Genomic DNA, 60,948 nt, shown 5'->3' on the forward strand with positions numbered 1-60,948 from the left:
ACTGGTGTCTTTGGAACACAACACTAGAGAGGTGACACTGGTGTCTTTGGAACACAACAACAGAGAGAGGTGACACTGGTGTCTTTGGAACACAACACTAGAGAGGTGACACTGGTGTCTTTGGAACACAACACTAGAGAGGTGACACTGGTGTCTTTGGAACACAACACTAGAGAGGTGACACTGGTGTATTTGGAACACAACACTAGAGAGGTGACACTGGTGTCTTTGGAACACAACACTAGAGAGGTGACACTGGTGTCTTTGGGACACAACACTAGAGAGGTGACACTGGTGTCTTTGGGACACAACACTAGAGAGGTGACACTGGTGTCTTTGGGACACAACACTAGAGAGGTGACACTGGTGTCTTTGGAACACAACACTAGAGAGGTGACACTGGGTGTTTGGGACACAACACTAGAGAGGTGACACTGGTGTATTTTGGAACACAACACTAGAGAGGTGACACTGGGTGTCTTTGGAACACAACACTAGAGAGGTGACACTGGTGTCTTTGGGACACAACACTAGAGAGGTGACACTGGTGTCTTTGGAACACAACACTAGAGAGAGGTGACACACTTTGGAACACAACACTAGAGAGGTGACACTGGGTGTTTGGGACACAACACTAGAGAGGTGACACTGGGGTCTTTGGGACACAACACTAGAGAGGTGACACTGGTGTCTTTGGAACACAACACTAGAGAGGTGACACTGGGGTGTTTGGGACACAACACTAGAGAGGTGACACTGGTGTCTTTGGAACACAACACTAGAGAGGTGACACTGGTGTCTTTGGAACACAACACTAGAGAGGTGACACTGGTGTCTTTGGGACACAACACTAGAGAGGTGACACTGGTGTCTTTGGGACACAACACTAGAGAGGTGACACTGGGGTGGCACACAATTTGGATACACAACACTAGAGAGATCGTGACACTGTAACACTCGGTCGGATATTTGGAACACAATGGTGACCATTGGCGAACAATTTATTGTGCCAAATACTAGGGCAAAGGCATCGGTAAGGCAGCATTTTTGGTTGAAAGAGTTCACGGTAGATGGAACTATTGGTCAGAGGAACGCGGTATGTAGAATATGCAATGGTAAAGTAGTTTTTATTAAAGCTTAATCAAGCACAGTGCTTTTGTTGTGTTTTGCTTTATAAATCAAGCATTAACATATTAATATATTGCAATACATATCGCAATGTATGCTTTCGCATCGCAAAATGAAAATTCTTTGCAATACCCACCCCTACACAATACTAGAGGGTAAGGTTCCCTCCATCAGAATACAAACAAGTGGTCTCAGGACAATGGCGTCTTCACAACACAATTTTAGAATGTGAGACCATTGCGGGGCACTTCAAGCAATCAGAAAGATAGTTTAACATGTTTTGATTTAAGAATGAAGGCATACATGGTTATTTTCACTGGAGAGGTGACACTGGGACACCTTTGTAGAAGGGCTCCCTTTCGTACACCTGACCGACGACTTCTCCAACCTCTACCTGCAACACCTCACCAACCTACGTCGATGACATCCTCCAACAGCTCACCGACCCAGGTGTAAACATCTCACCTACCTCTCTCTCACTTATCATCGATGATCTCTCAAACATATTTCAGTAACCCGAATCTAACACCCCATCAACCCTCTCTCCAACACCCATGTACGACCTCAGCGACCCAAGACTTCTGTAACACCACATCAACCCCTCACCAACACAGCTGTACGACATCAGCGACCCCCTCTGAAACACATGGTGGACCTCTCCAACAGATCTATGATCACCCTCTGTCATGGCTACTGGTCGACAACAAACGAATCTGACACCAAGACAATCATCTGCTTGACAGTGTTGAACTGAACTATATCTTTTGTTGAAATTAAAAGTTATGGACGATTTAGTCCGACCTGAATTGTCTACAACACGTCGACATGGTGAAGGAACACCTCCGCTCAGTCCCATCTCAGTATGTGTTCAGTGTTCCTCCTGTTCTGGACATATGTCATCAGTTAAGTCATCTAACAGCCCTGAACACGGTAGGCATGATAGTTATAGAAGGAAACACACATTTATTGAAAAGAAACTTAAACCTACATATACTAAACGCCAAATATTAACTTTACCCATCAGCCTCTAAATCTCTGCGGAAGTTGATCACACCGCTTCTGTACAGATAGCAAAATAGTTCATCGGGAATTGATTCAATCAGGGTCAAGGTCGTTAGTGGAGGACATGCGCGTTGATCATGAAAGGATGAGGTAGACTGCCGAGGACCAATCAGAAAGCAGCATTTACAGCATGAAGCCAGTCTTCATGCCTCCGAAGATGCCCTTCTTCTTGGGTTTGTCCTGTTTGGCTGAAAGAAAGTAAGTGGATTTTAGCCACTGTCGTGATACACCATAGTTGAAGGAATACCTGCGACCATGTTGAAAAGCACTGACATTCAAGAAAATATCTAACGGTTTCTATCGTGTGTACTGAATCCACATTCCCTACCTCGAACGATGTCGGCCTTGGGAGCTGCAACAGCAGCTGCAGCGTTTTCACCACTGGAGAAGTCAGTACCAGCTGCAGCAGACTGGACCCTCTCCAAGGCAAGAGCTGCAGCTGCTCTCTTCTCCTCCAGCGCTGCATAATTGTGAGCCTTCTCCAATGCCTCCGCCTCTAATCTCTTCACCTCCAACGTTTCAGGGGACCCAGCGTTCTTCGAGGAATATGCCGACACTCTCTCGGCTTCCAGAGCTGCAAAAATCATGGCCTCTTTCCAGGCAGCATATCCAGCATCTGCTGCAGCAGTAGCAGCCTCGGCCTTCTCGACAGCAGCGGCGGCGTACGTCTCAGCAGCTTGCTGATCTTCCTCCCGCTTCTGCATCTCTTGTCTCTGGTCTTTTGGACCGAAAGATTGTAGGTGAGTTAGATAGGAAAATAGACCCGACCAATAATCACCAATTAGAGTTGTAAATATGGGTTGGATTTGAAAACATTGTTGATGGTCAACTGGTGAATTATTTCATCTAGCAAGCAGAGTGTAACTTCATCCATTTCTGTTAGAACATAGCCCCACAGTAACTAGTACTTGTCGTTAGAGAAAACTAAATGTTAATCGATGCTCATGCTGTCAATCACTGGATTGTCTGGTCCTAATCGCCATGACTTAACTAGATTGTTGATGAGTACGGCGTTAAAGAACGACAAAGGAAATTCAAGGATCGGTATATGTGTCATGTAAACAATACCTACCATCGCGGTATTTGAGGTATCTCTGAAATTCATATACGGCTAAAGCCAGACCGTGCAGGAAAATCATCTTGTTTTCAGTGCTGTCGAGAAGTAAAACAAGACATATTTTTTATCATTCCAAAATATACACACTAAATCTCTTTCATCGTCCACAACTTACCTTCAGTTAATAGGTTAAGCCCATGTCTGGTGTCCCCCGCCGTGATATTGCTGGAATATTGCTAAAAGCGGCGTAAAACTATACTCAGTCAGTCAGTCAGTCAGGTAAGTGGGTTAACTGGATTTGTTCTTCAAAGTTGGGACCGTGTTCGAATCCCCGATTTTAAGCAAACATTGCAGCGACAAATTTGCCAAACCGTGCTAAAAATTCAACTGAATCGCTTCTAAACCCGTTTGACTGTTTACAGGTATATTTGTACATTTGTCACCTACTTTGCAACGACCAATCAAGATGACTGCGTCCGTAACGGCGTGCAACAAAAGCAGCAGCAGCAACAAAACGTCCGATTCTGCCGCCAAAGCGCTGACAATGAAGCGGTAACTAAGCCGGTCGTCTATGACGTCACTCTCCTACCCAGAGTTCCATGCGGCCAGCATAGTACCAATGGTATGCTATTGTTGGGGACGAAATTTGGTACGGCTCTTTGTCTCAGGAAACTATAATACTTGTTTCAATTTACATACGAGCACACGGTGAATCACGGAGAATATTATGAAAGTGTGAATTTGGGTAATAAACGGCACAAGACACTTATATACAATTATACTATACTGTGATTGAGTGAGTGAACGCGCGTGCGCGCGTGTGAGTGAGTAACTGCGTGGGTGGGTGGGTGAGTGAGTGAGTGACAACACGGTTACGGCAAACCTGAAGCCTTTATAGGTGTGGAACTGAATGGTACATTCTCACTGATTGGGAAATCAGCTTCACTTCAAACAGAACTAACAGGAGCAAATTCATTAAAGAACTCATACCAGTAAAAGCCACACCAGGTTGTTTTACCGTAAAGCCTGTTCACAATGCAAAACTTCCGGGCCAACATCATCGGGAATGTCTTGAAGATATATCACAACTGCCATTTTGACAGCCATGTTGTCGGACCTTTTGAGATTTACCTCCCTTACTTTTGGGGGCATGGTAAACTCACCGCTGGCGATGCGTCGGCGGTGACGTCATTGCAATTAGTCAGTGGTAATAAAATGAATATGGTGCAAACTCCCCTGGGCTTCCTACACAACATTATACTGAATAATGTTCTATGTTGGAAGCCTGGAATCTAGTAACACTGAGAGACAAAACAACAACCAGGGCATATTGACTGTAAAATTAACTTTCCGCAACCGAGATCAGATCAGATCAATGATCCAGTTCCATTTGTTGCACAACGACATGGTGGTAGCGTTCTGAATATCATTCAGCTAAGGTGACGGGTGCAAAAATATTACGTGAATCAAGTCTTTTCCGGCGATAACAAGGCCTCACATTTTTTAAAATGTTTTCCTTACGTGAGTATGTGTGTCACTTTTCACAAACGTTTCAAACAAAAGGTCTAAACAGTTTGAAATCAGATGCGGCCTGACCATTTCAGGAAGATTTTTGAAGCACTTTAATGACATGTTATACATTACGCGAGAAATAAAATGTGCGAGCATGACGAGTGTGCAAATGTGCGAGTGTCTTTCACACCCGCGCAAATTATTTCCGTGTATTGTTTGTGACAGTCGTGTGAAGAAAACTGTCTGACGTCGCACCAACGTTGTATATAAACATCGTTGTATGGCGTCCGATACACAATATAATCACAGCGTAAGTTTGGACATAGATACGGTCGTTGCATATATATGATACTTTTAGCTATCGACTCCACGGTTATGTGGTTCACTAATGTAATTAATTGTGTTTCTGAAGTCAAAGACAAACCGCGAACTTATGTTTAGGTTAGGTAAGATGGTTCTGTGTTAGTGGGCCAAGGTGCCACTCTCAGGCGCAGTGATGACTTATCACTGCCAGAGGCTAATTTACATATCACGTGACCGGACCTTTTCTCTTGTTTGTAAACAAACGCACATATTCAGAAATCAGAAGAGACTGACCTTATGCAAGTTTTTCGGTGCGCTATTCATACTGTTTTACATTGTTATATAGATATTATTTTATAACTGAAACAGTCAGATTTATGACAATACATATTTATACATCAAAGTTACTCCATCGCTTGCTCTCCATAAAGAGCTTCGCTGACAGCAGATGGAACCCATAACCTATGCAAAAAAGGATCGCCACGCAAACCGAAATAGTGTTACGACGTTTTTCGATATTTTCTCAGTGAAAGTAAACGATTCTATCAAAAAAGTTTAAGTAGATGCATGTATACTCGTCAAAAATACAAGCGTTAAGAAATAAATATATACAATATATTGAATGGACTGTGCTATATATTGAATGGCCTGTGGCAGAGTAAGCTTGGCTCCGTCTCGCATATACAAGTTAGCGCCCGCAAAGGGTGCCGGGACCCAGCTAAATTTAGTGGCAGGGATACTATACTGGTCGCATGGAACTCTGGGTAGGAGAGTGCCAAGTTGAGGTGGCGGTGTGTCGTCATATCTGGCGATGCTGACGTCATACCCAGCTAACACGAAAATGTTCCAGAAACGTTTTTTAAAATGTTTTATCATCCAAAACTGTGTTCCACAGGAGATATCGCTTGTGTGAGATCAGACGATATCTCCTAGGAGATATCGTTTTGACAGTAGATTTTGCACAATGCCCTGACAATGTTATGACGTCATGAACTTGATGACGTCACAATGCTATGACATCGCTGCACTGCAAATCTAATGGCAGTACTGTGTTCAGAGATGTACATTTTTCATTGAAAACTAATGAAGAGTCATTTTGGATGATAAATAGAATCTCACCCTCGTGTCTTCTGATATCAAATATATCAACACTCGTTGATAAAAGTAAAAATATCCTCGGCAAGCCTCGGATATTTGTTACTTTATCAACTCGTGGTGATATATTTGATATCAAAAGACACTCGGGTGAGATTCTCTATTTATTCACGTGATTTCGTATGGTTCCAGAAACGTTTTAAAAACATTTTCAAAAACGTTTAACTATAAGGTTTTTGAAATGTTTTCCTGAAATGTTTTTGAAATGTTAAAAAAAATATGTTTTATTCACGTAATTTTGTATGGTTCCAGAAATGTTTTAAAAACATTTTCAGAAACGTTTAACTGTAAGGTTTTTAAAATGATTTCCTGAAATGTTCTTGAAATGTTTAAAAAAAATGTTTTGTTCACGTGATTGTGTATGGTTCCAAAAATGTTTTAAAAACATATTCAAAAACGTTTAAATATAAGGTTCTTAAAATGTTTTCCTGAAATGTTTTTGAAATGTTAAAAAAAAAAAATTATTCACGTGATTTTGTATTGTTTCAGAAATGTTTTAAAAACATTTTCAAAAACGTTTAAATATAAGTTTTTTAAAAAGTTTTCCTGAAATGTTTTTCGAGATGTTTTGGAAATGTTTAAGACAAATGTTTTATTCACGTGATTTGTATGGTTCAAGAAATGTTTTAAAAACATCCCAAAAACATTTCGTAACTTTTACATAATGTTTTTGGAAATATTGTAGAACAATATTCTGAAACTGTCAAAACATTTTACTCACTTGATTTTGTAAGGCTCCAGACGTGTTTCATAAACTTATGATTATGTTATTTTGACGGCATATTCATAAAAAAATACAAATCATGTTTCGATACACTGTCATAAAAAAAGTATAAAAAAACCTTCCGAACTTCTGTTCCAGTTATGAAAACATAGTTACCATCCAGTCCAACAGCAAGGCCTTGAATTACCACAGTCTGCCTTTGTTGATGTTTCTGAAAACATAAAAAGTGTTAAGTACTATTTTGACGTCATATAGTATCATGCTATTGCCTAACCAGTGAGTGAGTGAGTTTAGTTTTACGCCGCACTCAGCAATATCCCAGCTATATGGCGGCGGTCTGTAAATAATCGAGTCTGGACCAGACAATCCAGTGATCAACAGCATGAGCATCGATCTGCGCAATTGGGAACCGATGACATGTGTCAACCAAGTCAGCGAGCCTGACCACCCGATCCCGTTAGTCGCCTCTTACGACAAGCATAGTCGCCTTTTATGGCAAGCACATGGGTTGCTGAAGACCTATTCTACCCCGGATCTTCACGGGTCATTGCCTAACCAAACAAATTAGATGTGTATATATAGATCCACAAGAATAGTTATATTTAACTAAAAGACATACTCATTTATGGATTTGTGAAAGAGAAAGTAACATTTCGATTTGCACGTTAACTTAAAACATTACAACATTAAAAAAGGCAGAATCTGTGGCACCGGCATAATATGCCAAGGGGAACCACTCCCATCTTGCATATAAACTAAAATTATCTGCTCTTGAATTATTGGAAAGGTCACGGCCATTGTTATTCACATGCGGACGGACACCTTTCACTATTATCCTTTCCTCGATTATCAAAAAGGTATGTTGTTTCACTCTTCTTCCAGCATTGGAGTCACATGGTGGGAATAATAATGTTTCTGACGTTAAATGGGTGGTTTATTCTGCACGTTGTTGAAGTTTCCAGGCGAACCATACAGTTTTATGCAATATACAATCCCCATACGTAAAGATAATCACTTGTGTGAAACGCACCCTGCCTGGACATTTTGTCACGGATTACTTAGCCCCTTGTACATACATTCGATTGTAACTTACAATGCTAGCCTTCAATCTCAACGTGCAAGAGATCGTAATCTTAAGTATTTACAATAATTGCAGCGCTAATATTGCTCTATGAAAGTGGGCCCTGGTCAGAAAACAGATTCAGTGATTGCTTGGCATTTGTCAACTTCCCTTACCTTTACATAGTTTACTCCACCAGGTTTGCTGGGGGCATTTCTTAAGACCTCTAGCATTTCAGATCTAATGTCGTGAAACAAGTCTTTCCTGATGCTTTCCTTGCATCTGCTAAAACATAAAAGTTAAATATTGTAAGTATAAAAGAATGAATAATTATAAAAAATACATATACTTAAATTAGAATTATATAATAATAATAATAAATGCACATTTATAATGCGCCCCTTCCACACCCTAAGGCATGCTCAAAGCGCTATACAGTAACAATCATCTGGTACTCATTTGCCATAAAGTGTTCAGTAAAAGTCAACATGATAAAAATAAACAGGTTAGGTTTAGAATCCTAATATCAATATCTTATTCCTCTTGCAGAAATCTTCCTTATTTGATGTACAATTACCATGTAAGATCACTAATCTCTAAAATCATATAAAATCTTCAAAAGGTATGAATATGTAACTTGACTGTTGTGTACAGTTAACTGCAAACATGCACAGCTAGCTAGGCATAGCTCTAGGCATAGCAAAGAGAGGTGCTCTGATATCAACACGAGTTGATAATACAAATTCCGACATGCCGAACATTTTATTATTTAGAACAGACTGGTCGAAATACTGAGAGCTTATATCATTATATCACTCTTCATTAATTGTCAATAAAAAATGTACATCTCTGAACATGGTACTGCCAACACTTGCAGTGCACGATGTCATATCATTGTGACGTCATATGATCGTCATAGCATTGTCAGGGCATTGGATGAAGTCCAGATATGCCTTAGGAGATATCGTTTGATCTGGCCCCAAGCGATATCTCCTGTGGAACACAGTTTTGGATGATAAAATTACATGAACATATTGTTTAGAACAGACTGTTTGTCATGAGCTTATAAATTATACCCTTTGTATGAGGGTCCGTTATGATCCTATATATCATATGCCGATGAAGGCCAACTTGCCTTTCTGGCCCGTTCCGCTGTAATGGCTCATTAGGTTGTTTGTCATGAGTGATGCAATGAGGCCGGATCATTGATCTGCAAGTGAGTTGAAACCCTGTGTTCTCTAAGGCAAGGACTCCTTATATATTGTCCTATAATACATTTGAGACAATAACATAAGTCACTGCAACCTAGTTATTTGAATATAAACATACACATTTTTACATCGTTGTTGATTTTGTTTATATTAAGACTCTACAAATGATTTCCACACTCAAAATCTTCAATCCCACAACGCGTACACAATATCATTTAGAAATTGGTCAAATGTAGGACACGTTCCATTTGGCATTAAACTTCTCAGTAAGGTACAGATTCTATTGCTTTTGCTGTGCTGTGGCACATCCATTATTCAAATCCACACCCTCATAGTCAAGCACCTAATCACCAGCATTCTTTACTGAGAAAGTGTAATCCCAAATACAACATGTTATACTTTGAATCCCACAGTCATTTCGAGTCTATATGCTACTTGTGATGTTAATCTCTACATATATTATATACTGCAAGAATTACTATTAATTTACATACAAGTTTTCTCCTGCTTTCCTCGTCAAGACTTTTCTCAAAATCGTCCATCTCACAAGGTTTGTCAAGCTTTTGGCCAGCAGGAAGTAGAGCATCGACCTGCTGGTCCTCCGTTTCTGTTCTGAATTGTCTTTTGATAATTTTCATGTCGTTCTCCAACTTGGGTAGCTTGGCAAGTACTGAAAAATTAGGGACTCATGTTCACTTTGAACATAATACTAAAGTCAAGTATCACATACACAGTGACCAACAAATATTGGCATTTGTTGTAATCAACTTTATAATCAGACAATTCAATGAACCTTCATGCTTCTGTAATACATACAATTAGCAGAGTATATTATATTTCAGATTTGTATATAAGTTTAATAATTCAAGGACTTACCTTGTTGTAACAGTTCAGTAGTGTTCATTTCATTTGAATCCGTTGAAGTAGGAATTTGCTTTGTAGATTTGGGCAGGGATGGAATCTCAGTTTGTGCAGCCATTGTGGGTTCTATATGACAATGAAAGAAGAAAGTGTCCGCATATTCATTTTCGAAAGAGTGTTTTGGTTTCTCTGGGTAGGTGTGCCAAGTTGAGGTGGCGGTGTGTCGTCATATCTGGCGATGCTGACGTCATAGGCTCTGTCCCCGACCTTGGGCAGTCTACATGTACCGTGTTGTTGACGCAAGGAAAGTAGCTTGTTTTCAAATATCGGCAGGGAACGGTTTGAGGGGCCGAAGGACGTCAAGAGACGATGTCTGTCAAAGTGGACTGTTTTCTTATCCAAATACAGTCTCTGAACAGTCCTATAATTGTAATATTCATGTTGCTGTGTCTCTGTGTCCACGGAGATGCCGTTTTAGCCTACATAACATAGGGAACATACATAGTTAACATACGCAGATCCATGGAACCCCTTATTATCGCGGTAGTAAAAGTTGCTATCGGGATTATGAACGCCATCTGATATTTGACATTATATATAATATTTTCAGTTGAATGATGTGTAATCTTCATTCCTGTAAATAAATTGAAGTACTCTTATCTCTACCAGATATCACGTTAGTGGCGGTGCGCCCATGGCCCACCATCAGCTGTAGTGGTGGCTTGGCATCCAGGGGGCTAACGCATAACAAAAGTTAGGAATACATTTAGCTGTCTCTGTTTTTTAAACCGCCGATGTATTTGCATTTGAATGAATACCATAGGAAATTTAATATTCTAAATTTCTGTGTAATTTTATATTTGTAGGTCGATCCAGGGCCACTCGAGCGCAATTCTCGCACAGCGCGTTATCGGGATTATGAACCCTATCTGATATTTGACATTATAAATATATGTTTTCAGATGACTGATGTTTAATCTAAAGACTTCATTCCTGTAAATAGCAGCTAGTTCAATACGGTACGTCAATTGCCTCGTTTGACCTGGAAAACTCTCGATCTATTATCGCGGTATTGCTATTTTCTTACTAGGGCACACTGTACAAGCAAATGACACCCTCATTTGACACCCTCAGATGACACACATTGCATTAAAGCAACGGATCTTAATAGTTTTGATACTAAAATATTTGGAATTCCATTAGGATTAGTAACATAATTTACATTTTAATCAAAACAATTGTTGCTTTCAATCCAAACGCCAAACTCTGGCTGAAGTCCCCTGTATTATACGCTTTCTTTCTCTCTAAAATTGAACATGTTCAGACACATTCATAAACCTCACCTCAATAAAAAGAGCAAATACTTATACCATGTTGACTTTGGTATGTCATTGAAAAGCGACTTTCACAAACCCACAAACGTTGACGTGGTTGACACATGTATCGGTTTCCAATTGCGTAGATGGATCCTCATGCGGTTGATCACTGGATTGTCTGGTCCAAACTCGGTTAGTTACAGACAGCCGCCATATAGCAGGAATAAATCCGTGTGTTGCTATTTTGCTGTGTTTAGTTTTTAGCAGATGGAAACAGTCAGAAACGTTGCGCGTCAGTTGTCGGTACGTGCGCGACAGATATGTACCCGAGGTACGTGTTGGGTAAACAGAAATGTCCATTTTATTTTAGATTCAGTGGTTCATATAAGGAAGCTGAGCTTGAATTATTGGTGATGTAACGGTCGAAACATAACCGACATACGTGCAATATGAAAACGTCGTCCACCGTTTAATACGTGTAATATGGTGAAAAGTTCGCTTCTGTTGCGGAATAGCAACTCGTCCAGCGTTTTGGGTACCGAGTAGTTTCTGTACACTAAGCAGAAGGGTTCACTCTAGCACTACTACTTGTCTGAAGGTTGGTATCAGCCCAGAACACATGGGTTTGCACGTGCTGGGCTTGCACGTGTATACCATGCAGGCGCCAACGACGTGACTCTTGCACAAACAGATACCGGCAGTTACTTACGTATTGTCCATTTTCAATCCAAACGCCAAACTCTGGCTGAAGTCCCCTGTATTATATGCTTTCTTTCTCTCTAAAATTGAACATGTTCAGACACTGAATTAAAATATACAGGTCGGTTATCTGAAAACAGTACATAAATGCAATATATGTTTCCATTCTATGTTTAATAAGTATTGTCCGTTTGGCTCAAAAGCGGAACGACGAATTGCAATCTAACTCGAAAACTAATAAACAGAAAATACTCAATGAAACACTGATCATAATAAAAAATCATACACTTTAAAATAAACTGACCACAATTATATTTGTTGTTTAACGCCGCACTCAGCAATATTCCAGCTATATGGCGGTGGTCTGTAAATAATCATGTGCGGACCAGACAATCCCGTGACCAACATCAGGAGCATCGATCTGCGTAATACGGGATACGATGACATGGGTCACCACGTCAGTCGCCTCTTACAACAAGGACGGGTCACGATAGATCAGAAAACAAAACTCAAACACAGACAGATAAATATAGACATTTATTTTACATGGTTTGCAACCACACATTTCACCCAACAGAATGAAAGCAAAACAACACCATATGATAATCACAAAACAGGCTGATGGGTACAAAATACTGACAAAGACATTTTCTTCTAAAATGTTCTATTTTACCATGTACATGCCAACCATACTAAGTAAATGAAATGTGTGACATATCTGAAGTACAGACTAGAAGAGCGGTATGTGCTCGTGTCAGTCAGGTTTTGGTCCGAGTTCGAACTCTGTTGGTATGGGTTCTGTCCACATAAGCATAGCTGCCATTATGGCAGGCAAGAAAATACTTCAGCTTGACCTAATGTTGAATGTGTGAAGGATCGAGCTAGGTGTAAAATGTAACAGATTAATTTACACGCAACACAATCATGACGTAGACACAAATGTCTTTAAAACATATTACTTTCGGCGGCTCCTTGACATCTACTACAGAGGTGCTGTTGCTAAATGTGACAGCGGTGTCTTTGGGAGACAATACTAGAGAGGTGACACTGGTGTCTTTGGAACACAACACTAGAGAGGTGACACTGGGATATTTGGGACACAACACTAGAGAGGTGACACTGGTGTCTTTGGAACACCACACTAGAGAGGTGACACTGGGGTGTTTGGGACACAACACACACTGGTAGACACTAAAGAGGTGACACTGGGGTGTTTGGGACACCACACTAGAGTGGTGACACTGGGGTGTTTGGGACACCACACTAGAGAGGTGACACTGGGGTGTTTGGGACGGCACACTAGGGAGGTGACACTGGTGTCTTTGGAACACAACACTAGAGAGGTGACACTGGTGTCTTTGGAACACAACACTATAGAGGTGACACAGGGACTTTGGAACACAACACTAGAGAGGTGACACTGGTGTCTTTGAAACACAATACTTGAAAGGTGACATTGTGGTCTTTAAAAAGCCAACACTAGAGAGGTGACAATTGGGTGTTTGGGACACCATACTAGAGAGGTGAGACACTGGGGTGTTTGGGACACCACACTGAAGAGGTGACACTGGGGTGTTTGGGACACCACACTGAAGAGGTGACACTGGGGTGTTTGGGACACCATACTAGATAGGTGACACTGGGGTCTTTGGGACACAATACTTGAAAGGTGACATTGTGGTCTTTAAAAAGCCAACACTAGAGAGGTGACACTGGGGTGTTTGGGACACAACACTAGAGAGGTGACACTGGGGTGTTTGGGACACCATACTAGAGAGGTGACACTGGGGTGTTTGGGACACCCTACCATTGAGGTGACATTGAGGTCTTTAGAACAGGCCTAGATTGGTGACACTGGGGTGTTTGGGACACCACACTAGAGAGGTGACACTGGGGTGTTTGGGACACCACACTAGAGAGGTGACACTGGGGTGTTTGGGACACCACGCTAGATTGGTGACACTGGGGTATTTGGGACACCATACGCTAGAGAGGTGACACTGGGGTGTTTTACCAAGAGAGGTGACACTGGGGTGTTTGGGACACATACCAAGGAGGAGGTGATACTGGGGTGTTTGGGACACCATACCAAGGAGGAGGTGACACTGGGGTTTTGGATACCAAGGAGGTGACACTGGGGTGTTTGGGACACTATACCAAGGAGGTGATACTGGGGTGTTTGGGACACTATACCAAGGAGGTGACACTGGGGTGTTTGGGACACTATACCAAGGAGGTGATACTGGGGTGTTTGGGACACTATACCAAGGAGGTGATACTGGGGTGTTTGGGACACTATACCAAGGAGGTGATACTGGGGTGTTTGGGACACTATGGGACACCATACTGAGGTGATACTGGGGTGTTTGGGACACTATACCAAGGAGGTGATACTGGGGTGTTTGGGACACCATACCAATGAGGTGATACTGGGGTGTTTGGGACACCATACCAAGGAGGTGATACTGGGGTGTTTGGAAAGCAACACCAGAGAGGGGCACAGGGTCTTTGGGCACACAAGACTGGAGGGTAAGATTCCCTCCATCAGAATACAAACAAGTGGTCTCAGGACAATGGCGTCTTCACATCGAAATTTTAGAAGGCGAGGCCATTGCGGTGCACTTCAAGCAATCAGAAGGATAGTTTAACATGTTTTGATTTAAGAATGAAAGCCTTCATGGTTATTTTCACTTGAGAGGAGACACTGGGACAGCTTTGTAGAGGGCTCACTTTCGTACACCTCACCGACGACTTCTTCAACCTCTACCTCAACACCTCACCCACCTACATCGCTGACATCCTCCAACAGCTCACCGACCCAGGTGTCAACACCTCACCTACGTCTCCCTCACTTATCATCCATGATCTATAAAACACATTTCAGTTACCTCTCTTCAGCACGACCTCAACGACAGCCCCCCTGAAACACGTGGTTGACCTCTCCAACACCCCTGTACGACATCAACGACCTTCCCCTCCCGAAATACGCGGTCAACCTCTTCAAACAAATTTCAGTAACGCGAACCTACCACCCCTACCAACCCTCTCTCCAACACCCCTGTAAGGGCTCAGCGATCCCAGAACTCTGTAACACCTCACCAACACTGCTGTACGACATCTGAAACACATGGTCGAACTTCCAAACAGATCTATGACCACTCTTTGTCACAGCTACTGGTCGACCCAACTCCTCAAAAAAACAAATCTGACACCAAGACGATCATCTGTTTGACATTGTTGAATTGAACCACATCTTTTGTTGAAAAGAAAGTTATGGACGATTTAGTCCGACCTGAATTGTCTACAACACGTCGACATTGTGAAGGAACACCTCCGCTCAGTCCCGTCTCAGTATGTGTTCAGTGTTCCTCCTGTTCTGCACATATGTCATCAGTTAAATCATCTAACAGCCCCGAACATGGTAGGCAGGATAGTTATAGAAGGAAACACACATTTACAGAAATGGTAATTAAACCAGCATATATCAATATCCTAATATTAACTTAACCCATCAGCCTCTTAATTTCTGCGGAAGTTGATCACACCGCTCCTGTACATATAGCAAAATAGTTCATCGGGAATTGATTCAATCAGGGTCAAGGTCGTTAGTGGAGGACATGCGCGTGGGTCATGAAAGGATGGGGTAGACCGCCGAGGACCAATCAGAAAGCAGCATTTACAGCATGAAGCCAGTCTTCATGCCTCCGAAGATGCCCTTCTTCTTGGGCTTGTCCTGTTTGGCTGAAAGAAAGTAAGTGCAATTTAGCCATTGTTGTGATACAACATAGTTGAAGGAATATCTGCGACCTTGTTGAAAAGCACTGCCATTCAAGAACATATTTAACGGTTACTATGTGTAAACTGAATCCAAATTTCCCACCTGGAACGGTCTCGGCTTTGGGGGCTGCAACAGCAGCTGCAGCGTCTTCACCACTGGAAAGGTCAGTAACAGCTGCAGCAGACTGGACCCTGTCCAAGCCAAGAGCTGCAGCTGCTCTCTTCTCCTCCAGCGCTGCATAAGTGTGGGCTTTCTTCAATGCCACCGCCTCCAGTCTCTTCACCTCCAACGTTTCAGGTGACCCAGCGTTCTTCGTTGAATATGCCGACACTCTCTCGGCCTCCAGAGCTGCAAAAATCATGGCGTCTTTCCAGGCAGCATATCCAGCGTCTGCTGCAGCAGTAGCAGCCTCGGCCTTCTCTACAGCGGTGGCGGCGTACGCCTCAGCGGCTTGCTGATCTTCCTCCCGCTTCTGCATCTCTTGTCTCTGATCTATTGGACCGAAGGATTGTAGGTGACTTAGATAGGAAAATAGACCCAACCAATAATCACCAAGAAGAGTTGTAAATATGGGTTGGATTGGAAAATAGTGTTGATGATCAATTGGTGAATTATTTCATCTAGCAAGCAGAATTTAACTTCATTCTGTTAGAACATAGCCTCACAGTAACCTGCACTTGTCGTTAGAGAAAACTAAATGTTAATCGATACTCGTGCTGTCAATCACTGGATTGTCTGGTCCTAATCGCCATGACTTAGCTAGATTGTTGATGAGTGCGGCGTTAAAGAACGACAAAAGAAATTCAAGGATCGGTACATGTGTCATATAGTTCTAAACAATACCTACCATCGCGGCATTTGAGGTATCTCTGAAATTCATATACGGCTAAAGCCAGACCGTGCAGGAAAATCATCTTGTTTTCAGTGCTGTCGAGAAATAAAACAAAACATATTTTTGGTCATTCCAATAAATACACACTAAATCTCTTTCATCGTCCACAACTTACCTTCAGTTAATAGTATATGTATATGTCATATAACCGACGCAAACAGCACGGGGGGATTTCCTTCGTTTTTTCAAATCACCATGACCATTCTTGGATATCATTTCATCTTTTAGGATACCAAAGATATAAATGAATTCTTATTAGAATGACACACATTTGATTGCAGAATACATCATGTTAAATTTTTGTAATATGTGACAGACAAATAAACCATGAATCTCACTCTGAGCACTAAGGACATAAACTCAGGAGTTCAGGCAGGGACGATTTAGATAAACACATGCAGGATATATCACAGGTATCAACTGTCTTTATCACAACCAGTACATATTGATGTACAATATTAACCCTAGAAAATAATATTATTGCTTTGTTTTTTTATTTAAACATTTGTAACTGATAAAATGACACTGACAGAAGTTGCTTACTATCATTTGCTGTAAAGTGGGTAAGTGGGTTAACTGGATTTGATCTTCAAAGTTCGACCGTGTTCGAATCCCTGATTTTATGCATACATTGCAGCGGCAACTTTGCCAAACCTTGCGTACAAATCAACTGAATCGCTTATGAACCCGTTTCATTTTTTACGGGTATATTTTTACATTTGTCACCTACTTTGCATCGACCAATCGTGATGACAGTGTCCTTAACGGCGTGTCCTTAACACCAGCAGCAACGACAACGGCAGCAGCAACAAAACGTACGACTCAGGCGACAAAGCGCTGACAATGAAGCGGTAACTAAGCCGGTCGTCTATGACGTCACTTCGCGTGAAAAGGCTCGCCCACTGTCCTACCCAGAGCTCCGTGCGGTCAGCATAGTACCGATGTTATGCAAAGTCCTCACTGCGCCGGAGTGTTGGATCTTCTGTCAGAGGGGAAGGGATTTATACGGCGTTTGGCCTAATAATAGTCTATGGAGACTCTATTTGTTTTCAATTTATGCAAAGGCACACAGTGAATCACGAAAATACTAGTATGCCAGTGTGAATTTGGTTAATAATCGGTTGCCTACAACACAGCTTATACACGTGTATTATATTCACTACTGCCGTACCTGTGACTGGGTAAGTTTTAGCTGCGAAATCTTTCGAAAGGCCATCTGTAGCTGCAGGTCCGTTATATATGTAGCTTCGAATCAAATTATTCCCACAGGAACTTTTTTTTTGAAGTCGTGTTTCTCTATTTTTGCATCGGCATTCGCCTACTCTACAAACCCTCTTCATTATTCAGGGGCGGGATACAACTTTTTGAAAAAGAGGGGTGCACAGTTCATTTTTACACATTTTCACGAGAGTTTCAATGGTCATTTAATAAACTTTCAGGCTAAAAGGGGGTTGGGGTGTGCACCCCTGCACCCCATCTCTGGATCCGTCTATAGATATGTTATTGCGCGATAGGTCAAACACCGACTTTGTTCAGCGGCCATTCAGTGACCTCATACTGACATTAATTAGAACTTCCCTTCCGGAAGATAGAAAACTGGAGCAGTGAACTGTTGTTCATTATACCAATGAGTGTTTATCAGTAAGACTCCTACTTCAAGGCAGCCGCTATGCTGCTACTACACTACTAAATGAGTGAGTGAGTTGGGTTTCACGCCGCATTTTGCAATATTCCACCAATATCACGACGAGGACACCAGAAATGGGCTTCACAGATTGTTCCTATGTGGGGAATCGAACCCGGGTTTCCAGCGTGACAAGCAAACTCGTCAAACATTAGACTACCCCTTGGTAAATGTGACATTAATAAACACACAGTAGTTGCTTGATAACCTGTGTTTGCACTTCCAGAATGGTGGGCCATTACGTATACGGAGATATTATTCTCCAGGGCCTTGTTTCACAAAGCTATGGTAGCGCTACGACTGTCGTAAGTCTATGTTACAGTATAGGAGGTGCGACAGTCGTAGCCGTCCGACCGCCCAAGACGGGCTAGATTTCTGACGGACGGTCTACATTGACAGCCAGCCGGCCCGATGGTCTGGTATTTACCGTAAATATTTTAGATGTTCCATACATCTGAGTAAATCCATTTTGATACCGGCTGGATTTTTGGCTTCTTTCACACACTGTCGTAGCGCTACGATAGCTTTGTGAAATGGGGCCCTGGATATTGTGAAGGCAAAATATTCACCTGGTTAACAGAAATATTTAATTAAATATATATTGATTAGAAAAGTGAATTTTGAAATTACACAAGTTTTCAGTATTTTCTAACCAATATACATGTACATGCATCAGATGACTGTGGCAAGTCCAGTCCTTCATCTCACTACACCGTTATGAAAACTCTAAAGACTGACTGACTGACTGAGTTTAGTTTTACGCCGCTTTTAGCAATATTCCAGCAGTATCACGGCGGGGGACACCAGAAATGGGCTTAACACATTGTGCCCATGTGGGGAATCGAACCCGGGTCTTCGGCGTGACGAGCCAACGCTTTAACCACTAGGCTACCCCACCGCCCCAAAACTCTGAAGACTTAAAACATGTGGAGGGGCGGTGCGGTAGCCTAGTGGTTAAAGCGTTGGCTCGTCACGCAGAAGACCCGGTTTCGAATCCCCACATCGGTATATTGTGTGAAGCCCATTTCTGGTGTTCCCCGCCGTGATGTTGCTGGAATATTGCTAAAAGCGGCGTAAAACCAAACTCAGTCAGTCAGTAAAACGCGCGTGGAACTGAATGATAATATTTGTACATTCTCGCTGATTGGGGATCAGCTTCACTTCAAACAGTACCATAGGATTATCTGGTCCAGACTCGATTATTTACAAACCACCCTTGCATAGCTGAGTGCGGTGTTAAACTGCATACAAAAAAAACCAAAACTACTGCTACTACCACGATGACTACTACTGCTGTCAACTGATCCCCATTATAACGACTGACAACTCCCCTTCTTACAAGGCAGATTCCGGATCTGTTAAGATGGTATTCAGGACTCCGTACCTGGGTACATGGGATGCAAACATACTTGTTTTCGGTACTCAGATTAAATATTCTTTTAAAGAAACAACATAGTGATGTCCAAGATATTTTTATGGATTAACCTTCTTTCTTAATTTCTCTCACAACGTTTTGAGACCATTCCAGGTAAATAGCTTCTTTAACCTATCCGGCTAACACGAAAAAATTGGCTTGCTACGCGCCTGACCATGGTAATGCAGTACACCGATTCCAGTCAGGTGTTCCAGAGTGTGAAGAAGCCTCTCATGGTCCACTGTGCCAAATACACCACTCGAAATTAATAGCACCAATGTTGCCATTTCTCCAGTGTCGGTGCTGTAAGTAAACTGACTGAAAGCCATCCAAAACAGTATTCAACTACAATGAAGGTAAATATTTTCTATATGTCTGTGTGCGCGTGTGTGTGCGCGTGTGTGTGTGTTGCAGATAAGTATAACATGATGCAACTTGCTACTGTACAGTGATGACTAATATATCATGAACATAAACTTCCTGGAGTCTTCAAGAAATATTCGGTCATGATTTTTCAGTAAGCGAAGTGAGTTTTCCAAGAATTAAACATGTTTTCAGACCCTGAAAACTTCTCAGATATGTTCCAATGCTTCAAACATTAAAAACCGTAGTTCCAAAATCGTTTCTGTTCGATTATTAGAAAATGCAATCGATTGAGTGGTGTTTTAGTCACTGCGACCGATCTTCAATTATTTCAATTATTCGGAACACCACTATACGATATTATTGTCATATCCTTCCTGTTACCTTGAGAAATATGCTATGATGAAACATTCATATCACATATACAATAACACTGCAGGTGGTTTTCTGTTACTTTATTACACCTTCCCATCCCTGTTTAACTCGTCAACAGATATTTCACCAATAAAAGGGATCCGGAAATGACCAATGTACACATATCCATTTGCTTCAAAACCTTCACTGATGGCTGGTACGACCTTTGACCCTGGGTCATGATGACTTCTCACGATGTGACCTTGAGTATTGACCTCCAGTAGCAGTGAGTGTTTGGGCAGGAATATGTCATAGAATGATAGGGGTGTCACCTGGAAAAGACAACAGGATAATTAGAACTGATGACACTGACAATAGACCATTTACAGATTTAGGGTCAAACCTTAAGATTAATTGGTAATTAGGTTGGTAGAAAAATTAAAATGTTTTCAAATATCTTTTTTCATATTTACTCGAAATGTTATGAGGTAAAACATTTTAGGACAGGATGAATATAGATTCATTATATTTCCTTGTGTTTTGAAGTTTCCAAGATAAAAATTTCAAAAGATTTTAATTGTGGCATCTGTAAATATAAGTTCAAATCCATTTAGTTAACCTCCTCCAACAAGCATAGGCTACCAGTCACTGAGTAATGAATGAACAGAAATAATACAATTTAGCTCTAAAGACATCTGATGTTAACAATAAACCTACTGAAATTTTGCAATGACAAGATGTCAACAACAGAAGAAGTGCAAATATTTCTGAGTTTCAGAGAATGTTTTTCAGGTCGTCCAACATGTCTAGTGGAGGTATTTTAGTTCTTTTGTAGAACCTGCCGCAAAATTATACTCTTCCAGTATTTTCTGGATTAATTTATGTTTTATTCCTCGACTATAAAACACAATTTCTATTTGTGCAAAACCTCTGGGTTCTAATAGGAATTTATACCAAAAATATCAACATGATGGTTACATATTTCAACCTGTCACTAGAAGAGTGAGTGAGCTAGTGAGTTTTGTTTTTACACCGCTTTTAGCAATATTTCAGAAATATCATGGTAAGGGACACCAGAAATGGGCTTCACACATTGTGCCCATGTGGGGAATTGAACCCGGGTCTTCAGCGTGACAGATGCTTTAACCACAAGGCTACCCCAACACATCCCACCCTCTTTGGTTAAAAGAAGAAGGTCAGTAGGTGATATATTGTATTATAGGCCCCAATCAAACTTTTTGTTCTACCTTTGTCATGAATCTCTTGATTCCTGGATATGGAGCGATGACGTCCAGGAACGATCCGAGAATACTGGCACCTTGGAATCTCACACTGCCGAGTCCAACGTAGAAATGTCCTTTACTGTTCAGTTTGATGTTGTCAGGGTAACCAGGTAGGTTGTCAATCAAAATGTCAGTTTCACCTTGTTTGGGGCCTTTGAGGTAATACCTGCATCAGAAAGTCATACACATAACCAATTTCAGCCATTTTTCTCAAAATTACACTGTGTTTGAAATGATGAAGGATTTCAGTTTTTTTCATTACATATTTCTTCAGAGAGTTGTAAACCTGTCAAAGTTTACTTGATTGTAATTATCACATGACTTCTTTTGGCCATTTTGAAGAGACTCGCCTCAGGCCATCGTGAACATGGTGAAAACATGCCATGAAAGTGGCTTGAGCAAAACACCAGAAGCCAGTGCAAAATAAATTTTGAGTGCAAAAAGTTGTTTCTAAGGTTTGTTGATGTTAACAGGATACAAAATAGAAATAACGGTCGTGGAAATTGTTAGGGCAGGCAATTAAAAATATTTTATCAACATGACTACAAGTATCGAAAATGGCAAATATCAGCTGTTTATCAATGATATCATTATTTTGACAACATAATATCATCTCTTGAAGGACCAGGAATAATTTTCTTGGTGAAGTATGAACAATAAAACATTTGTAATTTGGATCAGTGCTCATATTCTGAATGTGTTCAATATCATCTTAATCAATGTAATTATGGCTCGACCTGTAATATATGTTCATGTTCTATATTCAAGGATCTAATTTACAGTTTACAAACATGTCAAATAGGCCAAAATGTTGCATATACAGGTATTACAAAACATCCATGATACAGCAATTGTTGGAAAATCATCATCTGACATGATGTAAATGTGGTTATAAAATATAGACTTGGAAACCCAAGATTGTCATATTCAAGCATGGTCACCTGTAAATCCCCAATTAGCCTGTATCTGATAAGTAAGGGGTGGGTATTGGTGACTTGTTCTGGCCATGGCAAGGGATCAGCTGAGTACAGCAATGGAGATAGTCCTTTTCACAAACCTTCTTAATCTCACCAGGCTCATCTCCGCGATTGCCAGGAAACTTTCGTCTGCAGACAGGCTGATTCCGTTGGCTAGATAGAGGCCATCTAGGACAGTGCGAGCTGATCGGGTTGATGGGTCGTACGCTATCAGACGGCCAAGCTGGTTCATCTCAATCACCTGACATGACATACAGTGAGTGAGTGAGTGAGTTTAGTGTTACGCCTCACTCAGTAATATTCCAGCTATATGGTCTGTAAATAATCGAGTCTGGACCAGACAATCTAGTGATCAACAGCATGAGCATCGATCTGTGTACAATGTAATTGGGAACCGATGACATGTGTCAACCAAGTCAGCGAGCCTGACCACCTGATCCCGTTAGTCGCCTCTTCCGACAAGCATAGTCGCCTTTTGTGGAAGCCATGGGTTGCTGAAGACCTATTCTACCCCGGATCTTCACGGGTCACATGACATACAGAAATGATGGATCTGAAACTTTACCTTTAGCTTGACAATATTAAATGATCTTGTCTCCCACCTACCTGTCTGTGTAAGAGGGTTGTCTAAGTGATCTTGTCTCCCACCTGTCTGTGTAAGAGGGTTGTCTAAATGATCTTGTCTCCCACCTACCTGTCTGTGTAAGAGGGTTGTCTAAGTGATCTTGTCTCCCACCTACCTGTCTGTGTAAGAGGGTTGTCTAAGTGATCTTGTCTACCACCTACCTGTCTGTGTAAGAGGGTTGTCTAAGTGATCTTGTCTACCACCTACCTGTCTGTGTAAGAGGGTTGTCTAAGTGATCTTGTCTTCCACCTACCTGTCTGTGTAAGAGAGTTGTCTAAGTGATCTTGTCTCCCACCTACCTGTCTGTGTAAGAGGGTTGTCTAAATGACCTTGTCTCCCACCTACCTGTCTGTGTAAGAGGGTTGTCTAAGTGATCTTGTCTACCACCTACCTGTCTGTGTAAGAGGGTTGTCTAAATGACCTTGTCTCCCACCTACCTGTCTGTGTAAGAGGGTTGTCTAAGTGATCTTGTCTACCACCTACCTGTCTGTGTAAGAGGGTTGTCTAAGTGATCTTGTCTCCCACCTACCTGTCTGTGTAAGAGGGTTGTCTAAATGACCTTGTCTCCCACCTACCTGTCTGTGTAAGAGGGTTGTCTAAGTGATCTTGTCTACCACCTACCTGTCTGTGTAAGAGGGTTGTCCAATGACCTTGTCTCCTCCTACCTGTCTGTGTAAGAGGGTTGTCTAAGTGATCTTGTCTCCCACCTACCTGTCTGTGTAAGAGGGTTGTAAGAGGGTTGTCTAAGAGTGATCTTGTCTCCCACCTACCTGTCTGTGTAAGAGGGTTGTCTAAGTGATCTTGTCTACCACCTACCTGTCTGTGTAAGAGGGTTGTCTAAGTGATCTTGTCTACCACCTACCTGTCTGTGTAAGAGGGTTGTCTAAGTGATCTTGTCTCCCACCTACCTGTCTGTGTAAGAGGGTTGTCTAAGTGATCTTGTCTCCCACCTACCTGTCTGTGTAAGAGGGTTGTCTAAGTGATCTTGTCTCCCACCTACCTGACTGTGTAAGAGGGTTGTCTAAGTGAACACCTGGACTCAAGTGCTCTATTCCAGTTCATATTTTCACAATAATTATTATATCAAGCATTGTAATAGCGAAATGTTTCAAAGTACATGCTGGTCAGTCTCACTTGATTGCATGTCAGCATGACCCAATAGGGTGGACCATTGCTCTTAATATCAATCACTGGATTGTATGGTTCAGGTTTGATCATTCACATGAAACAGATGGAATATGACTGAGTGCAGGATTAGACAACAAACACTCTCAGTTCACAAGTGACTAAAATTCCAGTGTTTCCAGTGGGTTGAATGAATCAAGTCTCTTGTTGAACCAGTTCTGAGATGAACATTTACAGTTTCACAATTGAACAAACATTATTTGGCTTTATCTCCTGGTCAGTTGTGTGTACCTCAAACTTGTAGTTCCTCCGCTCCCACTTGGTGCTGGAATCGGTGAAGTAGATGATCCCGTCTGATGTAATGTCAAGGCCGTTCAGGAAACGAAAAGGTTTGCCATCGATGCCTGAAACACATGACGGCCCATGGGTAAATATTTTGGGATCAGTTTTGTCCTCTAATCATAGGAATGATTAAATGTTGTATACCACCACATCAGCAATTTTGTTTCTATTTGTGGTAATTTTATCATTGGAGTTGTTCTGTCTTGAGTAGCCTGACTCCTCTGACCTTGCTAAACGGGAAGCATCAGAACACAGCACATGGGTGTCACTCGTCTGTCTCACAGTCCGTGAAAAATAAATTTCCCTTGTGCCCAGCCCTTTCTGTTTTGCAAAAGCCCTAAATGAAGAAAGTGCAGATTTTCCTTAGGTTTAATCTCCCATCTCACTCGGGTTCCTTTTCAGTCAAAATGGAATGATTTTTTGTCTATAAATTTATACAGACAGAGCGTAAGTGGCACCGTCAAGCACTACCATAATGATGTATTTGTCAGGTGCTGATCCTGGAACTGTGGCTGTCAGACACTGGTCATGATGACGCTAGTGCCCAAGGTGACTAAAGAGACCAGGTGGTGTGCCCAAGTGACATTTTCTATTGATTGTCACTGTACCTGACAACACCACTTGGTTGCTCACAATATCAACCACTAGTCCATCTGGTTGGATCATTCTAGAAAACCCCTCATCCAGCTGATGGGTGACCGAGTTCAACATTTAAGAACACTACTACCTGTATTTACCAATATGTCCTGGCATGAGAGTCTCGATGTCCCCGGTCGTCACATTGACACGGAGCAGACCTTTGTAGGAGTCTGCTACAACTAGGAATCCATCTCTGTCCACCTTCATCCCCTTGGGTCGGCCACAGTCCGGCTCCAGCGAGAAGCTGCCTACAACACAGGGGTTCTTTAAAGGGAAACAACTGCTGGCTTCAACACCCATCCCAGAGTGAGGCACTAAATCACAAGCAAACATATCTAACTCTTTTATCTGAAACATGGTAAATTAGATCGCCTACTTTCTGTACCCATTTCAAGATTAAATTTTCTTGCCTCCCATGGCTGAAATCAAAGAACACACAGTTAGGTGCCTTACTTTAAGAGCAAGAGTTATAATTCCAAAACAAAAATGTATTAGCATATGTGCTTTACTAATAACTGTGCGCAAATGTTACAATAACAATTGTGAGCTGCAATCATCTCAGCACTACAAAGACTGCTTTTTACAAGTGGGTACTAAGAGCTTGATTTAAGGGGGTACACAGAAGATCAGTACAATTATGACTAAAAGGGTGAGCAAATACCATGAACCCTAACCAAAAGGAGAGCTGCAATTGTACAACATTGATGACAGAGTATGAAAATGTTCTCACCACAATCAGGGTGGTCTATCCCTGTCCGTGCAACAAATCGTAAGTTGTCTTTCTTGAAAGCCCAAATTTTTCCATCAGCACTACCTGTGTAGACAGTCCCTATATCACAAAAAGAAAAATTCAAAATGTTAAGAAACATTATCACTGTTTTTCTCACCTTAAGGGACCGTTCATAATTAATGGCTAGGGGGTGATGATGATTTTAAGGGGGGCACCCATTTTTATCTGGGGAGGTGGTGGGGGGTCATCAATATTGTACACATGAACTAGAGAAGGGGATGAGGGTCAGCAATTTTGTGCATAAAAATATCAAAAGATTATGCTTGCAAATTAGGTGGGGTGGGGGGGCATTGATTTTGTACTTGACATGCAGGGGGGTCACCTGCTTTGTACATAAACTTGAGAGAGGGTCATTCACATTGTACAGCCATAACTTATGAACGGTCTCTAACCATGATTTATCAGTACATAAATACTAACAGTGACATGTCTGACAGGAACAAATACAAAACATCATTACTGTAATCAGGATATCAGATTCCTTTCACTTGAAGCAGGAGTGAGTGAGTTTTAGTTTTACGTTGATTTTAGCAATATTCCAGCAATATCACTGTAGGGGACACCAGAAAAGGGTTTCACACGTGGGGATTTGAACCCGGGACTTCGGCTTAAGAAGCAAACTTTACGCTACCCATCACCCCTTATTTGATGCAGGGAAGAAAAAAGCAAGGATGACAACAATGTTTCCAAATGATGTTTAGCAATTGGTGTTATTATACAAAGGAATGCTTAATTTCTACGTCATCCTGGTCATACCATTGTCATCCACAGCGAATGATTCTGGACCAATAATCTGGTCCTCAAACAGCCTGGTTACTTTCTGCAGGCGAACGTTGGGCTGTAGGCTGCCCTCCAGACGAGGAATTGAACAGTTAAACCTGAAACAGTTTTTAACTTAAATTAGGCCATAATCAGTGTATGAAATAAGCGAAAAACCAGCCAGACATCAGGGCTGGTAACTTCCAAATGTTTCCAGCCCAAAATGGATTTAACCAGACCAGACACCAAGATATGGAGAATTTGCTCAGATGTATGGAATATCTAAAAAAAATTACCAGACCATCGGGCTGGCTAGCTGTAAATCTGGAATGCCTGTCTGAAATCTAACCAATCTCGGGCGGTCGGATGGACTTTATGTCAAACACTGGCCATAATGAATTGATTATTGTATTTTCATTTCACTCAGTTCATGTGAATTGCTTCGTTGGACAATTATGGACAGAGAGAGGATTGGAACTGTCAACATTTGGTCAAACAGACATGCTTCGTGTGATGTTTTAGCAGTCAATGGGTTGTGTCAGATTTAATAAAACACTGAAAGACATAGAGCCTATCAAGCACCATGCTTGTTTTGGTATTGCCTGCTCCATGACCTAAGGGACATAACTATGATGCCTCATCGCCCACAGTATACCACTAAAATACATATCGCACCGTGAAATACTCATGTGCTAACATGTGAACACTACACATCATGCCTCCCAGTTTCAGATGACTGACGCATACTGTCAGCAAACACCTAGGTCTTCCAACCAGTCCTCAAATACAAAGAGCAGGGGTGGAAATAACTTTAAATTTGCTAGTGTACTCCGGTACAGTGGCACATGTAAAATCACTCGCCCTGATAATTTTTCCACTATACCGTCCATTTCCTTGTTGATTTTTTAAATAAACAACATAATTAACATTGGTAAGTCAACTGGACACCGGTACAATGTGATATACAAATTAGATTGCCCGACAGAAAACAACACTGGACTCGGACGTCGGGCAATGGGTTATTTCCACCCCTGAAAGAGTAATTTGTGGTTTCTATCCTGCCCTGGAACAACCATGACGTTAAGTAAGAGGTCAATTATTGCTATTTCAACTGAAGCGATGCTTACACATAAGGCTTGGGGTCTATTGGAGATGGCAGAAGATATAGCGTTACCACGGCAACCAGACCAACAGTAGCCGATATCACTGATAATCTGAAAAACAACAGTACAAAACAATAATAGAAAACAAATGTACAAAATAGTCAGATTATTCTTCTTATTACACAATATCAACTGATTATTAGACATGGATGCCAAGGGTAAAGGTGAACATGATTATAACAAATATAAGTCCACAGGGCCTTCATTGAAACATCTGGTCAATTGGTGGATTGTGTCACCGAGAACAACACTTATCGTGCTTATAGTCAATCATTGTAGACAGTGAATACCATTTCAGCACGACCTACATCCATAAACTTGTAGCCTATGCTTTGTTATTTACTGACCAGGTTGTGGAATTCCTAAATAAAAATTGATAACTGTCTTTTTTCAGTTTCCTTATCGGCATGGATACTTTGTGTAGGAAACTATACATTAACTCTACATCAAGCGTACCTCTCATCCATCAGGCACCTATTGTAATTGTGTTATAAACGATTGATCATGTGCATTGTGTAAAGCATCTCATCTCTATTAACCTCAAAAGCATGTTTTATTGAGACTTGCACATTGAACAATACATTTTACATTCATTTCAATAATAACAATTGAGCTGGTTAGTAAGATCTGAAAACAAAGATAAGAGAGAGCTACATGGATGGATAACTCCCCCTGTATTCTGAAGAAATGATGGCAGCCATAACATTTAACATAGGATCAGTATTCTGTGTGTGATGTTAAGAGAAACCACAGCTGGTTTGATTCAAGCAAGGCTTTTGCTTCCTATATTGTTACAGGAGATATGGCACATGCTAGATGGCCTGACAACCATACAACAGACAACTAGCTACGACATATTAAGTTTGACTTTCAGTCTGATATTAAAACAAGAGTATGGCCTAAGTCTTTTTATAAATTGTGATGTTAAACTAGACATAATCTTCTATAATGCCATCATAAATGAAATTAAATATTAACATGATTAATGCCACACAACAATTTTTCATCTTACATGTGGATTACAATACCATTTCAGCTTCATATTCAGTTGCTGTTTTATTAATTATTCTTCAAGCTAATGGTTGAAATTGGATAAAACCATTTTGATCCAGCCTTATACAGATTATTATTATACGATATTTATATAGCGCATATATCCAGGCAACTAGTGCATGCTCAAGGCGCTGGTATTTTTTTTTCTCGATCATTGGACGTCAATCTCAACGGCACATCGTATTATCAATCTCAACTCCCTGGGGAGTATACAACTCTTGCAGCCACTAGGCGCACCAAGTTATTGTGGCTTTCTCATCCTAATGAGGTACCCATTCACAGCTGGGTGGACTGGGACACATAGTCACAGTGCTTTGTCCAAGTTTACTGCATGCTGCTGTACCCGCAACTAGGTGTTGCACGTATTCATGTGGCCACCATCTGTTCATATACCAACAGATTTGTGGGTTCTTTTAAGTGCAGAGGGTTGTGTACTGTACACCAGGGGTTGTGACAACACTGTAAGAGTCTGCACACAAAGTTGACTCCAAGGTTTTTACACCCGGTCACAGGCTAGTATATGACATAATATGAATAATTACTCCAATGTCAGATTTGTTAATATTTATTCCATGCACAATTCACACACATTTTCATCAAAGAAATACACTTACTTGTTCTGAACCATTTGAAGTGTTGCACTAGCTGAAACCAAAACTTCAAGTATCAAGGAATACATCATAATCAAATAGGAGAAAGAGTGATATTAACAACAGACTGCAATAATTAAATTGTACCTGTAGGTTAAATTTTTTTTAAATCTTTACATAATACATCCATGTTTGGGGCAGGTGTCAGGAGTAAAACTGTACAGCACAGGTGCTTTGCTTTGCTTTGTTTTTTTAAACAAGAGAAGCCCCCTGCACAACCATTTCCTCCAAACTTAAAAAAATGTTATCATGTCACGAGGAAGTCTGAAAACATTACTACCTGACCTTATTCATCAAGTAAACTTCTAAAGATCTAACAATTATCCCAGCAGCAGAATTGTACAAGTAAAAGTGAAAATTAATCAGCATGACTGATATAGACATGGTTTCATAATAACCAGTCTCAAAGATGACCTTGGCCTTTGAAAGACATGGTACCACCATTACCATGATTACACGTGGCAGGATTTTCAAGAAAGCCTGTAAACAAGATTGTATGCCTGTAGATGAAACCATGACTGCAACATGTTTTACAAAATACAGGTCATTGATCTCTGACATCTTTTTTTCCCAAAAAAACTTTCTATATAGTTGTCATAACTTGCAAAAGGCACCCACACAAAGTTCTTATTTGAGAAAGTGTAAACTATGTAAAAATATTTTATCATCCTTGACTTTGACTTTCTCAAAGCATTTGACAAAAGAATTCCAAAGGACCAAGGAAAATTATTCCTTTGTAGGGTATCCTCTACTATCAATCATCTTTGTGTCATGTTGACGAGAAGTCGAGAAGAAACATGCTGCACAATTACCTAAACAGATGACCTTGACCTTTCACATAAATGCAATAGGAAAGAGTTTCCCCATTTTTGTGATTTCTCATGATTTTAAAATTTTAACCATGGATCTGTTTATTATAAGTGTCTAAATTATTCTTCTAAAATACTCTCTGAGCTGAACTTTAGAATTTGAAGTCACAAGGAGCAGACAATGCAAACTCAAACAAACCTCATATAAAGCATTCCAATTTCATATAATGATACAAATATTAAACTGACAGTATCTAAATACAAGAACAACCAATACATGACAGTATACATGTCTTACTTTTTATTAATTAATCTGAAAACTGCTAATGTCTCCTGGAATAGATTTCATTGATACATAAGTCAATGAGCAATAATGTTCCAGCCTGAAGTCCTTAAGCTGTGGTTGGTACATAAAAATAAAAAAAACCCATAAAGATTTAGAATTGTTGTTTGAATGTTACAGTTTTCAAACTTTATTGAGGCCTTCCCTTACCATTTTAACTGGTGTTTTAGTGAGTGAAGTTGCTAACATCACCATCTAGATCTATACGACAAAGTGACAGTGAAATCATCATTGACTCAGATTGAAATCAGCAATGAAATATGGCTGAATTTACCCCTCACGTTGGTGAGCAGTAACAAACTATTGGTTTTTTGGTGAAAAAAACAGCTGAAAGCCAAGACAAACGGTTTGAACAAGTCACAAAATCTTTAAATGAAGCAGATACCTTTCGTTGTTTACAGCAGTCACGATATTGCTGAAATATTGCAGATAAGACGTAAACTACTATTTCTAACTCACTTGTTTACCGTAGGTTTGAAATCTGTGTCAGTTGCCAGTCCATTCGCCACGTCTTTTCAACCACAGACTCGGTGACATAACGTCCGAGACAGGTCCTTCACCGCATTCACGTCCCCGCGGCATTGTCCGAAGGTCGTGGTGGACATTGAATGACCAGTGTCAGGGTCAAGTGAAATATGACCCGCGACTATGGCGAGATGACCAGCCTTGTTTACAAGTCCGACAATGTGCTTTTCTATTTTTAGAAACGAGGTCACGGAGATGGCAGTCGCGGGTTGCAATCAAATTCTTGCAGCTAAATATATCAATATTATCATTGATTGAAAATAATGGACGTTTGAGGTATATTTTGGTACTTACTAACTAAATTTGTTTTACTTCTCTATATCTAAGAATTCAATACGACCAATAAATAACTAAATCTATCGTCAGCCCTGCATACCGGAAGTATTGGATTTAGGCATTGGCATGTGCGTTCTCGTCGATTCCCAACATCTTTAGTACACAAACTGAAGTCATTTGGCAACAGAAGTGACAATGAGCGGAGAAACTACACAGGTTCTGCTTGCAGTTGAAGCTGAGGCATATGTTGAAGCTTTGGAACAGTTCGATGTGTGAAAGACATCGGGAGCCCCAGGTCTGTATCCATGGAAATTGTGTAAACAACAACACTACTAGTCACTAGATATCTGTCATCGTCACTGAATTTTCAGGTCCATATATCAGTTAAGCTTGCAGTTGTCATTAGGGCTTTGTTTATCCTCACGATGATGTAGGAGTGGCTCGAAATAAACATTTTATGAAGAGATTTGAATTTTTGAATAAAATCTCAATATGAAAGACGACAGACCTCTAGATTCTCTTTTACTAAATATGAAAAAGAACACTCATAGATCTAGTGCAGATATATTGTGTTTGCCACTCAACAGTATCGTAAACACTAGATTTTACAAGAATATGTACCCGGTATGCATAATATATATTTCCGTTTTAATCATATGTAATGAGTATTTACTTTCCTTGTCTTTCAGTTTTTTTAGGGGTTAGGGTAGCCCTGTCATTTCATCCTTGAATGAAAAGGGTGGTGAACATCTTCTATTGTGGTTCTGTAAACATATCTTATTCCACCTTAACCTTACCCTGATTGTTTCTTACATCAGTTGGTCCCGTCAACATGAATATTTGGAGAAGCTGAACATGCAGGCTGTCATCAGTGCTTCTTCTCATGAGGACGAGTTTGTCAAAGAGGCACTCATCACATTTGAAAAGGTACTGGCTACCCTCAAACTTTTCCTACAATCAGTGACAACTGTCTCTATTAAATTTCATCTTTCATGTATGATTTCATTAACTTTTGCCACCCTGAATTCAATGGGCTTTTAATTCTGGATTAAATTTGAACCAAAAGAAACATCTACAAAAAAACATGTTCCTTTTTTGTCTTGTTTTCAGATTCCTGTTTTGATACGAGACCTGCTAGTAACTGAAATATGGAAACAGAAGATATTCACAGAACTCATGAACTCTGGATTTGAGCCTCGCACAACATTCCCTCTATATATGGCGGTATGTTGATCCCATCCTATGATATATAGTGGTGCACTGAACTCATAACATTCCCTCTGTATAAGTTGTCACTATATTTATTTGTAAGATCTAATCAATACCTTCATCCGTCCCCAGCTGTACCATGAAGCCACAGTGATCAACCTCCTGGAGACAGTTCTGTTCCACCGCGAGACCTGTGAGTCTGCTGACGACACCATCTTGGACCTAGTTGACTATTGTTACAGGAAACTCACACACCTGGTAGCTCGGTATGATGAATAATCATTCTTGTTCAAGACTGTTCAGCATTATCATTTGTGATACATCTTCAGGATATAATACCACTAATTTGCAACCTTACAGATCACTGAGCGGAACCACCTGTCTGTAATCAGAGGTTGTCAGTCCCTATAATAAGTCATATCTATTTCCTTCAAATTAGTTTATTTGTCTGCCCCTGCCCTGTGTTGGGTGGATAACATTTATGAAAATATTCTGCTATAAAAGGCAACAAACACATCAGTGGGCAATTTTGTATAACATAAAATTGTAGGATATTTTTTACAAGTATTTTACAAACAATTTCTTAACCAATCTGAATGCATTCAGAGAATCAGAGAGTAAACTTTCATGATTATTCAAGAAAAGTACCGATAACATAATATATCGGTAATTAAGCCACAACCAACTTTTTCTTGTACTATCCCACTTCTGAATAATAGGGGGTGGTGGGGTAGCCTAATGGTTAAAGCGTTCGCTCGTCACGCCCAACATCTGGGTTCAATTCCCCACATGGGCACAATGTGTGAAGCCCATTTCTGGTGTCCCCTGCCGTGATATTGCTGGAATATTGCTAAAAGTGGCGTAAAACTAAGCTAACTCACTCACTTTGAGCTTCACTTGCCAAAGTCTGATTTTGCAATCTATAAATAGTCAACCTTTCACTCCTGCTGTTGTTGCAGAATGTCCGATGAAGATGAAGATGATGAGTTTGAGGTCGGCACATCATCTGTGACCAGTTCTACATCAGCCACTTCAATGGAGGTAAGGAATGGAGTTATCTATTATTTCCAGGTTGTTAAAACTATTAAACTGTTGCATTTTTTATCCCTTCATCTTCAAAGATGAAGGTAAAAGGGAAATCTCAGCAAAGTTAAGGTCTCAATGACACATATAACTTTAGTATATGAAAGAGTCAGGTGTTCCATAACTTCTGTTGAGCAGTATTTTACGTTCATGTAGGGTGTCAATATGAGGTCAGTGTGCAGAATATTTATGAAAATCTGTACATGTTATTTGTAAACAATTATTAGATTTGTCTCAGTGAAAATAGGGATATATTTTGGGAATAAATTTTAATATTTCTTCTCAAACTTTATCTCTCACAGTTGGAGATCTGTTAATAACATTGACTGATATGTTCCTGCTACAATGTGGCAAACTACTACAATGTGGCAAACGAAAGACACAAAACTCAAGCTACAATGTGACCCAAACTACTACAATGTGGCAAACTCCTACAATGTGGCAAACTACTACAATGTGGCAAACTGACTACAATGTAGTTAAACGACTGACTCCAGTGACAGACCGTCATGAAAGACCAACAGTGAAGTGACTGATATGTTCAAGCTGTGTAACGACAGACCGTCATGAAAGACCAACAGTGAAGTGACTGATATGTTCAAGCTGTGTAACGACAGACGCCATGCGAAAGACCAACAGTACCAGTGACTGATATATCAGCCATGTGAGGGCACTAGTTAGCACTTATAACCAGTATAGGTTGTTGGGGATCTATTGTAACCCAGAATCCATGAGGGGAACTGGACTGCTTGAGATGATCGGTATATGGTCTCTGAGATGACGGATATATATTTTTTAGGATTTGTCTCGATAGAAAATTGCAATACTTTCAACTAAGAACAAAAGTGTACTATGTGTTCCTGTAATGGTTAACTGTTTTCAGGAACTGGAGAAACAGGGCAGGAATCTTGACTTTGACATCTGTATCAAGGCCGTTACCCTCATCCGGTACATCACTGACCATCTGGAGGGGTGAGTACGGAGCTCAAGAACGTTGTTGCGGAGTGTTTGGATTCAGTGTTAATGATGACATTCCATGTTTTGAATGTTTTAGTTTCAACAGCTATAAAACACTGACGCTTTTTACCCATGTTCATACTAATCTGTAAATGATGATTTTAGAAGATACAGATATCAGTACGATCATTGAAACTTTCTTTTGAACTTAAATCTGATACCCAAATTTGCATATCACTCTTGGGTCCTGATATAATGATACTTAAGAATGTTTTAATATTGCATGCTGTATGACATAGAAGATACCATTACAGAACAAACATTAAATATGTCATTTTGTCGCCTTTATGAAGAGTTGTCTCCCTTTGACCTGTAGACTCCCTCTCAGCGTGATGACGCGCATCCTGAACACACATGATGTTCCAAACCTGCTGGTGCAGTTGGTGGAGATGCCGCCATGGCTTCGGCGGAAAAATGGTTTGTATATGGTTGATTTGCATGTATAATATGAACAGCTTCACGTTTGTGCATGTATAATGTGAACAGCTTCACATTTGTGCATGTATAATGTGAACAGCTTCACGTTTGTGCATGTATAATGTAAACAGCTTCACGTTTGTATGTATGACCAGCTTTTCGTTTGTATGTATGTTTAAAGTTGTTTTTCATAAACATTTACATGTATCTTTGCACATTGATGAAGAAATTTAGTGCGTAAAGAGAAGAAGAATAGAGGACAAGATGTTGTAGATGGAGATGCTATAATGCATGGAATATGTAACCAAATGTTTAAATAGAGAACTGCACATATGGAATATGCTGAAATTGTAGGACTATATTGTGTACCTATTCCAGGTAAAGTGTACAAGTATATTGACAGCAAATGGGTGGAAGTGTCTCATGAAGACTCCTTCAAGCTCACAAAGATAGAAGGGCAGGTAAGCCATCCCCTGCTTCCTCCCCTTGAATCATCCCCTTATCACCTTCATCATACACTCAGTATTTCCAGTATTTCCAGTATTTACACCCCTGTAATACTTGACCAGTTCTTCATTTCTGATTGCGTAGATCAGGCATTGGGAAAGGCAGGGGCCATGGGCCATTTTGCACATTAGAATTAAAAATGGCCCATTAAAATTGTTAAGTTTACCATTGATACAAGGGTTTTGGCCCATTCTAAATTCAGAAAATGGCTAATAATCCTGAAAATGGCCCATTTTCAAAGTTCTCTATCCCAATCCCTGCATAGATCGATGCTCATGATGTCCATCACTAGATCGTCTGGTCCAGACACGATTATTTACAGACAATCATCATATAGCTGGTGTTAAACAACAAACATCTTTCTGAACATTTACAAGTGTAGGAAGGTGGTGATAATTCTGAGAGATGCTGTAGTTATTGGCACTGATGCTGGACATGTTGTGTGTAGGTGTGGATCGCTCTGTACCACCTGCTGATGGGGGGAGACTGTCAGAAGAAGTATGACATCGACTCCTACAGAAAGAACACCATTCTCAAGGTACTGATACTATTTAACATGCTCATCTCTAGGGATATGCTGAATAGTTCTAAACATCCTATCTTATGACTGGAATGTCATAAGAAGTAGTGAAAATTTAAATTGCTGACCATAAAGAAATACATTTGTGTTGTTCTTGTCTGATAATTCCAGTCACCAATAGTTCACTGACTCACTCACCCAGTTTTAGTGATAGAAGCATATTTGGTTTCAAGTGTACACTGAAATCTGGCAGAGATACATCGGTCAAGTCTTGTCACACTGCTTCACTATAAATCAGGGCTCGATTTAGTGCTTTGTTACTTGCACTGGTGCAACCCAGTATTACAAAGTGCAACCTAGTTATGAGTCTAACTTGCACAAGGTGCAAGTCAAATTTTGAGAAATAAAACAATGATGAATCTAACATTATAAGCATAAATATGTCAGCTCATTTTTCTTCTAAACTTTGAATAGCTATGGCACCGAAACATTGCTATTCATAGACACGTCTCGGCTATGAAAGCTCTTGAAAACAGATATCAGCTGTGTCTCTGTGTTGCTATGGTTTCATGGGTACAACTTCACGGAAATATTTTTATGTGCACCGAAACTTTTGACGTTTTAAACACACTATGTTGCAACTGGCTGGTGCAAGTAGGTCTTTATCTTTATCGTAGGTTGCACCTGGTGCAAGTAGGTTAATTTCTCTGAAATCGAGCCCTGCTATAAAGCTCAAAAGAGTACTAAAATACTACTTGCTGACAACATATCAGACATTTGAGTGTTGAGAATATTCAGGTACATTGAGTACCTTTAGTGTTCCATATGCTAGATTTTAACCAAATGCATTAAGAAAAGTGAAACATGTTTCATTGTATTTTATCTTTTGTGTCTTCAGGACATTAGTTTATGTTGTACTGTATTTTGGAGAGATATTTGCAATGCATACAATAAAGTTCTGAATGATCAGATGATGTAAGTTCATGACAGCGATCATGTTTCTGTCATGGCAGCAGATGATTGAATGTCTGTCAACTCTGACAGAATGTGTTTCAAACACACTACTTGTGTGCACAACCTTGGATCACACCAACACAACTCGTCAGCGTCATATTGATTAATAACGATGAAGGAATACATGACAAACCCTAAATCTGATCTTTCAGTCAAGGGATACAAGTAGCATATATCTAATTTTCACATACAAACTTGCAAATTAATTCTCTAAAGACTGGGTGCCAAATCTAATGTTGATTGACTATGAGTGTACCCATTGTTAAGAGGGAACTTACCTCAATTGTCCTGTTACAGTTTCTCAGTACAGTTTTAGGAATTTTGAACCCTTGGCTTAATCATTTTGGCAACACCATTGAATAATTCAGATATTTTCAGATCAGATTATGATGGAGATGGTTTGAGCCTGTAACAAGAGAGGCAAACATCTGGGACATGCATCAGTTCAGGTTTTCCCCAGACATGAAGTTGACACATGTTGATAGAACTTGTGTACTTGTTCACAGCGGGGTTCAGGGATGGTGGGATAGGCTAGTGGTTAAAGCGTTCACTTGTCACATCAAAGGGTATGATTGCCCTTAACAATTTATGAAGCCCATTTATGGTGTTCCCTGTCATGATATTGCTGGAATTTTCCATACTCACTCACTGAAGAAGATATCGTCAAACAGTAATACATCTGTTTGGTGTTGAGATGAGTCCATGTTTCTGCTACAGCTGCGGTCTCACCTGACTGAGATTCTACTGGACCAGCTGCCGGTCCTGGCCGAGATGCAGAGGTACCTGGAACAGCTGTCCATGATGGAACCACCAGCCCCACAGAAGAGCTTTGTCCTGGAACAGGTGAACATGTCACTCTCGCCCCCCAAAATATGTCCCTTAGGAGCATTTCCCCTAACCTTTGTCTCATGAATTATGTGTGCACGCATGCATGCACACACACACACTTACACTTCTCCAAAACCCAATATTTCTTGACTTATTGATACCATTCAGAACGTACTCTAGTATATGACTTGTCTTCCCTCTGTACACAGGTCCCTGAGATTCGAGAAGGCATCTTGAAGCAGTGGGAGGGGAAGTGGAAACAACTGGCCAAAAAACAGTCAAAGACCCACTTTAACCCTTCCGCAGAAGCTATCCGAGCACAAGCCCAAAGGTTGGTTGACATTTCTTCCATAAATGTAAAAATCATTTTGTCTTAATCATGGAAAACCTGGCCCCGATTTCTCGAAACAAACTTAAGTCTCAGTTTTGACTTAAATTAGAGTTTTTACTCAAATTTGAGAAAATGCAGGATAAGCATTTCCCAGAATGAACTGGAATCGATATGAAACTCAAACTTAGTAGACAATTTGAGTTTGGTGGCTAGATTACTGAAAGTGTTTGGGCTTTTATATTTTAAAATTGCAGTTGAGTTAAAAATTCAGCTGTTTCAAATTGTCAAACTCGGTTTGAAATTTGAGTAAAAACTTAAGTTTGTTTCGAGAAATCGGGGGCTGGATGATTACTCAGTATGACCCTGTCAACACAACCAACAAAGCAACATTGTCAACACAACCAACAAAGCAACATCAGTAACTGAAGTACGTGGGAACGTAGGCTAGGAAAGGTTGTTGATTGTCACAACAACCTGTGATGTGGATTTGTTGGTCGACTTCAGTGACTCCGTTGATTGCATGTCTTCATATATGACTATATGTAACACTATGATATCAAGCCTTTTGAAACTTGGCCTGTCCGGCTCCAACAAGACAGTTTACACTGCTGTGATACACCTGGATGACTATGATGTAAAATAATAAACTGATTAATCACAGGAAACTAACTCACTCATTATCAATTAACAGGTTTTATTATACAAGGCATTTTGGGAAAACTTTGAACTATTTCAACTTAATGTCAAAAGTAAATCTCACTTTCTTAATTAAAATAAAATACCATTTTGGTTCAGATGGGCGGAGACGTACAACATGGACGTGTTGGAGGGTCTGCTGACCGAACCCCCAAAATGTGCTGCTTGCGGCCAGCCAGCAACAAAACGCTGTTCACGATGTCACAACGAATGGTACTGTCGCAGGTGAGGTCATACAAAACTACTTAGTTGAGTAGTTTATACCCCATGTAGGGGCTGGGTTACTGTGACTGTGGTTTGTCTATGCTGGCTTTATCACGTTTACCGGGATGTAATTGGTTGTTGCAGACATAACTGTTTTGTTATGGATCATTCTCATTTCAGGAAGCTAGTGAACATTCAGCTCGTTTGACATGGAAGATTGCAGACATGGTGTGCATTAATGGTCTCAGATAACAATGGTTTTAGGAGAGATGTTATGCTTCACTTACTATGCATGGTATATTGTCAGGATATAGCCAGAATAACCTCTTGCCTCAAAATATATGGAATATTTATGTTAAGTAGTGAGGAAAGCCCTAGATCAAGTGACAAGAATTTTTATCTAGAACTCTTTAAAGTGTGTTGAGTTTGTTGAAGGTTGTTGGTTTGTTGAAGGTATAAAGATGATTTTTCAAAACTTGGAAAACAAGAATGAATTCTAGTTTATTTTACTACCAGTCCAAAAAGAAACATTACACCTAATTACTTTGATTGATTTTAACAGTATGGCCATTCTGACATATTGGTAAATACCTCTGCATCACGTGAGGCTTTCAACCCATAATAATCTTACATGTTATGATAACACTGAAATGTTCAAGACAGTGTTAACCCAAACTCACTCCATATTGTGATGTTTGTCGTTCCCTGCAGAGAGTGCCAGGTGAACCAGTGGAAGAAACACAAGCCGGCCTGTGACCTGTTGTTTAACTCGCTACAGAAGATGGAGGCAGATGTCAAGGCCACGTCATGACCTTCAGATCTGGATCTTCAAGTTTGACATTTAGGATCTGGACAAAATTTTGTTGAACGGTACACTGAGATTCTGATACAGGATGTGAAGACCACGAGAACAAGCGAGGCACAGAAATTCTGCAAACTCCTCCTGTACAGTCTTTGAAACAGATGTCATAACAAGCCAAATTTGGACTGTTAAAAGCAGTTGCATGTTTCCCTCTCTGGGGATCACAGCACAGGATTACATTTCTCCATGATCTTTATAACAGAATAGTCTATGCAAGATCATTTTACTGAATATTGTTAAGATTGAGGTGTGCAATATATCATGTGTTGGTAGATATTAGCATATATGGACCACAGGACCATTTCATGTTGATCATTTGACTCATGGGGCAGTTGGGTGGCCAAGTGGTTAAAGTGTTCGTTCATGATGCCAAAGACCCAGGTTCGATTAACCACATGGGTACAATGTGTGAAGCCCATTTCTGGTGTCCCTCGCCGTGATATTGCTGGAATATTGCTAAAAGTGGTGTAAAACTAAACTCACTCACTCGACTCATGGACTACACCACTGACGTAACCTACACTGCAAGAAGCAACACATTCATTGTCATTCATGGATCATTACCAAGCCAAAACAGAACTGAAGTATACTGAACAAAGAAAGTTAAGGATCATGACATGCTTGTATATACCATACACATTGAAAGAAAGTCCTCAGCACAAAATCAGACCCCCATCATATCAATGTTCCACTGTTTTTCTTCATGAGTTTACGAGATGTATATAGGAGTGCATGAGACATTAAGAGACAGTAAATTTTACCTTGGAAATCTTTGTTGCCAAAACAATTCCTCAGGAATTGGTTAGGGTTTATTTTATGTTATGTTAGTCTTTGTGACACTCCCAATCTCACATTACTGTATCTTGTTAGTGTCATGTTGATGAACATACGTTACTTACACGTATGTTCATGGGTAAATATGTTTGGCTTAAAGTCTACCCACTTGGACCCCTAATCAAGTGTATGAAGACATATGTACAAGGCCAGTGGGGTGAAAGCTTTCACTCGTCATGCCAAAAGCTCAGGTTCGATTCCCCATGTGGGTACGAAGTGCATAGTCCATTTTTGGTGTCCCCAACCATTTTGGTGGTGATGTTGCTGTAATGTTGCTAAAAGTGACATAACATCTAACTCATATATACATTCCATTGTCATGACTGTTTCATGATTATGTATTTTTTACGATGATTGTATAATAAACTCAAAATATGATACAGAGTTGACTTTTTATTGCATATGCATATCGTGTCAAGACAACTTCTAATATTTTATTTCAAACAGACATGTTACCTTTTCATGTAAATACACACTAATTATCAAAACATATACATGTATAATTGCACATCTACAAAAGTTGTAAAAAATACATTAACATTCATTTGATAAAAGTTGAACATTGTGCATCTATCGAGTATATTTGATATGACTAATCTAAAACAGGTAAAACAAAATATGGATCTCTTCTCTGAGTTATATACAAAAGACAAATACATACAAACATGTTTGTTCAAGATAGATGAGTCTATGGTGAATGTATAAAATATTCCAGTACATCCTTGTACGCTATTGTGTCCTCACAAGACAAGACTTTATGATGGCATGAAAACCATCGGCCTAGACAAGCAATTATTAGTTTAAGTTGGCTCTTACAATCAGCATGACACTAGGGAGGTATTCTGTGTCTGCAAAGCCACAGAAGTTAAACGTACAGTGTGGAATGACATAACATAGATTTTGTGTGTGTTTTGTTTGTTGCTTAACACTCTGCAATATTCCAGCTATATGGTGGCGTTCATATAACAAGGAACATCCACAGCTTGATCAGAGCAAATCAAGGGAGCAAATTGCAGCCATGTCCAATTAGGAGATAAACATCATGTGTTGGCCAATTACCTGGGTGTTATTGATTATTTGAAGCATAGGAATTCATTTGGAACAGACGGCATTAGCCGGAGGTTTCAAATGAAATATTCTGTGCTTAAAATACACCCGGGAAATTGGCCAACACTTGATGTTTATCGACATTGTAAACACAAAAGTAAACCAAAAGGTCCACATGCGTTTTTGTGTCTGCACTCATTGACATCGAGTACGGGTACAGCAGTGAAATGTCATCAGCCGCACGTTTCGGCTGTCTCTCATGGTAGCATCTGGAACTGCTCAATTTGTGACATCATTTGGACTTTCCATCACAATATGATTTGAATGATGTCACCACTGCTGACAACATAACAATACAATGGTGTGTGCAGTGTTCGTACACATTAATACCCGGCAAATGGTCTTTCAATTTCTGGGAAATGAATACCATTCGATCATGTTTTTCAACCAATCAGATTAAAGAACACAGTGACTTTTGGTTTACAATGCTCTGTGTTAGATGAGTATACCTGTACTTTCCATTGACTTGGACTGCTTTTGATGAACATGAGATCAAATTCAAAATTAAAGATAAAAATAACTATATGTAGGTTAAAAACTTTTTGAAAAACACGACAACATGAATCATTGAAATAAATGCATGGATATCACAGAGTCACAATGTATGTTTTGCATTAGAAATCTTTGTAGATCAAAATATATAGAGAATTTGTTATGCATATACAGTATAATGTATCATAGAAAGATTTTCGTTTATGTTAATACATTGGAATGCACATGAAACGAGTTGATGTAAAACCTCTTCCAGTAGCTGCTGGAGGTGGAAACACACACCCAAAATATACATTTGTGAAGACTGTCAGAAATCTGAATATAGTCAAGTATCAGAACCACAGAGCAACCCAATAACTGGACCTTCTACCAGCTGGCTCCGACTTCAACACTTTCAGCAGCCATGAGGTCACTCAGGAGCCACTCAAACCCTGTCATCAAACAGACAATATGAGGCTCACTATTCGCAAACCAGGAAGGCTTTTGAAACTGCTCCATTAGTATCAAGGATCTGCACAAATGGTCAGTTCTACCTGGTCTCAAGACATCTTTAATTGAACACAGTTTGGTCCAGATGAGAACAGGCAATAAAGAACATTTTGACATTTTGCATCATTCATGTTAGGTCATACACTAAGACAGTGGCAACAATATTTCTTGCATCAGCGAGGTGATATCCAAACATTGTAAACCAGATCAGTCTGTCCACATTGTTATCAGTTTACTGATCCAAACTTGAATGTTGGAATCAATTTTAGCTGATAATGGTACAGATATCTGGCCTCGTTTTACTTTGACCAAACTAGATTTGGGTGTATGTCTGTGGATGTCGGATCCAGGAATTTTGGAAGGGGGGTGTTCAGGGGTTTCGAACCCCCTGAACGCCAAAAAAATCTTCAATGTGGTCTTTAGTCGTTTTCAAAAGGGGGGATCGAACCCCCTGAACTCCCCCCTCTGGATCCGCCAATGAATTAGCATACAGTAACACTAAATAAATATTATTGCCAGATGCTGCGTCTAATATCTGATCTTACTGTTCAAAATGGCCATGGTCTTTCAACCCTGAATGTGAACTTTTCAAAAATTGCATGTCAGGACTACTACGTATATATTATGTTTTCAGGTACGATTTGGATACTAAGAAAAGTTAAATGGTTAAAAAAGTATTAATCTGTTCTGTCCCTTTCCTCTGTTTAGTTGGAGAGCCCAGTAAGTTTGAATGACCAAGCCCACAAGCAAGGGATCTTGTTCACTGGAATTGGTGGAATTTCAATGACTATTCCTCCCTTGTCGCCTTCCTTCCAGTTGAAATTGCCTTGGTAACCCAACAAGGAAACAGTCGTTGCCACAGTAGTGGAGGGGGCTCCAAGGGTCAAGGTGTCCCCCTCTGGCCAGTCCATGATGATGGCGTACACATTGGTCTGGGCACCCTCTTTCTTGGATGTATACCTGATGAAAAAATGTAGATCCAAAATTACCTCTTCCCTACTCTCCTACAAAACACTTGCAATTTCTGTCTTCTTTATATGGTTCAATGAGATATATACAGTCAAATCCCGATGAGTCGAATCGCTGGGGACCAAGTAATAAATTCGACTTATCGATGTATTCGAGACATAGGTATGTCTATGAGGGTAGAAAAAAAGATGATCCAGTCCTAATTCCTCCGCCTAAGCATTTGTTTATCTAATGATTTCCATATCACTAATAGGGACACCTTATCAGTTCCAGTCTGATGAGCACAGACAGTGATTTCCGTAAAATCACTAATCTGCCTTTTGAACTCACCCGTCAATGGCGGAAAGGTGTGAGCCGTGCTGGTTTGTTAATTGGATCAGTTTGCTACACCAATCAATTTCTCATTGACTGACTTCGGCTTATGTATACAAGATTGCTGTTGTTTGAATCTCATGGGACCAAATTTCCTTCTCGAGTCATCGTGTGTATTTATGAGACGAATTCGTGTAACCGGTATTCAAATGATGACAACTATAACAGGGAATGGTCGGGACCGACAGGTACTTCGAGTTATGCATAATATTCGAGACACCGGCATTCGACTCATCGGGATTTGACTGTATGTGAATGTTGCTTAATGCCCAACTCAACAATATTCCAGCTGTATGACGATGTCTGTAAATACTGGACCAGGCAATCCAATGATTCTTGCTGTGCGAAACAGTCACCATCATCGAGGTACAATATCACACAGTCAACCAAGACCCCGAGTCTGACCACTTAATCATCAGTAGGGGCAGTGGGTAGCCACATGTTTCCACGTCACACGTAAGACCTGGGTTTGATTTCCATAATGTTCACAGTGTGTGAAGCACATTTGTATTGTCCCTAGTGATGATATTGCTGGAATGTGACATATAGTGTACAACCACACTCACTCACTCACTCTACCAGCAGAGGTTGCTTTCAACATATTGTACCCTGAAATCCCCACAGGGAATAAACAAGCTGGATGACTGTCATAATACATTTATTTTACTTACGTAGGTCCTTGACATACCCTGCACTTGTCAGAATCAAGACCAATTCAAGGTCAACTGTTCCTCCACACCTCATCCCCACTCCCTACGATAAATGACAAAATCCTAAGAGTGAGCCTATGACATAGGAAGGGAGATAAAGTCTGTGGAACTAACTACTCACCACACTTTCGGGGTCATTGTGTCGTTCTGGTGTGTCCAGGGCCGCGTGGAGTAGATGGCCTCTCCGTTGACCTTCATCCACTGCCCCATCTGCTTCAGACGCTCCTGGAAAATGGGGACAAGGAGGCCATCTTTGGTAGGTCCAACATTCATCAGCATGTTGCCGCCACAGCTGGGGAGGGAAACGATGACATTATCATGACATTAGGAGGTACATTTGGGCAAGATGACAACAGAAGAACTGGGGTAGTCGAGAAAGTAGAAGTGTTGTGAAAAAGAACCTTGAGGCTTGAAATTATTGTCCAATTGATTTTTGTTGTTTAACACTGCATTCAGCAATTTTCCAGCTACATGATATTATATTCTGAAAATAATCGATTCTGGACTAGACAATCCAGTGATTGACATCATGTTCATCGATCTACGCAGTTGGGATACGATGACATGTGTCAACCAAGTCAGCAAGCCTGACCACCCGATCCTGTCAGTCGCCTCTCACGACAAGCATGAATTGCTGAAGACCAATTCTGACCCGGATCTTCATGGGTCTCCATTTGATAAACATAACATGCCATGACACTGTAACTTAAAATTTCAACACTATCAGTCAGGATGAACTTTTACTGACCTCTCTAGATTTTAATGAAATACAACTGTAACTAAAACAAGACACATTATGCCCACATTTCAGAGGAAAAGACTGACTGACTGACTGAGTTTAGTTTTACGCCGCTTTTAGCAATATTCCAGCAATATCACGGCGGGGACACCAGAAATGGGCTTCACACATTGTGCCCATGTGGGGAATCGAACCCAGGTCTTCGGCGTGACGAGCCAACGCTTTAACCACTAGGCTACCCCACCGCCCCCCGAGGAAAAGATGGTTATAGAGCTTGACATGCATTTTGAGAGAATTTAAGAGCATGGTCACAATACAACTGTCAAAACAAACATTTTAAAAAATGCAAGAAGTATTATATGTGTTGAGTCCCACTGCTCTCTACACACATAACAAAGCTGAGTACATACAGAACTTAAATGTTTAAGTGAGGATCATGAAATGATTTATGATATGGCTGTGATGGTGGACATATTGAATCAGATTAAAACTTCTTGAACAAATTCAGGTGTCATCATTTGTAGAACACATATGCTATATTTCAGTGGGTCCGGTGGTGTCTGAGAAGGAAATGCCACTGCAGAGAGCTATGACATAATTTCACCTGGAATCCAGGTGAGCAAACAATATGTAGGATGCAGTACCTGACAGTTTCCACAAAAGTTTCCAGCAGGTCGTCTATGGTCAGAAAATCAGTCAGTTTAGCGTTCCGCCTGTAGCCCCAGGAATAATGGTCAATCGTCATGGCATTCTCCCACTTATGTTTCTGCAGGACACCTGGAACAGTCAACACATGCTGACATTACAGGGTCAGAATACATGTACTATCACATGAAAAGTGGACAAACATGCTGACTAATCGTTTTGTTCTCCTTGCCAAATTGCAGACTTCTAACAAACATCAAACACAAAGAAATGAAAGTACAGTCGAGCACCGTTGTGTCGAACTCTGATAACTCAATGTCTCGGTTGTCTCGATATAACATCTCGGTCCCGGCAAAATCCTTCATAATTTATCATTATTCAAGCTCTTTTAAGTCAATACGGATGTCTCGATATTTCGGATATCTCGATATAATTTCATGGTCCCAACAAGCAAAATTACCCTTTTAACTCGATATTTTTGCAAAGAAACTTGATATTTCTTTCTACCTTTGATGGGCAAGTATCCCTCTGAACTGAGGTTGTTTCCACACATTTACACAGGGTGCGGCATGAATCAAAGGGATGCGGTAGTGTAAACTAATTAGGGCTAATTGAGTTGAAGGTGTCACTTGTTTGTTATTTAATTAGGATTAATTAAGAAGGATTTAATTAGGAAGTACTCACTGTTACGACTAAACACTACTGATAACGGATTATAGTTTCGAATCAAAACATACTGAGAAGCGTTTTGTTTTCTTTCATAGTGATATGTGATGACATGCCCTGGTCGGATGTCTCTGAAGTTCAGATAACTCTCGATATTTTTCTTGGGCCCATGAATATTGAGACAATGGTGCTCGACTGTATGTAGTTTTATGCAACATACAAGTATATGAAGCCTTACTGTGTAGACACATTTACACTGCTAGTGAATCTGTAGTATCTGACTGGCTAAAATACTAACTTGTTTTTGAGTTAATGTTTCCATAAACCGAAAATACATCAGGTCATGTCCACTAGTGGACTAATGCTGCTTGATAACAGAATGGCGTGGTTTGTGTCGTTGTCTACAGTTTATTGTGTAAAGCATTACATGAGGAATCTGTTAAGTTTTTGTTGACATATCTTTTTTCAAAAATTGACTTTATAAATGTTTTTGCATTTATGGATTGACACAGTATGCAAACCATATTCTACTTGTGTACCTCCATTTACACAAAAACATACTGAACTCAGTTCATAGGTAAACTTGCCCTGGGAGGAGGGTGTTCTCACCTGGATTGTACCTGTCGTCACAGGTGTAGAACCCTCCGTGATGACAGTCTGTACCGCTGCCCCAACGGTCATTGGTCACTACAGTGTCCTTCACTGGGCTAGGATATAGAAATGGAAATGTAATATACAGATCATCAACAAAACACACTCAAAATATTACAGAAACGTCATTCAACATTTTCTACAAAGTGCAGGTTTGACATAAATATCAGCCAGTTCAAGATATAATCAAAGGTTTGGTGATAATGGCGCCAACAGTTGGACACCCAGGTCAAAGGGATTCAAGCCACCGCAGATTTAGACTTTACTGCCAGTAATACAAGTCCACTTGTTTCAGCCCTGCCCTGCCCTGCCCTGCCCTGCCCTGCCCTGCCCTGCCCTGCCCTGCCCTGCCCTGCCCTGCCCTGCCCTGCCCTGCCCTGCCCTGCCCCCTGCCCTGCCCTGCCCTGCCCTGTTGTTGAATGCTGCTCTCAACTGTATTCCAGCTACCTGCTACAGCTGTCGATATATATAACTGATTCTGGACTTGTGAGCAAGCATCCATGTCATCTACATAAACGGATACTAAGTACTCAATAAACCTTGTCACTTAGCCTGCCCGTGCATTACATCATACTGCCTCTTACTATCAGTATAGCAAAAGGTTGCCCTAGCCTTTGGTCATGATCACACCACTCTACAAACACTAACTGGCCTGGCACGCTCGAGTGCGAAAATACGCATCATGTCAGAAAGCACACATAAGATCTCCACATCATCATCAGCAGCAGCAGCAGCATAGGGTGCAAAAGAATGCTTAAGGTGGTGAAGTGTTTTTGTCCCAAACATTGACATGAAAGTGGTCAACCTAAGATCATAACAGGGCAACAATACATGAATAGTCAGCAGATCCTGCCCCTGCCAAAGAATGGCATTGAGTATTGTGAGTCCATAAACATTTGCATTCACATGGGGTAAAACATGGAAATATGACACACTGCACAATCAAGGATGGGATATGTTGCTCACTTCAGATCTCAATAAACTGGCACTAGTAAGGGAGGTAACTCTGTCCCACCTGTCATTGTACAGCCAGGCAATAAACTCCTGGGCCTTCCAGTATTCTGCTGAGCCTCCACCACTTGCATCAGACCACACGATCTCCGCTCGTAGTTGTTGACCAGCTCGTACAGCTCAGGGAGAGATCGGTTCTGTTAATAAACAACACATATCAGTGTATGAAATAAGTTTGATAAATAGCCAGTCCGAATGTAATAATTTGTCTATGTAAATGGCAAAATTAAACAAAAATTTCCAAAAGTTGCCAGCCCATACCAAAAGTTACCAGGTTATGGGTTGTTGCACAGGTCTTATTTCATACACTGTATATATATTATGTATATAGACTGTACTTCAAAATGTGCCACTTAATTGATATTCTTTGTTACACAGGAAGCCAAGCTCTGTTGAGTGCTGCAAGGTTCCCCGGACATGCAGCTATGGTGCTGCACGGAACCAGGCATTGACTGCACAATGGCGGTTTTCACTCGGCAAACAAACATGGCGGACATGACATGTATAACATACAACAGAAACACCCAATGGGTTTAATTTTTTCTTCACAATTTAATCAATACTGCAGCAATATATACATCACGACAAAAATGATCTTTGCTACTTTTGAGGAAAGAAAACATTTGACTAACTTCAAGACATGTGCAAAAAGATGATTTATCAAATAAATTCCCGAGTTCAAAACAGGACAAATGACAGAGATTTGATCTGTGATAAACATCACTATCACAGATCAAATGTGGTGTTTTCTAGTTATTACTCTCAGCATTTAATATATTTCTAACAATGGGAGAAAATGAGCCATCGTTTTCACTATTTATATCATCATATTCAGTGAAAAGTAGCTGTGATCAATATTTTATAGCTGTGGCTGTTCAATTCAGTGTATACTGTATAGTTTCCTGACCACAACAAGCTGACATGAAACAGCAACACACATACCGTGGCTGTAACTAGGGTGTGAGTGATGTTTATTACATGTAGCTTACGTGATGACGACAGTCTCGAAACAGCTTAAAGAATGTTTTCCTTCACTAAAAGTAACAATGAACATCATCCTTGTTACGCATATAGATTACTGCAGTATTCAAGAAAATGGTAAATAGGATATTCGTAATATTCTAACAACCAGTTCTTGGGTTTTTCTAAGGTAAAAATGTAGATACCGGTACATGTCATGTCTGTCATGTTTGCCTTGAGGAGGCCGACATTCTACAGTCATTGCCTGGGTTAGTGTAGCACCAGCACAGCATACTCATGGAACCAGTTTGTGGTATTCCTGTGGTATGAAGTGGTATTCCCGTAGTATGAAGTGGCATTCCTGTGGTATGAAGTGGTACTCCTGTGGTATTAAGTGGTATTCCTGTGGTATGAAGTGGCATTCCTGTGGTTTAAGTGGCGTACATGTGGTATTAAGTGGTATTCATGTGGTGTGAAGTGGCATTCCTGTGGTATGAATTCCTGTATTGGAATGCTGTGGTATGAAGTGGTATTCCTGTGGTATGAAATGGTATTCCTGTGGTATGAAGTGGTATTCCTGTGATATTAAGTGGTATTCCTGTTGTATGAAGTGGTATTCCTGTGGTATGAAGTGGTATTTCCAATGCGACAGTACAGTACACTTGATGCCATGATATGTTTATCTGTTATGTGGATGCCAGTATTTCAAAGTGAAATAGTTTTTTCGTCCATTTCTTTTAAAGAGAGAGAAATCAATTTTGTATTTATCCCACACACTAATCAGCATGCATGGTCGTGCTTTGTATGTGAAGGTCCCAGTCTACATCACTTGTCCCACAGTGAGTGAGTGAGTGAATTTAGTTGTACGCTACACTCAGCACTATTCCAGCTATATGGTGGCAATCTGTAAATAATTGAGTCTAGACCAGACTATCCAGTGATCAACAGCATGAACATCGATCTACGCAATTGGGATACGATGACATGTGTCAACCAAGTCAGCGAGCCTGACCACCCGATCCCGTTACTCGCCTCTTACGACAAGCATAGGTTACTGAAGATCAATTCTAACCCGGATCTTCACGGATTCACTTGTCCCAGCTGTGTGCACAGATATAAAGGAAGAGATCTCAAAATGGATGCCCAAACAAATTAATTGGTGTGCAGCCCACAATACAGGGATAAGCATTACGTGTTTGTCGACGTGTATGTTATATATACCATGTTAAATAGGCAGGCTGAAATTCAATTATTGTTGTATCACTTACAAACACAAAACTCTGTGTGGTGAAGTTGTTGGCTTTGTCCTGCAGAAACAGGGGATTGAACCATTCGAACAGGGTGTGATACACGCCGAACTTCATGCTGGTCTTGCTCTTGATTGCACTTGCCAGCTCACCTGTGACACAATCAGTACGAGAGTTTGCTTAATGCCGCAGTGATCAATTATACAACCATCCTCGTGTTCAAAATATAACACGGCAAAACTGCATTTTTGTCACAGTATTTATCATGTTTATGTGGGTAGAATGAACTGTATATAATCTTTTTTATGACAGACATGCAAGTGAGTGAGTGAGTGAGCATGGTTTTTCTCTGCTTTCAGCAATATTCCAGCAACATCGCTGTGTTGGACACCAGAAATGGGCTTCACACATTGTACCCATGTGGAGATTTGCACCCGGGTCTTCAGCGTGATGAGCTAAGGCTTTAACCACTAGGATACCCCACCTCCCCAGGCATGCAAGTGATAACTCATAATAATTTTCACTAATATTTTACGAATTACTATTGCATTTTCTTACCAACGAGGTCCCGGCTTGGGCCTACAGCCTGGGAGTTCCAGTTGAAGGACGTCTTGCAGGGCCAGTTGCAGAAGCCTTCATGGTGCTTGCTCACAAATACAACATATCTGAAATAGGCAACAAACAGAAATCATGAAAGTCCATTCACACATACTGTTATTTGGTTCAAGTGAGTGAGTGAGTTTAGTTTTACGCCACACTCAGCAATAGTTACACTGCGGTGGTCTGTAAATAAGAGTCTGGACCAGACAATCCAGTGATCAAAAGCATGTGCATCGATCTGCGCAACTGGGAACCGATGACATGTGTCAACCAAGTCAGCGAGCCTGACCACCCGATCCCGTTAGTCGCCTCTTACGACAAGCATAGGTTACTGAAGACCAATATCCCAACCCATACCTTCATTTGTATATTTGGTTCAAGATGGAAGTGGTCTTAATGGTCTGTCAATGTGTCACAGGTTATCAATGTATTGATCCAAATTTACACTTAATGATGCATTACGCATTGTGGCTACCCATGTATTGATTCATCCATTACCTATGAATTGTCAACATTAACTGCCTTGCTCCTAGCTGAAGTTTAACTTATACTGTTATGTATCAAAGGCACTTGATCTATTTCTAATCAAAATTACATAATCTACTATTCAGCATTTAAATATAATCTTTTTGTTATACTCTCAAAAAAAAAAGAAATATATGCACAAAAAGGCACTCTCTATTCAAAACCAGTATGTTGAAAATATTTACACTGTTTTAGATAAATCATCATGTTTGTTTACCTAACCATACATTCTACTCTAAATCCAACAAGCTAATTCAGTACACTATATGGGGAATGTTTTAACACCACTGCAGGTACTAACATGATTAAGACAATCTTAGATACCATTTAGAGGTACACTGAGAATAGCAACAGTCAGAACAGCAACACAGAACATGGCAACAATGTTTATAACACTCCCTAATCTAAAACAGAAATACCTTCTCATAAAAAGGACAAAATACATTTTGCTTCAAACAATTACACAAAGCTGCAAAATATTTATACCTAATTCTATTTTAAAGCTTGGTCGATTTTCATCAAATGAAATCTATGAGGTGTTCACCATACTGTTATGGATGGGTCCTAGTCAAAAGGGCCGAAAAACGAAAATGTCATAAGGGCTGCAAGAAAGTCAAAAGGGCCTCAGAACCCCTAGTCAAAAGGGCCACATATACAAAAAATAATAATAGCATCTGTTTTTTAAAAGTAAATATATAAAAGGTTATACATCTATACAATATATATTTAATGTAGACTAGTTCTGTTTTTAATAGATATTTTTTTCAATGTTAGAAAGAAAATGATGACTTGAAAGAATAGATGTATGTAATGGTTTTTTATTTCATTTAAGTAACAAAACACTTGTCATTTATAATTATGACAAACACTTTGGCAGAGAAATGCATTTAACATTAGTACCACAATACTAAAATAGTACACGAAAACACATATACACAATATATCCCTTTGATGCCATATTTGTGTTTTGACAATCATGTAAGCTGTCACTAATCCCTAAGATGTCTTGTTTTTTGTGCTCTTCAGTGAATACTGTCAGAATATTTTAGAGTATTGTTTTCATTGTTACTAAACCTTACAATTGTCATTGAGTTGACTCTGTGTCAATGTGTGACTATAAATCATGGTGAGGTGAGGTGAAATTGGATTTAGCGTCGTGCTTGAGAATATTTCGCTCATATCACGAAGTGCATGTGTGTGTATGTGTATGTGCGGCTGCTTGTACTAGCCCAGACTTAAGCTGGTTTTATAGTGCTAGCACACTTAGATACCATGCCGCAGTGAAGCATGAATACCCTACTCAGACACATTATACTGACTCCGAGCCGACCAGCGCCAGGCAGGGACCAACAAGTACCATATTTTAAAGTCTTTTGGTATGATGCGGTCGGGGATCGAACCCGCGACCTTCCTCTCGGGCGGATATAAAATCATGGACAGACTTGTTTTTTTATATCATTTCCCTCTACTATGTGTGTGTGAAGTGTTTGAAAACAGTGAGGAAGAACCAGCAAGTGTGATTGTGAACTGTGAAAAGCCAGCAGGACCCAGGAGGAGGTGTTTGCTGAACTAGTATGCATAAAATATACAATGTATAGATGTATTTAACCTTTTACAATATTACACTTTTTAAAAAAGATGCTATTATTACTTTTTGGTATATGGGGCCCTTTTGACTAGGGGTTTGCGGCCCTTTTAACTTTCTTGTGGCCCTTTTGACTTTTCCGTTTTGCGGCCCTTTTGTCATGCGGACATTTTTGACCTGTTCCCTTATGGATAAAGACGTTAGAAAAATTAGAAAAGGATTTCAGTCTGAAAATATTCTAAAAAATCACAGGATGGGTTGAAACATATATGAATCCTGAACATGTTATGCTTTGTATTAATATGTCTGGAATACTTTCAACTAAAAGAGTGAGTGAGTTTAGTTTTACGCCGCTTTTAGCAATATTCCATCAAATATCACAGCGGGGGACACCAGAAATGGGTTTCACACATTGTGCCCATGTGGGGAATCGAAACCAGGTCTTCAGTGTGACGAGCGAATGCTTTAACCACTAGGCTACTCCCACCGACCCCCATATATTAGCGTACACACAGTCAGTATGTCGCATCAGGGATACTCAACAACAGGGCCCCCTTATATAGTAAAAGCAGAACAATATACTGCATGGTTTTGAAGCCGGCAGTTCAATGTAACATTAAGGATGGAGCGAGTACAGTGTGAGTGCACGTCTGACATGTAGTGATGAACGCGTGAAGCGGCATTATCAGTGTTACTATCAGTGCACGGTAACTGTGGTTACGTAATAATACACATGGATATTTACTTGGCTCCAGCATCTTCAAATATGGACGCCCACTCTTCAGCGTTGTAAAACTCGGCCGTGAATTCCCGAGCAAAGTCGGCGTACGTGAAGTCGGGAGGATAATTTTCTTGCATAAAGAATGTTATTGCGGGTAAGGGTTGTCCTTTCCAGTTCCACCAAAACCATTCGGAAGAATAACTGGGCACTGAAAACACACCCCAGTGAATAAATATTCCAAGTTTGGCTTCATCATACCACGACGGGAGAGGTCGAGTGTCCAGGGAGTCCCAGTTAGGTTCATATCGTTTACTGACACATGGAGAAAACTCTGAAAAACACACGAGAAAAAACAAGATCCTTAGTAAACACCGCAGCGTCGTTGAGGACGCCATCTTGTAAGCATGTGACTTCTTCCTCGTCATGTGATCAAGTGGTCACGTGTGTTTACAAATTTCCCTATGCTGGAATCCCAGTGAGGTCAACGTATTTATTCAATATAAATATATGATTGTAGTTTTCGTTTGGGGTTTGTGAGTGATTACGGTTTTACGCCGCATTTAGCATTATTCCAGTTCCCCCAATTTCCAGCAATATCTATCACAGAGGGGGAATGGGTTACCCCTTGCATGAACTACGATGTACAGTAGTTGGCCATTAGTGAAATTAATGCAAGAATAATGTTCATAAATTTCGTTTCCGTCGAATTGCTTTCAATACTTATTTACCAGCTGGGAAATCATCTCAGCTACATACACATAATTTCCATTCAATGTTCCGATGATTATTGAGAAAACTGCAACTATTTAAACAACATATATAGACGTACCAATCAGGTTTATCATGGCTGTCTATGGGATAGATTAAACTTAAGTTGCACTTATGGTGCTTAATCAGGTGTCATTCGATGGCTTTTTGGAAGTGAGGTGGAGTGGTGTGTGTCTTTTTATTCGTTTTATTCTATTTTATTTTCAAAGCAATCCAAGTTTAATCAAATAATATTCACTTCATTCAAACTTTTCAAGATTATTGGCAAGTTTACAAATTAACGTCGATCGATCAGCTTCATTTTCTTCAATTTGGGCCCTCGTCGGTAATACTTTATCCCCGTCCTTCCGCTAAAAACTGGCTAAAATCTGCACGACGAAGACTCAACCAATATTGTCAGTTGGTGGGGGTGTCGGGGGGGGGGTGATTGTAAGCTGGTACCCGGCTTTCTATGCGCTTTGTGAAGAGACGGAACCCAGCTTCAGATAACCGGAGCTAGCAGAAATAGCCACGAATAGTATCCAAGCTCTACACAGAGCTGTTTCCGAGCCCTATCGTATTGTGCACAACCAAAGAAATAAAATAGCTGTGCCACAAAGCTTAGCTTCAAAATCACTTCTAAGAGAATTGGACGGCTCCTTACATTTGGTGCTACTGTTTAATAGGCCATACAAATATATTTATAACAGAAAATATTATGTTTTGGCATTCAAACAAAGATTCATCACTTCGCATAATATTTATTCGAAACTAAACAAAGGAACCACTATCGTAAATAGAAAATGGCGGTAGCCACAGCATCGGGAATACCATCGAAGTCATGGCAGCCTGCACAGTGTACTCTGGAAACAACGTATGTCTGTGGCGGCTTATAAAATGAATCTAACACTAACGGTTTATCTACACAATTCACATCGATTAATTTGTTTAATCACGTGGGATAGCAAGAAAGGACAACAGAGTGGAGTGCCGGTTGAAAAACACATGTACACACGACCCTTTAGACAGAGTTGTCTCCACCTGATCGGTGTGCTTTGCTCTCATTATTACAGTCATGTGTTGGAGGAAATTTTGTTGTTGTTTAAAACATATTTTTATAGATGCGTACACAAAACAGCTGTGTTTGTCAATTTATCAGGAGGAGTATACCTGGGCAGTTGATTTTCACGCAGCTCAACATTATATCCACGAACCTTCAATTTATAAGTTTGCTTGTTGTGACCATGTTATTTGTGTTCCAGCATGGGGACCATCTTTGTTGAACTGTACTGGAAACATGCTCCAAACACTTGCAGGAACTTTGCCGAATTGTGTCGGCGTGGCTACTATAATAGCATCAAGTTCCATCGAATCATCTCCAACTTCATGATACAAGGAGGGGATCCCACAGGCACAGGTACAGGGATTTATGTCAGCTGACCAGGCCCTGACCATGGTCAGGGTGGTTTCTCTTGGGATAGTTCATATGAATAAACTCGTATTCCAGTCGAGCACACCTTGGTATAGTGCAAAGTCGTCTAGTTATATGCTGGACTACTGTTGGGAAAGAGTTCCTTACGTACCCCCCACGTAAGGAACTCTTACCTTTCTTTAAACAGTAGAGGATGTAATGTGTAAGCGAGATGGTCCCCCATTACACGTACAAGATTCGCATGACTGCCTGACCACAGACAGGGGAATACTTCATGTCACACATGAACTTGTCTGAAAGTGTTAGTAATGAAAATAATGAAACAAAATTTGGTATAGTCATTGATATTTGTTCAAGTTATTGAATGACATAAATGAAAACATTAAACAATTGATGAGCAAACATTGGTCGAATACAAACAAGAGGAGAAGTATGAAATGCATTCTTTCTCAATATCTACTGTTTCTTCATGTAAATGACCATGACAAGGAAATATACTACTCAAATGCTACTAGTCCACAGCTCATTTCTGGCTGGACTTTAGTAGAATACAACTAGTCCTCCTGTATCTTGGCCAGCCTCAGAGTAAGACACTATGTTTCTATCCCTGCATAATGACATGCAAATTTAATGTGTTAATTAGCAAAAAACTTTTGTCATTATTGTATTTTATTTTTGTCTGCAACACAAACAAACCTTGAAACCCTGAAACAAATGGTTCAGCCATATTAATTATCAATTTTCATATGATATGTACATCATTTTGTCAGCAACAAATATGTGAAAACTGATATACAGAGTAACAGGAATAGAAAACAAATAACACATTACCATGGTTACAAGTGATTGGAATCTGTATCTAATCATTTGTCAATGGAATCCATTACTGGAACAAATACTCAAGATGGGTAAGAACTGCTGTTAAAACAGACCAACATCCATAATGATCCATTGTGAATGTGATGGAATTACTGAGGTTTGATGCTTCAGCAATATTCTAGCTATATGACAACAGCCAGTAAACAACCAGATGAGACAATCCAGTGATTGATGTACCATGGCCTATGCCTTTCAGCTTTGTGGACTTCATGTCAGCATGGAGACCCGTGAAGATCCCGGTTACAATAGATCTTCAGTAACCCATGATTGTCGTAAGAGGCGACTAATGGGATAAAGGGGTCAGGGTCACTGACTTAGTTGACACGTCATCGTATCCCAATTGCGGAGGCCGATGCTCATGCTGTTGATTACGGGATTGTCTGGTCCAGACTAGATTATTTGATTTATAGACCACCGCCAGATAATTGGAATATTGCTGAGTGCGGCGTAAAACTAAACTCACACACTCATGTCAGCTGGACATGGACCTGATGATTCCATGGACACAGCCAGCTGAAGAGAAACCTAACATAGATATGCTATTTAAAAGATATTTCTGCTTTTCTTTTCAGGCCGAGGTGGGGCATCCATATATGGAAAATTCTTTGAAGATGAAATATCTGATGAACTTAAACATGCAGGTATGAATATTCATATTATGCACACGATTATTGAGCATTAATGAAGTAACAATAGTTAGGAATGAATGCCTGAATTTAGAAAAAACTACTTTTAATGCATTTGGTAGTCATTGTGAATATGGAATGTTAAGAAAAATGATGTTAGTTAAGTGAACAGTCACATATACTGACAAAGACTTTTCATCAGTGTAACACAAGCAAGGAGGCTGTCAGTAATTATCATTACAGTATAAGACTTAAGCATGTATTGATTGACTGGGTAACTTTACAATATTGAACAAACTGGCATTTCCATTCACAGGAGCTGGTGTATTATCCATGGCCAACAGTGGTCCGGATTCCAACGGCAGTCAGTTCTTCATCTCCTTGGCTCCAACACAGTGGCTGGATGGAAAACATGCCATCTTTGGTCGAGTGTCTGGCGGCATGCAGGTCGTCCATCGTTATCGGCATGGTGGAGACGGATGAGAATGACAGACCAATGGATGATATAAAGATTGTGAAAGCTTTCATCACACCTTCATGAGACTGTGTCGACAATTTAGATGGAGGATTGGACCATGAATCCTTGGTCCTTTTGAAGAAACTCTCTGCCATATAAACTGTTGAACCAATCATCTGTTTCACTAAGTATCAGTTGATATCTTTTACAGGTGGCATAATGGGGAGAATGTTTGTACCAGACCAATTCCAGGATATGTTCTCATAATGAGTAAAGTTGTGAGACCAGCCCTAGGTGTGGGCTGGTTACATTTCATCCTACTATGCTGTTTAGCTTGTTCAAACAGGAGTAATCTCCAAATTCCATACATAACTTGTGACAGCAGTGAGAGCTCTAAGTAAGAACTTCCTACTTAAGATCAGTTTGAATGTATTATTTTGTACACTGGTAGACTAAGGGGAAAATTGAGATGTATCTTTAAGAAAGCGCTCCTCTGCTAAGGGCTTGGACTGTTTCTGTTTGGAACCTTTTGGTTAATAAAGGTCAGAGTTTGACATATTTTAAAGCTGTGACAGGTCTGAGAGATTTTTAACTGTGCATGTTTTATTGTGTCCTCATTTGTCAAGGTCTGCCAAACTAGGTCAAACACATGTCATCCAATCAGCATGAACATACCATGTATCAAATATCATGTTTTTATTCATTTTGGAACAGAAAATAAATTTTTGTAAATAAACATTTATTTGGATTGTCAATGTATATTACCAGTAACCAAAGGAAGCTAAGGACCATCTTATTTTTTCATATCAAGGTAGTTAATTTGTCCTGACATGTGATATGTAACTATGTAACATATAGTATTATGTAATTTGAAAGAATCTAATGGTTGTAAATTTCTTTTGTGTAGTATATAAGGTAAAACATTCAACAATAGGACTCGGTACTCCTCAATCGCTCTTCAATGTGCTTCGCTGGGTGTCCATCGATGACCAAAACCTTTATGACTGCTCTGTACTCAAGCTTATACATTTCTGCCGTTTCATTAGGGGTACACGTGAGTAGATGTCACGTGACCGGAAACAAGCGACATGTGCATGTCAATATTATGTTTATGTGAATGAATTCATCATATACTCCCCATCAAAGGTTTAGACTCCCTAGTGTACATGTAGCCACTTACTTCAGGCAACTGTTCTAAACTAAATTTTGCAAAATATTCCATACTGTTTAAAAGTGCTGTTTATGCATGAACTGATGAATTAAAAATATTGTAAAACAAATTCATAAAGGTGCAAAAGATTATTGTCATGCGTTCAATAAATGATGAAACTTAAAAATGGCTACTTCTTATCAAAACTTTACACCAAAACGCTGCTGTTCACATGCACGATATTTGCATATACTTTTCAGCAGTTTGATGCATGATCCTCGTGATCCTTGTGCAATTAATCTGCATAAGGTTTGCAGTTGTTTCCCCCAAGTTAGTGGAGAAATTGATCTTCGTTGTAATCAAATATACATACATAAAGTATATGTAGTGAATGTTTTAAGTGAGTCTAAATGTTTGATAACCCCACACTACTATCATACATTGTATGCGACGTCGAGATATTATGCAAATGTGTAGAGAACGTGCTTGTAACATGACAAAACCCAAGCCCACTCCACGCCCCGACCGCTGTTTCACTTTCACCCCAGTGGGACCGCCCGTTTTGTTAATGATTGACATAAAGACGATCATTTTTGGGGCACATTTTAGATCTGACCATTGTGACTTTTTTAAGGGTCTAACATTCTAGGCAACATGCTTGCCAATTGCTGTTACCTGTTGCTTTCCCAAGTTAAAACTAAATTGTTAACTAAG

At 40.2% G+C, this 60,948-nt stretch overlaps 4 protein-coding genes and 1 pseudogene across 5 annotated transcripts; 2 read left to right on the plus strand and 3 right to left on the minus strand.

Moving 5' to 3' along the window:
• Positions 1-2,313: 2,313 nt before the first annotated feature.
• Positions 2,314-3,340, minus strand: LOC124253244. The gene is made up of 3 exons (XM_046686985.1): positions 3,263-3,340; positions 2,519-2,908; positions 2,314-2,378 (listed from the first exon to the last, which is right to left on the minus strand). The coding sequence occupies exons 1-3, from the start codon at positions 3,327-3,329 to the stop codon at positions 2,314-2,316; spliced, it is 522 nt and encodes a 173-aa protein (XP_046542941.1). The 5' UTR covers positions 3,330-3,340.
• A 17,319-nt stretch (positions 3,341-20,659) lies between these two features.
• Positions 20,660-31,797, minus strand: LOC124253262 (adipocyte plasma membrane-associated protein-like). 2 transcript variants are annotated; one of them, XM_046687005.1, is made up of 10 exons: positions 31,599-31,797; positions 29,944-29,974; positions 28,241-28,327; positions 27,111-27,232; positions 26,295-26,393; positions 25,663-25,812; positions 24,875-24,987; positions 22,914-23,074; positions 21,821-22,022; positions 20,660-20,905 (listed from the first exon to the last, which is right to left on the minus strand). In XM_046687005.1, exons 2-10 carry the CDS (start codon positions 29,955-29,957, stop codon positions 20,678-20,680), a joined length of 1,176 nt encoding a protein of 391 aa, XP_046542961.1. In that variant the 5' UTR covers positions 29,958-29,974; positions 31,599-31,797; the 3' UTR covers positions 20,660-20,677. The 2 variants fall into 2 exon arrangements, with proteins under 2 accessions (XP_046542961.1, XP_046542960.1); XM_046687004.1 differs by having other exon boundaries at positions 31,591-31,797.
• A 241-nt stretch (positions 31,798-32,038) lies between these two features.
• LOC124253261 (zinc finger MYND domain-containing protein 10-like) lies at positions 32,039-41,832 on the plus strand. Its single transcript, XM_046687002.1, is given in 14 exon segments — positions 32,039-32,202; positions 32,205-32,227; positions 32,751-32,859; positions 33,043-33,156; positions 33,274-33,407; positions 34,101-34,182; positions 35,108-35,196; positions 35,558-35,658; positions 36,037-36,119; positions 36,614-36,703; positions 38,417-38,542; positions 38,737-38,858; positions 39,654-39,779; positions 40,470-41,832. Coding segments are annotated over 14 exon segments (1,374 nt in total). The 5' UTR covers positions 32,039-32,127; the 3' UTR covers positions 40,570-41,832.
• A 2-nt stretch (positions 41,833-41,834) lies between these two features.
• LOC124253260 lies at positions 41,835-55,369 on the minus strand (annotated as a pseudogene).
• Positions 55,370-56,451: 1,082 nt separating this feature from the next.
• LOC124253273 (peptidyl-prolyl cis-trans isomerase-like 1) lies at positions 56,452-59,820 on the plus strand. Its single transcript, XM_046687012.1, has 4 exons — positions 56,452-56,564; positions 56,953-57,107; positions 58,574-58,642; positions 58,944-59,820. The coding sequence occupies exons 1-4, from the start codon at positions 56,494-56,496 to the stop codon at positions 59,108-59,110; spliced, it is 462 nt and encodes a 153-aa protein (XP_046542968.1). The 5' UTR covers positions 56,452-56,493; the 3' UTR covers positions 59,111-59,820.
• Positions 59,821-60,948: the final 1,128 nt, after the last annotated feature.

This window comes from Haliotis rubra, unplaced genomic scaffold, assembly GCF_003918875.1.
Source record: "Haliotis rubra isolate DU_JTF1 unplaced genomic scaffold, ASM391887v1 Scf537, whole genome shotgun sequence".
Lineage (NCBI taxonomy): Eukaryota > Metazoa > Mollusca > Gastropoda > Lepetellida > Haliotidae > Haliotis > Haliotis rubra.

Excerpts from the sequence above, each read along its gene's own strand:
- LOC124253244 (XM_046686985.1), bottom strand. The coding sequence starts at position 3,329 with ATGATTTTCCTGCACGGTCTGGCTTTAGCCGTATATGAATTTCAGAGA. Across the intron at positions 2,909-3,262 it reads ATACCTCAAATACCGCGATG|ACCAGAGACAAGAGATGCAG; the intron begins GTAGGTATTGTT and ends TCGGTCCAAAAG. Across the intron at positions 2,379-2,518 it reads CAAGGCCGACATCGTTCGAG|CCAAACAGGACAAACCCAAG; the intron begins GTAGGGAATGTG and ends ACTTTCTTTCAG.
- LOC124253262 (XM_046687005.1), bottom strand. Across the intron at positions 25,813-26,294 it reads GATAGACCACCCTGATTGTG|GCAGCTTCTCGCTGGAGCCG; the intron begins GTGAGAACATTT and ends CCTGTGTTGTAG. Across the intron at positions 23,075-24,874 it reads GGAGGAACTACAAGTTTGAG|GTGATTGAGATGAACCAGCT; the intron begins GTACACACAACT and ends ATGTCATGTCAG.
- LOC124253273 (XM_046687012.1), top strand. The coding sequence starts at position 56,494 with ATGGCGGTAGCCACAGCATCGGGAATACCATCGAAGTCATGGCAGCCT. Across the intron at positions 56,565-56,952 it reads CAGTGTACTCTGGAAACAAC|CATGGGGACCATCTTTGTTG; the intron begins GTATGTCTGTGG and ends TTTGTGTTCCAG. Across the intron at positions 57,108-58,573 it reads AGGGGATCCCACAGGCACAG|GCCGAGGTGGGGCATCCATA; the intron begins GTACAGGGATTT and ends TTTTCTTTTCAG.